Source organism: Cupressus sempervirens, chromosome 3 (assembly GCF_028749045.1).
Source record: "Cupressus sempervirens isolate cs-2001-9-10 chromosome 3, ASM2874904v1, whole genome shotgun sequence".
NCBI lineage: Eukaryota > Viridiplantae > Streptophyta > Pinopsida > Cupressales > Cupressaceae > Cupressus > Cupressus sempervirens.
The window spans coordinates 842,095,414-842,167,502 of NC_143120.1; the positions used below are offsets into that span (position 1 = coordinate 842,095,414).

The window sequence follows — 72,089 nt, forward strand, 5'->3', positions numbered from 1 at the left end:
GCTTGGGCAGACCTCCACCAAAGACTTCTTTCTTGTAGGTTGCCTGGATGGTTGGGTCGATTTTCATTCTCTGGAACCTTTGGCTAGAAAGGAACCATAGAATTTTTTGTGGCTCCAAATTAGGAAGCTTTCAATTGTGGAAGATGATTCTTAGTAGGCTACAAAAGACTATCTTTGCAAAGTGTGATATGTCTATAACTATAGATCTTGGTGATCAAGTTATTGTGAGGAATATGAACCTGGGGGATAAGAGTCAGGGATGCACTTTTTGAAAAAGACCTCGCCATGTTAACCAATGGGTTTGTTAGGATGGGAGGTGGACTCCTCCTCTGTATGGGATCTTGAAGATTAATACAGATGGTTCTTCACTGGGGAACCTTGGTCATGCTGGCATTAGGACTATAGGTAGAGATAGTGATGGTGGTGTGGTTTTTCTCTTCTTTATTTACAAGGGTCAACATTCTAATAATCTGATGGAAGCTCTTGCTATTAAGATTGTTGTTGAACGTAGATTCTCTTTAGGGTGGAAGAGGATCATCTATGAGTTTGATTCTCATATTGTTGTGGATATGTTGAATAACCAGAGTTTGGAGGATGTTAGTTGGCAACTAGCCTCTTTGGCCACACAAATTCTAAGTTTTTGTAGTTCCTTCGACTCTATTTCCTTTCATCATATCCCTTGCAAATGGAACAAAGTAGCAGCTTGTTTGGCAAAGTGGGCTTTAGAGAATTTGGTTAGGTGGGATATTAATGGTAGGGATGAGTTACCTTATGAGTATTGTGAGATCATTGAGTAGTTGTTATTGGAAGATGGGAGTATGTAGTGTGGTTGTGGACCTTTGGTCTTTGCTTTGTAATTTAGATTTCAATGAATAAATTTTTACCCCTCTTTTTTCAAAAAATAAAAATAAATCTAATGAAAATTAAAGAGATGTTTAACAAATAGACATGACTCCTTAAAATTAAGATATAAAAGGGAGGAGAGTTTATTTCAGAGAGGGGAGAAAAGGAAGAGAAGAGGAGAGGAGTTCAAAAGAAAAAATGGAAGAGGAAAGTAATATGAAGAAAATAAGGAAGTGGCTTTTTGAAAAGGTATCAATGATATTGAAAGGATGTGAATCTTTGAAAGGGTCATAATTATGAATAGTTTTGACTTTTCAAAAATATTTTAATTAAAAAGTATTGAGACTTTTCCAAAGGATCTTAGTTATAAAGGGTTGTGACTTTTCGAAAGGATTATAACTATGAAGTGTTGTGACTTTTCAAAGAATTTTTATTATGAAAGGGTGCGACTCTTGGAAAAGAAGAAGGTAAGAATGGTATGTTTATGAATTATATTTGTTTAATTATGTTTGTGAATTTATTTATGAACACTACTTGTGGATAATATTGTGTTAGCTCATGGGTTAACACCATGGATATCAATCTGAACTCGAAGCATGGAGCATGTGAGATATTAATGTCTACATTGTCCACCATGGCCGAGATTTGATATTGAAGCATGGAGCATGGAGATATTAAGATCTCCATTGTCCACCATGGCCAATAATTGAGTAATAATACATTAGTATATTAGGAGAATTATAAGACTCGAAGCATGGGGGTAGCAAGGTATTAACACCTTAAACTGACCACCATGGTTGAGAATTCTCTGTGTTGCCAAAAAATTCTGATGTTGTCAAACATATGCATATGTCATTGGCCTTGGATAGAGGATGCCCGTCCAAGAAGAATGTTAAGGGGTGTGCTCCCAGGATGATGGTGAAGAGCTATGAGCTATGAAGCCAGATCTGGAGACATCCTTAGGATTGGGGTTAACTTAGAGGGTAGAATAATATAGTAAGTTTTATTATTATTATTGTGATTCTAACATTTATTTTTGCAGGTAGTACTTGTCCCTAACTAATCCTATTAGTGGGGACATTATGTTTAATTGACAACTCACTAGCCATGTTCCTCTTCACCAATTTTTTTGCTCAACGTGTCATTCCTTCATTGCCCCACCACTTTCGCCTACATAAGGAATGTTTGGAACCTTCAACCAAGACTAACTCATCTATCAAGTTGGATTCAATGGTGGAATGTTATAATTTCTTAGATCATGCATTGTTTACTTTTCTTTGTAAAACAACTAGCCTTTTTCCACCGTTGGCTCTATGTTAGGAATACCAAGGATTTGTGTGTAGTTGTTGATAAATTGGAAAATCAACCATTCTCTTCTAAGCTTCAATTTAAAGTGATCAATCTTCATCATGTAAAGAAAGTTGTTGACAACTACGCTACTAGAGGAGCTCATGTCAAGGCACATCTTCACTGCCTCAAAGTGGGGGATCATGGTACTAAATAATTTTTTCTGCACTTTTCCCTAATCATTCCACTTTAGGGATTAAAAGGATTGAGGAAAGAATTGTTATACACATTAGACTTCCATATATTCTTTAAGAATTTGTAGCTCATTATAGACAAGTTTTCACTATTGAGAAATCCACTTTTTCTTCCCAATTAGCACTCACAGATTGTTTAGCATGTGTCCTCAATTTCCTTTCTCCTTCCCAAGCAATTTTTTTGAAAAACTATCATTTGAGAAAGATGCAAGAGAGGCTTCCTTCTCAATGGTTGATGTCAAAGCTCCTAGGTGTGATCATTTCCCTATTGAATTGTACAAAACATTGTGAGACACCTTAGGGAATAATTTATACAATGTATGTTTAGAAGAAATTCACACTGGGCTATTAGGAACCAAAATAAATAGAGGTAATATCAAGTCCATACCTAAATTTGATGACCTAGGAGATATTTTTGATTGGCGTCCCATAAATTTAATCAATGTTTGTTACAAAATCACTACTAAGGCTTTGTCTCTTCAAGTTCACCATCTTCTCCCCCAAAGAGTGTACCCTAAAAAAACATGCTTCATTCATTGTTTCTACCTAGGAAGGTATGGAATGGGATCATGTCTCTAGTCAACCAACTATCTTTAAAAAAAATATTTTTTCTAACTCTTATGATCATATAGAATGACATTTTATATTGACTATCTTGTCTTCTCTTGGTTTTGACCCACATTTTATTTCTTCTATTAAAATAGTTTTAATTAGTGTCAATGCTTGTATTACCATCAATGGCTAGTAGTCTAGTTCTTTTGGCTTGCACATTTCAGTTAGGCAAGGCTTTCCTATTTCTCTAGCCTTATAAGTTTTAGCTATCAAAGCCTTTGGTTATCTCCTTGTCATTGCTACCTCTACAGGACATGGCCATAATATCACTTTACCCAATTCCACTACTCAATCACTTAATGATCACTTTGTAGATGATTCCTTCCTCACTCTCATTGAGGATGAAACCAACATTCAAAATGCTCTCCATTGCCTTGATATTTTCTACTTGGTATCTAGCTCTTCTATCTAATGACATAGGACTCTTTGTTCTTGCCAATCCTTTCTGTCACCTCTGCACTATATTTTAACATTCACTTGGAAATGGATTCAACATGGCCAAGTTTTCTATTTTCTACAAATTCCATTAACTTTTCATAGGCCGCCAATTGAACTATGGAATGTAGTTCTAACCAAGATTCAATCTAAAATGATTACTAAGAATCTTTCCCTCACTCGGAAAATTTAGAATTTGTTCTAAAATTCTTTTTGTAACTCATGTTTATTACTCTTCCTATTGGTCATCTTTTTAAGTAGCATATATCAAATTGTAATGCATCCTTTAGGAGTTATTGGGGGCCTCTAACTCATAATGACATGGTTTTCACTTAGTGTTCTAGGAGTTTTGATGTATCCCTCATCAATCCAATAGTTTAGACCTCATTTCCACTGACAAGCAAGACCATGATGTTTGTGTCAAATGGATAATTTGCAAACTTTCTAGTAATTCAGAATGGAAAGTTTTTCTTCAACATTGCATATTTTCTAGTCATCCTCTACATCGACCAACATGGAAATATTTTTGGTTTCATATTCTCCTCCTCATGATAAAACTAGTTCAGATTCAAAGCACTTTTTTTGCTAATAATATTTGGTAAGATTGGAAATTTGTGAGGCCTTGGATGGATTGGCATGGCTTAAAATTTGGTAATGGGCCCTCTTTTAATCAAAAAAGCCTCTACTAGCATGTTCTTCACATGCATGGTTTTCCCTTAGCTAGAGTTGTAGACCTTCAAGATTTACATTTTCATTGGCATGATTTGTGCACTACTCAAGACCTAATCTATATATGTCAATTCACACTTGGGAGAATGTTTGTACCCAATTTGGACTTTTGAAAAGTTTATCTCTCTTTTTTCACCAAAATCATTGTGGCATAACCAGGTTAGGACACCGTGGTGAAAAAATTGATGATGGTATATGTTGGAAATAATTCTTCAATTACATATTGTCATTGATGTTTAAAAAAATGTCAGTATTAACTGAGCAGTCAGGTAAAGAAGATTTCCTAGTATTAACTGAGTAGTTGGGTAAAGAAGATTTTTCAATATTAACTGAGAAATTGGTTAATGAAAGGATTCCTACTTGTAGTATTGACCGAGTGGGCAAGCATCAAAGGAGTACAATATTGATCGAGTGATTGGGAATCAAAGGATTCATAGTGTCAACCAATAGTTCAATCCTAGTATTGACCGAGTGACATCAAAATGTAATTGTCAAATATTTTATTAATTGAGACCGACTATTTGGATATTTGTTGATATTTTGAAAGGGTACTGAATTTGACTTTTCCTAGCTTATGATATATAAGAAAGATCAAGTTGTGAAGATGGAATGTAAAAATTTGAATAAGAAATAAGATGGAAATGTGAGCAAAGGAAAAGGCAAAGCAGGAAAGTGTGAAAGATAAGTTGCAAGGAAATGTCTTATCAGGAAGGATCCAGAGGTCAAACCAGAATAAAGATCTGAATTTGCAAGGATAGTTGCTTCATAAATTGGGTCAAATTGTTGTTGCTTTCTAAGTATTGTAGTAGTAAAGAATTCTCTTAATAGAGTTAACTTAACAGTCATTTTGTAAATCATTTAACAAGGTGACATTTCAAGATTAAAATATTTGAAGACCTCTAACCATAGCACTCCTACTAGGGTGATCTAAATCCTCTAACAAGGTCATACTCAATAGTATGTTTTTTAATCTTTAATAGGGTTCACTCCTAATAGGGCTCACTTTAGAAGAGTGAAAATTATTGTAACTAGTTGCAAGGTGGTTTTTCCCAAATTGGGTTTCTATGATAAATCTTAGTGTCATCTGTATTCATGTTATTTTCTTATGTTTGATGTTACTACAACTAAGTTACTAAAGGTTAAATCAAATTAATAATCTTAGATTTCTTTTTAATTGAGCATCAGTAATATTATAGTGTTAACCAACTATCCAGTATTGCATAATCAGTGGAAGTTTGTATTGACATCTAAGGGACAAGGATTTTTTTTTGTAGTAACTAATTTACCCCTCCCCTCTCAACTACTCTTTTAAATTTCCAAAAATTAGTATAAAAAAAGTTGGTGCTTGCACGAAAAAGTTTTAAGGACTTAAGCCAAAGATCATGATGTCTTACAAAAGGGAGATCTCTAAGTTCAATAGAGAATATTTTTCAACATGGTACAAATTGATGATGCTACATATATCAATTATTGGTGATGTTGAAGTATTCTACTTAGACAAAAAATATGTGCCATTACCCAAACCTATGACTATGGAGAAAATAAAAGAGGCTAAGGATCACAATATTATGATGATTGATATTTCATCCTTTTTGAACTATTCTAAATTCAATGAAGTCAAAGATTGTCATACTACTTTTATCATGTGGAAAAAGCTGAAGAAAGTCTTTGGAAGTGACAAAAATGTACAAAGAGCCAAAGCATAAAGTTTAAAAGGTAAGTTTTTTCAATTGAAAATGAAAGAAGTGTTAGGATTAACCTCAAATAGAAACAACAATTACATGCAAATATAAACAATATCAAAAATTAATAAGATCACATAGAAGAGAACACAAGACATCAATATTTAACATGGTTCACCCAAACCCGGGCTACGTCCACCAAACAATAAGTCCAATATTATTACGATCTAGTGATTACAACCTAATTATAAGCCATAATCCCTTATAGATCAATATCATTGCAAGAAGCAATTTTCATATGATAATATATGAAAACCCTTAACCTTAAGCTGCTTTTATATAAGAGGTTTTACCACTTTAGGGTTATAATTAATAATTACATGTCAACCCAAAATCTTGATAAAATAGAACCCAAGGAAATTATGAAGTATGTACAATACTATCTTGATCAGTCAACATAAACTAACAATCTCCCACTTGGGGACTGATTAGACTCTATACTAGATAAAAATCTCCCACTTAGAGACTAATCATGTAGCAATACTACTACCACATAGGGCTCCCACTATATCAAATCACCCTGGACTCTACTGATGTTTTACTCTTGTTTAGACTAGAAGACCAACTAAAGCTGAAGAGGAGTTCAGCTTCTCCCTTGTCACTACCTTTGTAAACATATCCACTAGATTTTCATTTGTATGTATCTTGTCTAGCTTTAACTATCCATCATCCAAAATTGACCAAATAAAATGGTATTGCAACTATATGTGTTTTGTCTTTGAATGCAGAGCAGAATTCTTTGCAAGATGAATGACACTCTAACTAACTGTGAACAAATAATTATAACACTAAGGGTGTCCCAATTCTTTTAGGAAGAACTAAAGCCATATCATCTCCTTGGTTGCCTCTATAGTAGCAACATACTTTGCCTCTATAGTGGATAAAGAATTAGCCTTCTGTAAATGAGAAACCTAGCTCATAGTTGCCCCATCCAAAATAAATATATAACCTGTAGTAGTCTACCTAGTATCAATATCTCCTACCAAATCTAAGTCAAAATATCGACTATAAATCAATAGTAGAATCCCCAAAGTGTAAACATTTACTAGATGTACCTCTCAAATATATGAGAATCCATTTTACTGCATTCCAATGCTCAATTCTTGGATGACTTATATACCTACTAACAACTCCCACTATATGTGCAATATTTGGCCTTGTACATACCATAGCATACACCAAGCTTCCTATAGTTGAAGCATAAGGTACATTAGACATCTTATCCTCCTCTTTTTGTTTCTTTGGACACATCTCCTTAGTCAACTTCAAATGACCAGGTAAAAGTGTGTTGACAGCTTTAGCATTCTCCATAGAGAAACATTGCAACACCTTTGCAATATAATTAGCCTAAAATAATGTCAAATTTTCATTCTTCCCATCTTTGCAAATCTGCATACCAAGGATTTGTTTTTCTATCCCCAAACCATTCATATCAAATGCATGTGCTAACTGCCATTTTAGTCCCTTAATGTGATCTATGTTAGACCTAGCTACACACATATCATCAACATATAAACATAAAATAATGTAGCTATCATCATCCAACCTCTTAAAATAAACATAATGGTCTTAGTGGCACTTGTTATACCTGTGCTCATGCATAAACTTGTCAAATTCTAGATACCATTGTCGAGGTGCTTGCTTTAAGCCATATAAACTTTTCTTCAAGTTGCACACTAAGTTCTCCTTACCTTTCACCTCAAATCCCTATGGTTGTGCCATATAGATCTCTTCATCCAAATCACCATGAAAAAAGGTTGTTTTTACATCAAGCTACTCCAAATGTAAATCTTTAGTATCCACATAAAAAAGTGCGAATATAAGTCATTTTAACAACAGAAGAAAATATCTCATCAAAATCAATGCCCTTTTTATGTGCAAATCCTTTTACAACTAACTTAGCTTTAAATCCTTTCTTGCCTCCATCCTCTTCTTTTAACCTATAAACACATTTATTCTATAATGCCTTTTTACTTACAAGAAATTTGCACAAATCTCATGTCTTATTTTTCAGCAAAGAGTCCATTTCATCTTTTATTGCAGACTCCCATTGAATCTTAGTATCCACCTATATAGCTTCATTATAACATTCAGGTTCACTAGCATCATTAAGTAAAATAGAATACAAAAAAGGGGAAAATCTTTTTGGAGGTCTACTTAGCCTTGTTGATTGTCTAACATTCATTGGGGTGTGTGGTATATGTTGTTGCAGTTGTTGCAGATCATGAGGAATTGCTAGAACATCAGCTTTTGGAGTATCATCCAACACTACATAATCATCGTCTTTCTTCTCATGTTGTTGCAACAGATCTTTGTACAACACTTTCTCGTTGAATATGACATCCCCACTTCTTGCAATTTTATGATTTTCAAAATCCCAAAGCCTATAACCAAATTCATCAATGCCATATCAAAATATACACATTTCTTTGACTTATCTTCTAGCTTGATTCTATTTTCAGAATCTATATGAGAAAATGCTACACAACTGAAGGTTTTGAGAAAAGAATAACTAACCTTCTTACTAGTCCATGCTTCCTCTAGAATACCATAGCCCAAAAGAGTAGAGGGACCTTTATTAATCAAATATAGAATAGTATTGGCAACCTCCTCCTATATGTTTAAGGGAAACCCTACATGCAACCTCATGCTTCTTGTATGCTCCATTATAGTCTTGTTCATGCATTCAACCACTCCATTTTCTTGTGGAGTACTTGGAACAATTTTTTCTCTATGAATATCATTAGTGGAGCAATAATCTTCAAATTCATGACTACAATACTCACCACCATTATCAGATCTGAGACATTTCAATTTATTACCAGTCTCATTTTCAACCAAGCATTTCCATTTCTTAAAAGTTTGAAATACATCAATTTATGTCTAAGAAAATAAACCGATACTTTTCTAGTTTCATCATCTATAAATGTAACATAATAATGAGAGCCACCAAGGGAAGATACCTGAGTTGGTTTCCATAAATCTGTATGCACAAGCTCTAATTTATTATTTTTATTTTCCTTCCTAGTCTTCACAAAACTCACTCTCTTTTATTTTCCATACACACAACTTTCATAGAAATCCATATTAACACATTTCAGACATGGTATAACTTTCTTTGAATAAAGTACTTTCATATCTTTCTCGCTCATGTGCCCAAGTCTATTGTGCCACAACACTGTATCAGAATCTAAAATAACTACTTGTTCTCCCTACTCAATTACAACAACTATTTCTGAACACTCATTTTTCTCTAAAAGAATCAAAGTAGAAGGAACAATATGACTTGTACAAAGATATAAGGTGCTTACTTTCACACCTTTTGCTACTACAAGGGAACCTTTTGAAACCTTCCAATTTTTATCATTAAAAGTAACTACAAAACCCTCATCATTGATTTTTCCTACTAAAATTAAATTCCTACCCAACCTTGGAACATGTCTTACCTCATGCAATAGCCAATGATTCCCATTTTTCAACTTAATCTTAACTTTTCCCTTTCCAAAAATTTGACATGGTTCATCATCCCCCAAATAAACAAGCCCAAAATCCCCTTGGACATAATTAATAAAATAACCTCTATGAGATGTAGCATGAAATGAAGCACCAGAATCTAAAACCCATGAATCGGCCACACTTTCTAATGATAGAAGCAAAGCATCCTCTTTGGATTTTTCACTTACCACATTTGCCTCCTTGCTCCCTTTTGGTTTATCTCCTTCATTATTCTTTCAAGCCCAACAATATTTCTTCTTATGCATTGTTTTACCATAGTACCAGCAATCTCTCCTTCCTCTTGATTGAGACCTCTTCCCCTTTGACTTTCCTCTTGATTTCCCATGATTTCTAGAATTATTTCCTCTCTTAGTTGTTCTACCTCTACTTTGTGCATTCAAAGCTCTTCTAATGTAGATCCACGTGAGGATTTCCTACAAGTTTCCTCACTCAAATAACATCGATCACATCATCATATTTTAGGGTATTAGATCCAAAAATAAAATTACTCACAACCATTACCAAGCTATTCCAACTTTCAGGCAAAGAACAAAAAATCAAGACAGCCCTAATTTATTCATCAAAATTTATACCCACAAAAGATAACTAACTAGTAATAATACTACACTTATTTAAATGATTTGAAATAGATCCACCTTTTTCCATTTTCATATTAAATAAATGCTTCATGAGAAATACCTTATTTGAAGTGGTGGGCTTTTCATTAAATTTCACTAGGGTTTCCATCAACTCTTCTATCATCTTTGCTTTTGTAATGTTAAATGTCACCGATGGTGCCAAGAATAATCAAATGCTTCCAAGTTCCTTTATGTCTAAAATCTCTCATCCCTCATTTGTCATAGTTCCCTGGTTTTTAGTTTTTCCTTCCAACAACTTCAATAAATTTTTCTGATAGAGATATTCCTCTATTTACATCTTCCAAAATTGAAAGTTATGCCCATTAAACTTGTCAACCCTCACTTATCCTCGTCTTCCATCACTCTCACTCAACCATGAGACTTTCCTACAGAGGATAACTGAAAACAACCTCGCTCTAATACCACTTGTTAGGATTAACCTCAAACAAAAACAATAATTGCATGCAAATATAAATAATATCAAAAAATAATAGATCACACAGAATAGAACACAAGACACCAAAATTTAATGTAGTTCACCCAAACCTGGGCTACGTCCACCAAACAACAAGTCCAATATTATTACAATCCAATGATTACAACTTAATTACAATCCATAATCCCTTACAACTCAATATTACCGCAAGAAGCAATTTTCACATTACACTCTATGGAAAACCCTAACCCAAAGCTTCTTTTATACAAGAATTTTTATAGCTTTAGGGTTATAATTAATAATTACATGTCGGCCCAAAATTTCAAATTATGAAGTATGTACAGTACGATCCTGATCAGTCACCACAAACTAAAAAGAAGGTGACAACATTACCCAATACAATGAGAGCATCAAAGAAAGTGTAAGTGCAATCAAAGCTTTATGAGATAAAATTGATGATGAAAAAATAATCAACAAGGTACTAAGAACTCTTCTTCCTATTTATGTAATTATAGTTTCATCTATTCAAGAGATGAGATGCAATCCAACACATGATTTAACCCTAGAGACTCTTATGAGAATATTGACTACTTTTGAGTAAGATAACTTTGATAACTATGCTCCTTCTTCTAACAATATTGAATATGCATTCAAAGAAAAACTAACCCTTGGTATAAAAGGAGGGAACTCAAAAAGAAAACAAGTTGACAATGAAGAAGAAAATGAATTAGATGAAGATCTTGGAGTCATTGAAGATCTTCTAGGAAAAAGAGCAGCAAAAGGAAAACAAAAATTCAGAGGTAAAATTTCATTGATTTGTTTCTCATGTGAAGAAGTTGGTCACATTACTGCAAGGTGTCTAAACAATGAAGATAAAGATGAAAACAAGCTCAAAAAGTTCAACGGAAAGAAAGACTTCAAAAGATACAAGGACTACAAAGGGAAAGGTAAGAAATCATGTTACATTGCAAAAGATTTTGATAGTGATAATGATAAAGATGAAGTGGTTTATATTGTTAAAGATGAATCCGATGATGAAGAAAATGAAAAGATGACACTTATCTCTCATGTTAGCAAAAATGATACATGGATCATAGGTAGTGGTTGTTCTCATCACATGACTGATGATAAGACTAAATTTGAAAATTTGTTACACTATGATGGTGGAAGTGTTAGATTTGGAAACAATGAACTAGGTTATGTAAAGGGAGAAGGAATCATAGAATTAACTAATGGAATCAAATGTGAGAATGCCTATTGGGTTGAAGGACTAAGACATAATCTACTCAGTGTAGCATAGTTGAACAATATAGGATACAAAGTTGAATTCATGAAAGGAAAAGATAAACTATTTGATGGAAAAGGAAAACTAGTTAGAATTGGAAATCAAACAAAAGGAAATTTATTTTACCTAGATCTCACTAAAAGTACATGCTTGCTAGCTTAGATTGAAGAAAGTTGGATATGGCATAAAATAATGTGTCATGTTAACTTTGATAACCTAATCACCATAAGTAAGACAAAAAGTATAAGAGGCATACCTTATTTGAAGAAACCTAAGATGAGCATGTACAAACAATGCCAAGTTGGTAAAATGGGTAAAAGAAGTTTCAAGAGTAAGTCTTACAATTCTAAGAAGTTTTGGAACTAGTTCGCACAGATCATTATGGTCCAATAGGTGTGGAAAGATACTATGGAGATGTTGGAAAGATGTCTAAGAAAGTGGAGTTAAGGGCTATCATTTATGGGAACATATATATCTGAAGTGATGATAGAATGTACAACTGAAGATCGTATGTTCAGAGACAAAAAATTGTCTAAGTGCTAGACAATTTTAATATCAGTACATAGACATGTTTTGCTATTGAAAATTTTACAAAGGCAATTATCACATGCAAAGTTGGAGACATGTAGTACAGATAGTCCAGATGATGTGGATAAGTACGTAGATCAGTACAATCAGTACATGACAAGTTATAGGCCAAATACCAGTAAGGGTAGTGAACATAATAGGATAGAGTATAACAAGAAAGAGTTAATAATAGGTTTGGGAATTATTTCGGTCATGAAATAATTACTTAATTATTTAGGGATGACATCCTAGATGTTCACCCTAAGTTGCATGGGCTAATTTTGTATATAGAAAAATATGTGGAATCATCAAGATGACTGGATAGAGTTTTATCAAAAGAAAAAAGGTACAAGTAAGAAGTAATTACTTGCGAAGTGTGTAGTGTGAATGGAAAGTATATGGTCCATATGAGAACTATGTATATGACATGAAAAATTATGTGAAAGATCTATGATGCAAAATCTGATGTTAGATCAAAGATATGTGAAGTACAATAGTCAGGTGCAAAGAGGTTATTGTATCTATCTCATTTTGTTTAAAGCATTGAATTGTATAATTGCATGTTTAGGAAGTGGACTCTTCTTACACACATGTATGTAATTGTATTACCAACTCCTAACAAGGTTGAGGCTTATTAACAAGGCCTAGTCCTCTAACAAGGACTGATACACTATAAGTACTTCATAGACTTCTAACAAGGTCAATATTCTTAACCACATTCTTATGTTTAGTGGAATATTTTGTGGGTATCATCCCCACCGAGGTTTTCCCTTGGCCAGGGTTTCCCTAGTTAACAAAATATGGTGTCATGAGTTCTCTTTGTGTATGGATTTATTTATTGTTCAATATTATTGGTTTACTTTCATATGCATGTTATAAAGCAATTAACAATATTTAGTTGTTGACAAAAATTTAGAGAATATTGATTCATCCCCCCAGCCCCCTTGTCTTTATTATCTATTTCTAACAATTGGTATCAGATCCCAGTTACTCAAAAGAGGCTTAAAAACTTGAGTATGATCCTTATGGATATGGAATAGTTGAAAAGGAATCTTGAAGAAGCCCTTCAGAAATTTGATCTTCCAATAGAAGAAAGAGACAACATGAAAGAAAGGTATGAAGATGCAAAATATTACATTGGTACTCTAAAAGATAAGATCGATCATGTCAAATCTAGAAAAGAACCTAGATAAAAAAAATATAGTGATAGTGATGGGGTAGCAACCCTTAAGGAAGAAAATAAAATTTTGAAACATGAGTTAAAGATTGTTGAATTAAAGTTGAGTCTAAAGAAAGATGATAGCAAGATTGAAATAGATATGTAGTGTGAAAATGTAGATTTAAGATCTCATCTAACAAAAGTGACATCTGAACTAGATTTTATCAAAATAGAGCATGTAGAATTAGAGAAGTACAATATCATTGTGAAAGGAGAGTTGACCTAGGCTAAGAAACATTTAGAAAAGTTACATTCTAGTAGTGATAACATGCACAACTTGGAGGGTGTGTAGGTGCACATGCATGGAAGGTGCGCAAGTGTGCACCTCCAAGAGTGTGCAAGTGCACACCTCCAAGAGTGCGCAAATGCACACATCTAGAGTTGTGCATTTGCACACCTCCAAAAGGCTACACATATGTGCACCTCTTAGAAGTGCACATGTGAACACCTATTTCAGAGTGCAAATTATCATCAAATGAGATTCTTTTATGTGTTTTTTATTATCTGACTTACCCAATTAGAGATTGGGATTTGACCTAGACTTGGAATAGGGTCCAAAATGATCAGGACTCTGGACTAGGAGCCTAGTAGGGAAAATTCTAACTAGGGGTCCCCATTTTCTGTGCAAAAATGGGGCGTGTGTTGTGAAACCACAACACAACCCTAGGGGCTCTATTACTTTTGATTATAGTCATATTTTCAATTTAGCCCTAGACGTTGGCTCTGCGTGACATTTTGCAATGGTTAATTAATATATTCCTATTAACTTTTGTACCATTATGTTTAGATTTTGGATGGTTTTTTATGTTAGTAGATGAATGCTTATTACTTTTTATGAGCTAGTTTTTTATAGAGGTAGAATGTTTTGTAGGTTTTTTAACTCTCACTAAGATGTTATTACTTATTCATTAGTGTACAATTGATGTGCTCTCTATACCACATGCCAACACCCTCTTGTTGTTGCTTTTATCAAAAATATTTTACCAATACACTTCAATATTTTTTCCTTTGAAGACAAAAAATTTGCCCAATACATTATATAGTTTCCCTACGATAATGATAGATTCGTGAAGATTTTCTTATTTTCATATTCTTTAAAAATTATTAGTACAAATTAATATTTTATCTTTTCAAATTTAAGAATTTAGCCAACAATATTCATATTTATTTTGAACTTAGTCTAAATGATGAACTCCAACAAAGCTAGTGGTCGAACAAATTTTTATATTTTGCATATTTACTTTAATAGAATATATAAATTTAGAGTAATAAAAATATTTGTTTGACTAATCTAAAATAATAGATAATTAACTAACAGGAAAAATTATAGGCCAAGGGCAAGTAGACAAACTCAAATTACAAAGTAGAAATTCTTATATCTTGGTTTTAATTAATCCTAGAACATGTGTCCCTTCAGAGAACATTGTACAATAAAAAATAGTTCATCAAATCACATTAAATCTGAGTCTTAAATTTACAACGACAAGAAAATTGCTTACAGGCAGGTTCGACCACCAGATCTATATGTTTTCATCTAAATTTCCTATTCAACGTTATTCATCTATGAGGTTTTCTTCTTCCGTTCTATCGTCTGGTGCAATGCATTTCTTTGAAAATTCATTGTGCTCTTAATATTCAATAATAAAGCTTCTCTTATAGATAAAGTTATGAATTGTGTATTCATGAACTTCTATTTGAATATTCTTGCAAAATACTAGATGTAAATGCAGGTATCAAATAAAATCGCTTAACATATTTGCTGGCTGGCGGCCTTTAAGAAAAGTGTCCTACTATAAAGACCAACTTTCTAATCTTAATGCCATATCATAAAAAAAGAAGGGAGAAGTCTAAGACATTGGTCAACAAGTCAAAGGTCAAAAGTACAAATTAACAAATATAAATAGTTCTCATATAATTTAAGAATGGAAAAGTACAAATTTGGCTAAATCTATCATAAGATATGGCATACCTTTGATTTAACATAAGAATATAATGTTGACCATTAGTCAAATATTTTAGTTTCACAATGAAAGATGTTTCCTCAAATCACTATAGGATTTCTGAGCAACATGGCTATACAATCATTTAGAGATTTTATCCAACTGTCATATCACATTAGTCTAAGATAAAATGTTAGCCCGAATCACATCCTCTATATCAATTAACAAATAATAACATGTTTATCAAATACCTTTAGGTAGGAAAGTTCTTCCTGACAGAAATTATAAACACCTGCTTACAAAAGCTAAAAGGGCGAGAATATTGTGGGAGTGCATTTTCGCCCTACCATGAAGCAATTATGCTTCCCTGCAATCCTTTCTGAAATGAAGGATACCCAACTTAGCTAGAGGAAGTCTAAACAAGTAAAACTAGTTGAAGTAATGGAATATGTGCTAAATGATACACTTATATTCTATTTTCAATGTAACATATTTAATCCTTTCAGATTAAAACACATATCTTGTAATCTGATTCCCTTTCATTCGTAGAAAATGTTATGCAAAAATTCTCTCAATGCATAGATCATTTTGATTCACATGTGCATAGTATTCACTCCTTTATCTATGAAACATGCCAAGTTTATAACTATTCCAATATCTTTCAAGTGGTTTAATATGTTCAAAATACCATTTGTATAAGAAACCAATATATCTTCATCTAAAATTTTTCAATGCATCAATATATCCCAAGATGGATATCATTATGAACTCACACATAAGATCCAAGGAATTTATGAGAATATTATTAGAGAACAATTCTATTTATTTGATATAATTCCATAGCAACATAATTTCCTCTTTACCATGATATAAATAATCACTCTTCTTTGTTGAAAACAACATTTAATTTCAATACATAAATTGTGCATTATGGAAACATATAACTTTTAAGCATAATCTTATCCTAATACATACTTTACCAATAAACATGAATATTTCTATTCTTGAACATATAGTTAATGAAATATTTCACCTACTAATGTGTGTGCTCCTCTTATCTCTTTAAGTATCATTTAAGGTTTCATAGAGCAAAGTTACTTTTATTCCAAGATAATTTATATGCAACAGTTCTATTATTTAGTCTATTTTTTGTTGAATCTTACAAACAAATTGATTTAAGATATCTTGATTTCATTAAGTATCTATCATAAATCCTTTGAGTCAAATCATGGTCACATATAATGTTAGTGTCATAAATGTCCTAATAACTTAATTCACAAAAATCACATATTATTCTCACGTGGATTAGAATGTTATCTATATTGATTTTTGTTTCAAGGTCTCAACCACAATATAACAATTGTAAGTTTTATCCTACTAAAATTATATTTTCTATTTGTCTCAACATAGTAATTTCCTATACCTTATATTCCCAAAATCTTATCAAGAGAGTATGGAGAATAGTTAAAAGTGAGATTAAGAGTGATGAACTTCTTAATAGATAAGTAAAAATTAGAGTCTAATACTTTTAAATAACATATAAAAGACCAATACCATTAAGGAAACCTTGGTCAAAGAGTTATATATTTTAGAACCGTATGGTTTTTCCTCCCTCTTACATCAAATAGAGTGATGGATTATATCAATCCTTCAAATGTATTATACTAGTCTTCTTGTCTTAATGCTAGATTTAATTAAATCCCAATGATTGGACCTAAATGAGTATCAATATTCCAACTAATCCTAAAAAGCTAATATTTGAGAATAACCATTGATAATCTAAGAGACATATAGTAGCCAATTCAATTTTCTTGTGAGAACCAATTTCCAATATCACAAATATTTGAAAATAATGAAGTAGATGCAAAATAATTCTATAATAAATAGAAATGTATTTACAAATAGAGTAAATAAGAATGAAGAAATCAAGCTTTATCTATAAAGATATATAACTCTAGTATCTATATTTCTAGGATTAATCTTGTGTGTATCACAATTTGAGATAACATAAATTTAAAAGAACATAAAAATTTAGTGCAAAGAATTTAAAACACTCAATCCAACCATGCATTTATCATGGTAATGTCTAAGAAGGAAAAAAAAAAATGAAACAAAACAAAAGAAAGGGAGAAATGAAACCATTAAGGATGCTTCTTGTGAATACTCTTATTAATTACCTATTCTCTACGAAAATCCTCCTCCTTTTTTCCTATTCTTGCAAAAATTCTCCTCCCATTTTTATTGCTATTTAAGCTCTAAATTAACACCCTTCATCTTTGTTTTTCTTTTTTCAATTCCCTGCACCTTCTTTTATAGTAGAGTGAGCCCTATTAAGATAGAAAAGAATGAATTTGATAGATCCTTCTACCTAAAAGAAAATTCATTTAAAAAAAAAAGTAAGCCCATATTTTCAAGCTTGAAAAGGGGCATATGCATTCCACTATCATTTTAAAATTAATACCTAATAAATGCTCCACTAAATTCTTGTCACAATAGGAATAGTGGACTCAACCAAAAGTGGTGTGTTCAATTTTTTTAAAAATAAGCCCATGTTTTCAAAATTGAAAAGGGGCATATGCATTCCACTATCATTTTAAAATTAATACCTAATAAATGCTCCACTAAATTCTTCTCACAATAGGGATAGTGGAGTCAACCAAAAGTGGTGCATTCAAACATGGATCATGACACCTACCATGCTCAAAAGAAGTATATTCATAGTGCTTGAGGATTATTTGGGGCCATGTTCGAAAACAAACAAGTAGTCCTTCTACCTAAAAGAAATTTCATTTTTTTAAAAGTAAGCCCATGTTTTCAAGCTTGAAAAGAGGCATATGCATTCCACTATCATTTTAAAATTAATACCTAATAAATGCTCCACTAAATTCTTGTCACAATAGGAATGGTGGACTCAACCAAAAGTGGTACATTCAAACATGGGTCGTGACACCTACCATGTTCAAAAGAGGTATATTCAAATTGCTTGAGGATTATTTGGGGCCATGTTCGAAAACAAACAAGTAGAGTTTGTATTTTTCGTCATGGATTTCAAGGGGAGGATTATAGAATCTAGTAAAGCAAGCATTCAAACAGGAAGATAATAGCCATGGAGAATCCAACCACTTTTAAATCAGAATTGCTTTGGATTCACTCTCGTCCAATAATGCAAAGATGAAGTCGCAAATACTAACAAGGTGATTATAAAATTTATATACAGGTAAAATTCATTAATGCATCTTAAGAACTCATCAGTGTATCCTAGGAATTGTCATTTCCAATCTTGAATCATCTTGACATAATAAAAAATGAAGTAAATCATCTCGATATAATCAAGATGAAGAAAAAGGAAAAAAATCATTTGCTATGTTCTGTTCCCAATGTAAACTAACCCAATAACTTTGGGTGCTTTGCATTCCATATCCTGATCTTGACTTCTTCCCTTCCTTTCTCTCTACTTTTGTCTTCAACATTAGTTATAACAAACTAGGTAATAGGAAGGGGTTTTGTGGAGTCATTGTAGGAAATTTGTATTTGTTGAATGGGTTTTATTACAAGAAAATGAGTCTTATGATTGATTGAATAGGGATTTCAACATTTTAGATTGTCTTACTTCCTACCATATTTTATATAGCTATATTTTTAATGAAAAGACTTTATGTTAACTAAAAGAACTTTTAACTATTGACCTATCAGTCTATGTTTTTTTATGAGAAATTTTGTAGTCTTTCACTGAACTATTTTACAAAAATATCACAAGACTATCAACTTTTTCACATTCTAAAACTTAATAGTTTTAAATTAATAACTAGACACAAGCTTAAAAAGGCCCTTTCATGAAACCACAACTTATACTAACTTAATTCTACCTATTCATACTTCAAATATGGTCGCATAACATTGTTTGCAGTTGAAATTTTTAACACTGCAAGCTTGCTAGGTTTCTAAGGATTTTATCTACTACTTGCTTTTGTTCTAGATAATTTTGTATCATGTAGTCACTGAACCTTTTCAGATATATACTGCCATCGATATTGCTAGTCATTCTAAGGCACCTGTGATATGGATGCTCAACTTAAATAGATTTGGAGTTTAATTATTCAGAAAAAATGTTGCCTTCAGTAGCAGATATAGATAGTGATTAGGCTCAGGGTGGCTCCTCCATGGAAAGACTATTTGAACAAGGTGAAGATTGCAACAAATTCACTCATTGCTATAGCAAATGCATTGAGTTTTATCCCACCTACACTTCTTCAAAAGGTATAAAAGCTTCACATCTGCATTTCATAAAACACATATAAATGATGGTTATATTGTGAAGTCAAAAATGCCTTTATGCAGGTTGTAGAAGAGATAATTTCTACATATCTTCTAGTGTTTTTTGCATGTGGCTCATCAATGCTAAGTCAAAAAATCAAGAACTCAATATCAAAACTTGGGAGTGCAATGGCTTTTGGGCTAATTGTAATGGTCATGATATACTCTATTGGCCACATTTCTGGAGCTCATATGAACCCTGCTGTTACGTTCTCATTTGCAATAGTGGGGCAATTTTTGTAATGCCTCGCCTAGAGATCCTTGGAACAAGGATTCAATTGAAGCCAAGATATTTATTTTTTACAAGTATGAATGCACATATCAACATCATACAGGGATCAAAAAGATTGCAACAAAAGACTTAACCAACAATCTTGGCAACTAACGAATCTCCAAACGCCACTACCAAACTAACATGCATAAACTCAAGAACAAAAAACAAATACAATGTCAGAACACAAAATCTCTAATCTGTCAAAACATGGAAACACAAGCAATCCTAAAGGGTACTCTTAAGTCCAAGTTGCATTCCTTGAAGAATAGCGGAGAGGCCCCCTATTTTTTGTGTGAGAGAATAACAACTAATAGTCTCATGTGAGGAAGCACCTCTTCATGCAAGGAAGTACATTGAGCCACACAAGGAAACACCATCTTGAATGAGGACATACTTGGCCGAGTAGCTAGAACACCCAAACTGGTGTGTGGTTCTACATGAGGATTTACCAAAGTTGCACGAGGAAACCCAACACACCACACGAACAATTGCATTCTTGCGCAAGAAAGTACAATTTTGTGTGAGGATACAAATCAGTAAGCTAGAAAACAAAAAGATAAAAAGATAGGAAATAAAATTCCTCCATGTTAGGGAGTACTGGATTCATATAAATCAAGGAATGAACACTCGAGTACATAAACAACAAGATGCCATGAAACAAGAGAGAGGAACATCTATTCAACCATAGCAGTAAAAGAATGTACTGAAAGCAACATCACAGTGTACTTAAACAACATAGTAATAACTGAACAAACAAACTAATTATATGGTTCCTCCCAACCATCAATAGCATCATAAGACCATCGTGGGTCCTAGCCATCCCCCGTGCATAACATCCCAAACTACTGACTAGATCATTGGTGTTATCTTATGATGACATCACTACTAAAACATGTTATAACATAAGAATAAGGAAATCTAACATGCTAAAAGTAAAGCATTAGATAATCCAATAAATCAACCACATCATCTATCATATGCTAAACATCATATGAATAGGAAATCTAACATGCTAAACCAATAAGCAATAGATACGCCAATGAAGCAATTCACATAATCTAGTCATATTCTAAACATCACAATATAGGAATGCATCAAATAAACTAGCATTATCTAAAAATGATATTGAAGCATTCCAATGAAAGCATAAATCACAAGAAAACATACTCTAGAACCTGAAGTATCAAGTGAAAACATTCAACAACAGTCACACTAGGACAAAAGACTGTCTCTGTAGATTGGTCCCTAGTAGTGGTATAGGTAGCTATGCCTCCCAACCACATGTAACCCATAGGCCCATTCCTATCATGCTAATGCAGATATTGATCCAGCCACAAAAACACACAAACAAAAAAAAGCACAACATCAATAGCTAACACTCACGCCAGAAAATATGAAGACTAAAACCAAGAACATAGACAATGCATAAAATATAGGCCCTAGTCAGACACTCAATGAGCTACTAAGTAGGGGTTGACATCATGGAGAGTCACTTGGCATCGACAATCCCAAGCTCGGATCTATGTGGACTCAATTTCCCAATGGAAGGTTCACACACTGAAGCACTATTTTATTATCTTGAATTTTATTACCAAACACACATTTTATTTAGTTATCACTTACTTAAAGCTCCCTCTGCCAATGTATGGCACCATGATTGCTAGGCTGTGAGATAGAAGCCCCCTCCATATGCTACCCTACCCTACCCATGCTCATCCAATGATGAGTGCCTATAGGCATGCATATTCCCAATCCAACCCCAATGATCATAACTTCTGAAAGCACCATGGAAGATCAAGGCTCTCAAGTCAACTTACAAATGTATGCGCATGTACTCATGTGTGGCACACCACCATCATGAAGATCATAACACAAGAAAAATATCACTCAACCAAAACAACTCAAGAAGATAGATTCTCCACGAATCCCCAAAGAACAATAAAACCATACATCATAAAATCACTCAACTGACCTCAATCTGGGAGTGTGGATTCTACACGAATCCCAATGATGCAACAAGACCAAACATCATGAACTCACTCAAATGGCCTCAATCTAGAATTATAGATTCTACACGAATCCTAGTGTCCATAAAACAAGAAAAAAGGTCCAAAAGAAACCAAAACAATAGGTATAAAATCACTCAACTGAACATGAGATCGGGAGTATGGATGTAACATGCATCCCAAAGAAAACATAAAAGTGCAACAATGGGCTAACTAACATCCAAGTAGATGATCTAGGTCCATGACCAAACTCATGCCAAGAAAACCCAATAAAATTGGGTGACACATAAATCGAGGCAAAAAATCTCAAAACTCAAAAAGTTTGAAATTAAAACTTGTTGTGACCAAGAGTCACCATCGCCCAAGCCTAGGACCCCTTCTGGTAAAACTTTGGCAAGAATAGAAGGGCATATATACCAAAATAATAATGAGTGATTCATATGTGACAATTTCTCTCTCTGGTGCAGCAGTTGTGAGGACTCAGGTGATTAGCAATAGCTAGAATCTTGTATGGAATCAACATTTCTCCATTCTTGTTGCACACAATGTTCCCAAGGTGCTTTTTTTTTTGTCAAGGACAATGACTTTGTTGGTGTAGATCTTATTGGTGATGTTGTAATTCCTGCAGAGAAACTCATGTCTTGTTAGAAAGTCGAGGGATGGTTTCCTGTGTTGAGAAACAATAGAAAGGTCTGCAAGGAGGGAGCTACACTTAGGCTCAACACAATTTTTTCCAATTAGAAAATCAAGTGATGTACAGATTTGGAATTGGTGTCAAACCCAACTATGCTAGTGTGCCTAACACATATTTTCCTCTTAGAAAAGGTGGGAAAATCACTTTTTATCAGGATGCTTGTGGGCCTAATAATCTTCTTCCTCTTGTTCAACTTGATCATCAAGTTTGGTATGACAATGGAAAATGTTGGCAGGATATTTGTGAGGCTATTCTCCAAGCTCGATGGTTTATATACATTATTGGATGGTATGTATATCACAAGATTAAATGGGTTCATGGAAATAGAAATTCAAATTTACTTCATTCATTTTTCAGCGGAGCGCAAGTCAGCTATCCATAAGGAATAGTCAAGGTCAAAATCCTGGACTACATCAAAAAATCACTTTTTGCATACAAAAGGATAGGTTTGGATCGGCATGGAAATATTCCATGAAGCACAACATCTCTCATTCAACCAAAACCCCGCTCTCGCAAATTGTGGAGCGCATATTTGAGTTGGTGATGAAATGTATCTAGCAGATGAATAATCCACAACTGTTGTTAAACTACAATCCACACCTTTTTTATTTTTATTTTTTAAGTGCACTTTTTCAAAAGATTCTTATTTGCATATAAGCTTGGAAAATCTGCTGCCCGAAAATTGTGGAGGAAAATTTTGATTTTCTTTTCGAATCCTTAACAAATAGGTGAGAAAAGTTTTGGAAAACTTGAGATAGTTCGAAAAATTGTTAAACATGGAAAGTATGAAAATCCAAGACACCCAAAAAATTCCAAAGGGAAGGAAAAAGAATTTTGGAATCCGAAATCTCACAAAATATCCCAAAAGTAAAAAAATCATGAAAAGTTGAAATATTTGGAAATTTGAGAAAAATTCCAAATTTAAAGAGAAAGTTGATCCAAAAAGTAAAAGAATGAAAATTCTTCATGAATGGAAAAGAAATTTAGGGAAAAATGCAAAAAATGATTTTCTTGCAAGGAGATTTTTTTTGGATTTACATAAAAAAAAAATATTAATTTATTGATATTTAATTTGGTTGTTTCAATAATAATCCAAAAAATAAAAATTGGAGAAAAGTTGGAAAAAAGTTTGATTTTTCATTAAAATATGGAAATTAATTAAATATTGATTTTAATTGATATTTAATTAATATATATATTTTAAAATAAAAATGGATAAAGGAATACTTAGCTTCATCTTGAAACTAAGAGCATCAATAATAGCTACTTTTTGAAACAAACAACAAAAAATTGACAAGTGGCACAAAATATAGAAAGCTTGATGGCTAACTAAAGAAACTACCTAATTTTAGCCTACAACTTTAAAAACATCTTTTTTGAAGGATGATTTATATAAGAAACCCTCTCATTCATTCCTTCTCACATAGGAATTTGAAGAGCAAATTGAGAATAGGAGTGAAATTCAAAGAGTTCAGAAAGAAGATTTTGGGAAAATTTTCAAAATTATTGAGGAGTTTTCTAGACATTTGCAATAGAGGATTTTGAATCCAATCAGGAAGGAACTTTTTTTTTTTTGTAGTGAGTTGTGGAAAATTACGTATTTCTTGCGAAAATATTGAAAAGAGAATCTTGAAAGGAGTATGGAAATTTTGGCAAAAATCTAAAATTTGTGTCTTGTGGACAAGTTGTATCTATTTTTTTTAATACTTTCTTTGCATAGTCTTATGTGTCGACATTTTCTCTTTTTTAGGAAAGGAGAATGGCAGAACCCAGGAGAATAGGAGAAACGCATGGACAATTGATAAAGAATGAAAGGAGAGGATTCTATCCTGAATCCAAAATTGTGTCAAAGTGGGCAAAAATTAGAGATACAAGCCTCGGTGGCCTCAATTTGAAAGATTTTAATCGGAGAATGCTTGGATACAATGATCATCACTCAACATACCTAGCCAAAAGGATTGTAAAAAGTGGAATTGTTGCTATAGCTAGTTTCGCTCCTCCTTTTTAGCATCCAGATCTGATTGTGGAATGTACCAAACACTACAGTCCTAGGGACAGAACCATCAAGGATTTTGAATGAAATATTCTAGCAAACTTTTCTCCGACATCCATTTCTGAAACATTTGGAATTCCTTCTCACCCAAGGATGGTCACAAAAACACAGGAGCAAGCATTGAGAATCTACAAATTTGGAGTCCATTTATGTGATGAAATAATCAACCAAATATGGTTGAAAAAGAATAGATCACATCAATCCAAGATTCCTAAAGAGATAGTATGGTTCAACTTGTAGAGGGAATATAGTGAGATGATAATGATGTTGAGTCACATATTTGGCATGCCTCATTCGTATAGATTTGAATCTTGGATGTGGTATTTTTTTGAGTAGGTGATGGAGGAAGGTGACATAATAGACTGGGCTAGGCTCATAAGTGACAATTTGAATGAATAGTTGATGAATCTAGAGCATACAAGGAAATTTTACATGAGCTCATATGTAATCTACATGCTAGCATAGAGAATGAATTATGAGGGACTACGATGCAAAGGACTGATTGGAAGTAGAACTCAACACCTCAAAGTCCATGAGTGCTACCTACAGTTGCATTTATATTCAAAGGATGATTACATGAGGGTTAATGATATATTTTCCATGCGCATAGTAGGAACACTACAAAAAAAGGCCACATATAAGATTGTCAGTGGGTGCAATGAAGTTGGTCAAAGAATATGGTTCCTCGTTCATTCAATTTCCCACCTTTTCATAAATTCGAGTTCAAGGATTCTCCATGGAGCCATACAAATTTCCTAGGAACCCAATGGACAAGATGGTCTTGTTAGAGCTTACTCGACAACTTACAGCCTATGACAAGATTCAGAAAGGGAAGAAGAAGTTGGGATTATAGTTCCCAATTTCCATAGGAGAAGGGAAAATTGAGGTATACCCATGTCTAAAAGTTGTAGAGAGATCCACTTCTTCTATCTTCTATTTTATCCAAAAAGGAATGATTTTGATCTTTACAAGAAGATCTCATCAATAGGAGGATCAAAGTACCAACACAAGGTTCACCTTGAAGACTTTTAGGCAAATGCAGCAAATGAGAATGAGATTAGGAAGAAGATGCATTCAAGATTACCATTGAACATTATTAGAACATGCAACATATTTAGGGTTTTTGATCAAATGGAGGAGGACCCAAATGTGATGCGAAAGGGATTCAATCTAGAAATAGCTAAACCATATGATTAGAAGAGGAAATAAGTTATGGATCTAGAAACTCTTTTAAGACCAGTCTTAGATTTCACGAGGTGGTGGATTGAGCATAAGCTTGAAAAATTAGCTACACCAGCTAATGGATTCACATATAGGTTGCTTGGTCATAGACCACTTAGGGATGAAATATCAAGACAAATATCTAAGGGGATTGTTGAGGAAAGAGGAACTCCATTTGAGGACATAGGAACCATGAAAGGGAAAGAGGTACTTCGAGAAAAATGTCCTAGGATTGAGGAAGTCATCCAAGAACCTCAAAATAAGAAGCAAAAACATGGAAATGCTCCCTCTTCTCTGAGTCACACTCCAAGTGTTCAAGAGATAGAAACATTTGATAGGTAGGATACAGGTAAAAGTACAAGGAAATTTGAGAAAGAAGAAAATTTGGATAGGCCAATTCATGATAGACTAAGTATAAACGCCTATGAAAAGTCCATGCAAGAAAGAGGGAGAGATCAAGATATTGTTACAAAGGAAATTCTTGCTACAATCTTAGAGCGTAAAATGATTAATGATGAAGATGGTCCACTAGAGGAAGAAACTCCAGCAGAAGCAATACATCCTCCAAACATTGAAGTCGTAGTTCCTAAGGTTATAGTGGATAGTGTAGGAAGTGAAGAGGAGATCGACATTTGAGCATTCCAAAGGAAAGAGCAATTGGTGATTATAGGAGACCAAAGTATACCGATTCCAAATTGGTTGAGGCAGTGAATTCAATTGCGTCAACAAAGGGAGGATGATTCGGTAATTGAATTACAAATTTTTTTGGACCAATCAAATCGATCAGAAGAGCAAGGGAAAGCAAGAAGATATACAAAATTCATTAGAGGAGAATCAGGATCTAGAATCTTGCAGATTGCGACTCCCATAGTGGACAAAGGCAAAAATCAGATTGCTCCATATGAATATCATGTTATGGAAATAAATCTTGGTTGGGCCTCCTGAGAGCAAATATTAGAAGAATTTGATGACTCTACACAGGCTTTGAAGGATAGGCTGAAGAAAGTGGAAGAAGGGTATGAAAAATAGAAAAGAGAAACTAGGGCCTTATGTCAGTACATCTAAAACTTGCCTCATTCAATAAGAGAAGAAGGTCCATCAGTTGTCCCTCCAACAAGTGTTTAAATTGAAGTGGTAGGTGATATTGTCAGAATCAAGTGGATTGCTCAAGGTTCAAAAGTTTGGATCGAAGGAATCCAAGAGCTAGCCTTCAAACATGAAAAATAATTAGTGCAAGTACACAATAGGGCATTAGCTGCACTCTCCAGAATCCAATGCATGGAGGAATCATGGGTGGATGAACATATTTACCAAGAGGAGGTGATTGCTGACATTCAAAACCTGATGGAGACCCCAAAGCAAGAATTGATCGATGGTCGAGTTATCAGTGAGGGGGATGTCTATGAATCTTATGATCTTTTAGTAATCTTCGCATACATGAGACTTTATTCAAGAGAGGATAAGATATTTTGGTATTTTGTTCTACTATTTGGTGGGTCATAAAAAACACCTCAACAAAAACTAGCGCTAGAAGGAGAGCTTGACTAAAAGGCTTTAGAGAAATTTCACATACTAGCGAACATTAATTCATCCTCACCCGAGGTACATTGAAGGTCCTTGAGATTCACCCCGGGAGCGCACAAACTACAAGAGTTGAGTTTTGTTCCAAAGCCTAGGCAATGAAATAAAGAAGCATCTGCAACTCAAAATTCACCAAGTGTAGCCAATCTCGCAAGGATATTCCAAACTCTGCCACCTCAATATCAAGCACAACAATCAATCCAAGAATGGGTTCCACTAGGAGCTACACAAATTCAATAGTTATTTGTGCAAATACATGTACAAGTTGTTTCACCTACAACTATCCAACAACAAGTTCTAGCAATGGCCCAAAAATGGCATCTGCAAAATGCATCACCCCTTGCAACGTTTGCCGCATACAACAATATGCCAAAGAATCTTGAACAGTTTTGTTCTAAATTCTTTATGAATGATGTGAACCGCACTGCTGATGAGCACATTAAGATTTTTGAGGATGTCCTCTAGAATAGAAATGTGCAAGATGAGGATGTTGCATGTAGACTATTTCCTAATTCATTGGGTGAGGAAGCATTTTAGTTGTATATCAACCTACCTTAAAATTCAATATAGACTTGGAAATAATTGAAGGATGCATTCCTTGGGAAATTCAGATTGCCTATCACCCCTGCAGAATTGTATAGGCAGTTTATCGAGATAAGAAGACAAGAACGTGAACCAATTGGTGCTTTCAATAACCAATTTCAAAGGGCTTATTCAAGATTGCATGATCCATATCACATAGGAGATGATGCAGCATGACCTATCTACTATGTCGCTGTGGACTGTTTTAGGTCTATGTTTGTTCAAAAAACTCATATGACTCCTACAAGTTTGATCCAAGCATATGCTGAGGTAGAGAAAGTTAGTTTACAATCACCTGCAACTATGAATGGAGCACCTAGCTATTTTGGAAATGCAATTACATTAAATCAAGGAGCTTTGAATTATGCGCTGACTATCAATCTAGTTCTTACCCCTCTAAACTAGTTGGTGTTGCATCCTGGAGTACCTATGTCATAGGCAATGCCCATGCAACCAGTTTATCTCCAGAACATGACAAATTCTACAAGGACCCAAGAAGAAAAAGATGAGATGGGATATTTGATTGAAAAAGTGAAAAAGTTATCCATTGAGGTCACTTACCTTAGAAATCAGAATAATCAATTGCAAAATGCACAGAGGAATTATCAGTCATATCAAGGTAACAACCGAGGTTATCAAGGAAACTCACCTCCATATCACGATAGTAATCAAGGACACAATCAAGGATTCAATGAAGGTAATCAAGGATATTGTAATTATAACGAAGGTCATCAAAGAAGATCATGGAACACTAATCCAAAAAATGGGGGTGTACAATCACCATTGGACAACCCTCCATCTAAGAATCGCCTAGCTGATAAAGTTTTCTTAGCAGAAGCTACACTATCTAGATGGTGTAGATTACATGAGACTAGTCAACATTTTGAATTATAGTGTCATGAATTTCAAAGAGCAGTAGCTATTTTTAAGGGAGAAGTGAAGAACATTGCCGCATTTGAGAATCATTCTCCTATGGGATATGAGATAGTGCCTGCACCAATATATGACCAAGCATTGGTTTTTGATGATTTTAAGTTTCCTCCTCCCAATTCTTAGGATTACATGCCAATACAAGCTAATCAAAAATTCCCATCGGCTTCAGCAAATGGTCTTGTAGAGACACCACATTATCAAGTTCAACCAAAAAATCAACCTCCACCAGTATCCCCAAATGAATCACTACATAAGGATGGATTTTTTTCTATCCTCTATACAATAGTGTCTTGGTGGAAGGGACAAGTGAAGTGTAAGCTTTTCAACAAACATTTGGTAATACTCTGATAAAGACATATCAAATGAATTATAGGAACCATGAGCCATTAACATCATCAGTTCCTCCAAATAACTTTTCAACTCCTCCACATCCCAATGCGAAAAATAATCATGAGCCTCTCAGAGACTCACCTGAGTATCAACAACTTGTGAACTCTCAAGGAGATAGAAGCCAGTCTTCCATGATAAATTCTTCACAAAGTGAGAAGGGAAAGAATAATCTTCAATCATCCATTTGGCAAGGAGAACAAAGGCAATGTGAAAATCTAGGACAAAAATAGAAAGGAAGTCCTCCTAGAGAGGAATTGAAGAGATTGAGTTCTTATGTATTAGAGGAATTCAAAAAAAACTAAAGTGAGTCTTCCATTATATGAATTGATGAAAGTTTCAGAAATTGGAGATACATTGTTGGGAAGTTTCAATGACACCCCAACGAAAGCTATTTCTCAAAATGTATCACATCTTATAAGAGGAGCATCTAATGTCCAACAATACAATTTTGCACAGAACACCAAAGTTGCACACGATGTATTGCCATATGCATCTCACCTTTCTCAAAATCCTTCAAATTTTATTGGAATGGTAGAAAACTCTCAAGATGATCAAAAGGTTACATCAAATGGACAAATATCCCCAAAAAATCCACCACCAAAAATGATGAGAGATAATTCTCCTGTAGTGAAAATTTTTGTAACAACACAAAATGGGAGAAATTTTGTACATGACAATGAGACATTTGATTCAAAAGTGCATAAGCCAATACTTTTTTATAAGGAAAAGATGAACCTAAACCTTACCTAGTATCTATTAGAATTTTTTGGAAAATGTTACATAATTGTTTAATTGACTTTGGTGCATCAAGCAATTTAATGCCTTTGGACATATGTAGAAAGTTGGGATTGATTCCACTTCAAACGAACAAGAAGGTTACACAATTGGGTAAAATTGAGGTCTCAATCATGGGAGAGTTGAATGGTATTCACATGCAATTAGCCTCTGATCCACATGTTCAAAGTTGTATTGGCATATTTGTTGTGGATATTCTTGAGGGATATGGTATGCTTCTTAGTAGAGATTGGGCAAGGAAATTGAATGGTTATATTGCAACAGAATTTTCACACATGTGGCTTCTATATAAGGGAATTCCCAATCAGATAAGGATAGAAAGCATTCCAAGGCTCTGATTGTTGATCACTGAGTATGGTGAACATAATGAGATCTTATTCATGGAAACCACTTTGGGATCATATGTTCCCAAAATTAGAGAAGATCTAATGTTGTAAGGTTACAATCAAGGGGGATGTCCTGATATGACTCCAACTTTCACTAAGGTTCCTGTTATGGATGGTTCAAAACCATCACTGAATGAAGGAATGTTTGAGAATTTTAGGAATTTTTCCCTAAAAAGCGTTAAGCATGAAGTTGAATTAGGAAAGGATGCATCCATTCAAAATTTTTTTGTTACCCAACTGGTATAGAATACATAATGCTTTTCATTCTGAGATATCGTGCACCATGTGCAAAGATGCAATTGCACAAGTATCCAAAATGGTTCCACAAGCATGGATAGGAAAAAATGTGGCCAAAGTGAACTTGTCTTGTATGAAAATTTTAGAGGCACAACAGGAAAGAATTCAAGAGGTTGAAATAGGACAAGAAGAATATCATAAAGAATCCAAGGATTCAAAGGTAAAACCACCCATAGAATATGGAAATGATCAAGTATGGACCCTATCCTTTGATGGATCCAAATCAAAGAAAGGTAATGGAGCTGGTATTGAACTCATCAGCCCAACTAGAGAAACATATTTGGCAACACATAGGTTGCAATTCCCATGTGCTAACAATGTGACTGAGTATGAATCATTGGTCATTGGATTGCTCCTCACTATCCAAAAGGGTGCCAAAATCCTACATGTATGTGGAGATTCAAACATAGTCATTGGACAGGTACTCAAGAAATATACATGTCATGATAAAAGATTGGGTCGTTATCGCAATAGAGTTTGGGACCTAATTGAAAGCTTTGATGCTTTCAATATTAAAAGGATAAGCCAAACAAGAAATCCAATAGCAAACTCTTTGGCTCAATCTACAAGTTCTTTGGAACCATTAGCCATGGATTGTGCGAAGAAATTCATAGTTGAGCTGACTTTAGTATGATCAGGTCCTGAAAACATCACAAATTTTCAAGTGTTTGAGGATGATAAGCATATCCTCAATTTTCTAACAAGCTTGAGTGTATTTGAAGCACAAGTCATAGATGAAGGAGAACAAAAACAAGCTCAATTTGAAATTGATGAGATTATCAATTTAAGGACAAATACCATTCCAAATGGAATTATTGAACTAGAGAGAATTTTTGATGCAGACAGAGTAAGTTCCCTCAAGTACTAAAGTACTGAAGGAGGGGAATGTGAAAAGGTAAACTTAGGAATGGGAGAAAATGTCAAGAATGTATTTATTGGGAAAGTTTGTACTCCCATAGAAAAGGAAGAAATATTGAAGCTTATGAAGGAATTCCTTGACATGATCACTTGAGGATATGAAGATCTGAAGACATATGATACATCTCTCATTACACATACTATTCCATTAAAGCCAAATAGTAAGCCATTTAGACAAAGGCAAAGACCAATAAATCCATTGTTAGAACCACTAATACACCAAGAAGTGAAGAAGTTATTATTAGCAAGAATTATATTCCCAATTCCACACTCAATGTGGGTTGCCAACCTTGTCCTTGTCAGAAAGAAGAATGGAGAGACAAGGTTGTGCATGGATTTCAAAAATCTCAACAGAGCCTCAGAGAAGGATAATTATTTGGTGCCATCATTAGATAAAGTGATACAAGTTGTTAGCAGTTCTCAAATGATGTCATTTTTAGATGGTTATTTTGGATATAATCAAGTGATGGTAGAAGAAGAAGATAGCCTAAAGACTGCATTCACAACTAAATGGGGTACATTTTCTTATTGAAGAATGCATTTTGGTTTGATCAATGTAGGAGGCATTTTTTAAAGGGCCATGGATTATGCTTTCAGAGACTTGGTAAAGAAGTGCATCATCATATACATGAATGATCTCACAGTGTTCTCGCAGCGCAGGGAAGATCACGTTAGTGATTTGAAGAGAATATTTCAAAGATGTAGAAGATATGGGATTTCCTTGAATCCAAAGAAATGCATGTTTGGTGTCACTAAGGGGAAATTTTTAGGACATGTAATATCAGAACGAGGAATCTCAATTGATCTTGAGCACATCAAAGCAATATCAAAAATAGGATTGCCAGCCAGTTAAAAATAATTAAAGTCATTCTTTGGGAAAATTAACTTTGTAAGGAAGTTCATAACTGGATTTGCAGAGATAGTAAGGCCATTAAATGACATGTTAAAGAAAGGAGCAAGGATAGATTAAACACCTACAACAAGAAAGACATTTGAAGAAATCAAGCAAACAATAGTGGATGCTCCCGTTTTGTTGAGTCCAAACTACAGCAAGCCTTTTTATATATATTCCTTTGCCTCAGAACATACCTATGTAGCTATCCTCACCTAGAAGGTAGATGATCAGGATGAACATCCTATTGCATTCATGAGTTCACCCTTGAAAGATGCAGAATTGAGATACCCAAATGTTGAAAAACAAGCTTACACTTTGGTAAAGGCAATAAAGAAATTCTGACATTACATCCTAAGAAACAAGGTTTATGCAATAGTTCCTGATGCAGTAGTGAAGACTTTGCTAATGAAAAATGAATTGGGAGAAAGAAGAGGAAAGTGGATGACAATTATTCAAGAATATGACATGGAGATGCAACCAATGAAGTTGGTACGAGGACAAGCTCTAGCTCAAACCTTGTCTACAACCGGTCCTGGGTTAGTACAACAAGTATATGTGTTAGAAGAAGTAGCCCTAGATGAATGGTATGATGATATTGTTCATTACCTACTAAACCATAAGTCTCCATCATACTTGAATTATGTTCAAAAGCATTCATTGAGAATGAAGAGTCAAAATTCTATGCTTCAAGGATATGTGCTATATAGAAAGAACCATGATGGGGTTTATTTAAGATGTGTTGGAAAGGAAGAGGCCGAACACATCATTGAGCATTTTCATAGTAAATTTGGAACCGGTCATGGAAGTGGTTTGACTATGGCTCATCAAATATCAAGAGCAGGTTACTATTGGCCAACATTTTTTAAGATACTTATGAAAATATGAAGACTTGTCACACTTGTCAGATAGCTGCGACACGTGAAAGAAATCTCACTATGCCACTACAACCTATTATTAAAGTAAAACCATTCGTAAAATGGGGATTGGATTTCATTAGTCCCTTCAATCTGCCATCTTTAGGACACCACCAGTATATCCTGACTACTACAGACTATTGCACTAGATGGACTGAGGCTCAACCACTAAAAAATTGGACAATAGAGGTTGTTATCAAATTTCTTGAAGAAAATGCCATTACCAGGTTTAGATGTCCCCATGCATTTGTGTGTGATAATGGGCTAGCATTTAGATCCTTGAAGTTTTCAAATTGGGCATTTGATTATGGGGTCACACTGAACTTCTGATCAAATCGCTATCCATAAGGAAATGGATTGGCAAAATCAACAAACAAAAATCTATTGAGTGCACTAAAGAATTTATTAGAAAATAATCCTAGAGATTGGCATACATAGCTAAGATTTGCACTTTGCGTAGATAGGATCAGAATAAAGAGTTCTTTGGGGATATCTCCATATCATTTGGTCTATAGACAAGATCTAGTTTTTCCTATCCAATTGAGGATTCCAACATTAAGATTCATGCAAGATTTTATGGAAGGAGAAGATAGAGTGCAAACACATTTGACTCAATTATTGCACTTGGAAGAAAAGAGAGATGAAGCGTTGGAAAAGTTTGCTAAACATCAAGGAGTTGTCAAGAGATGGTTTGACAAAATGGCAAAGGTTAAAGAATTTCAAATTTCAGATCTAGTACTTCGCTGGGATAAGGCACATGAAAAGAAAGGTGGACATGAAAAGTTTGACAATCTATGGAAAGGTCCCTATCAAATTTCTAAAATTTTGGGAGATAATGCATTCAAGCTTAAGACTCTAAAAGGAAAGGAAGTCCAATTTCCCATCAATGGGAAATTCCTCAAGCATTATTTCTACCCTTAGGTTTCCTTTGTAAAGCCTAACTTGTACATAGTTAGTTTAGGTTTCCCTTCATGGTGTGTTTTCTCTTTCCTTTTGGTTAGATGGGGGTTTTGTTTTGTCTCCCCTCTCCTATTTAGGAGTTTTGGCTTTGCATGATTTGAGTTTCTTTCCCTTGTTGTTGGGTTTTTGTTTTCCCTAAGTTGTCTTCCTCAAGTGGTTTGGTTTTCTCTTTGCTTTTCTTTTGGTTTCGGCTTTAGTTTTGGCTTTTGCTAGGTAGCTCATAGCTGTGAGAATATCTTTTGCAAGTGTTGTGGTATGGTGATTCGGTTACTTCATATAAAGATTTCACTGAGTTTTGTTTATTTCATTTCTTGGATAACTGTTATGAAGAGCATTAGAATCTTGGCCATCCTTTATATATTTTCAATGGGTTAGAAAACATACTTGACTTGGAAGGTTAATCATACATTGTGTATGGACAACTAAACTCTAAGGTTGACACATATTTCACACTTTTAACTATTGCTCTAAGTCCATTTATGTTTCTTTGGGAAAGGTCATGACTTGTGAAAATTTTGAAATCTTGCTTTAGGGCCACTATAACTCCTAAACCCATGGTAAGCTTCATTTCTTACAAGCCAAGAGAAAAGAAAGAAATGAAATACCAATTCAAAAGGAATATAAAAGAGAAAAAATAAGATGAAATAATAAGATTGGCTTTGGGGGTATGCGAAAATCTCCATAGGTGTTCAAAAGAATAATTCGTCAGAAGTGGAGCAATCTCTGTTGGTTTTATAGAAACAACTTCGTTAGGGCTATGGATGCTTGACTGGCAGTAGGGCAATGTCTAGGATGCTTTTGAAGTCAAGAGGAACCAATAACTTGTCATGATCAATCCTAGGATTTTTGAGTGGTCTTGATGAGCTAGAATTAATACATTTTGCACACAATTAGGTTGTCGCGGAGTAAATGTGTTTTGATCCAATGTATGATTATTCTCCCCTTTTGAGCTTGTTTTCTCTCTTATTGGTGACATAAGATTGAGAAACTAGAGATTCCGAGTTTGAATTAAGTTTTATGCTTGAAATGTTTGTAACATTTCACCCATGGAGTCGCCAAATGTTGTGACCAAGAGTCACCATCGCCCAAGTCTAGGACCCCTTCTGGTAAAACTTCGGCAAGAATAGAATGACATATATACCAAAATAATAACGCGTGATCCATATGTGAAAATTTCTCTCTCTGGTGCAGCAATTGTGAGGACTCGGGTGATTAGCAATAGCCAGAATCCTGTATGGAATCAACATTTCTCCATTCTTGTTGCACACAATGTTGCTGAGGTGCTTTTTTTTTGTCAAGGACAATGACTTTGTTGGTGTAGATCTTATTGGTGATGTTGCAATACCTACAGAGAAACTCATGTCTCATCAGAAAGTCGAGGGTTGGTTTCCCGGGTTGGGCAACAATAGAAAGGTCTGCAAGGAGGGAGCTACACTTGGCTCAACACAATTTTTTCCCACTACAAAATCAAGTGATGTACAGATTTGGAATTGGCATCGGACCAGACTATGTTGGTGTGCCTAACACATATTTTCCTCTCAGAAAAGGTGGGAAAATCACTTTGTATCAGGATGCTCATGGGCCTAATAATCTTCTTCCTCCTGTTCAACTTGATCATCAAATTTGGTATGACAATGGAAAATGTTGGCAGGATATTTGTGAGGCTATTCTTCAAGCTCGATGTTTTATATACATTACTACATGGTCTTTATATCACAAGATTAATGGGTTCATGGAAATGGAAATTCAAATTTACTTCATTCATTTTTTAGCAGAGCACAAGTCAGTTGTCCATAGGGAATGATCAAGGTGCAAAATCTCAGACTACTTCAAAAAATCACTTTTTGCATACAAAAGGACAGGTTTGGATCAGCGTGGAAATATTCCATGAGGAAAAAATCTTTCATTTAGCCAAAACCCCACTCCCACAAATTGTGGAGCGCATATTTGAGTTGGTGATGGACTGTATTCGACGGATGAATAATCCACAACTACTGTTAAACTATGACACACACCTTTTTTATTTTTTTTAAGTGCGCCTTTTAGAAAGATTCTTATTTGCAAATAAGCTTGGAAAATCCTGCTCCCCAAAAATTGTGGAGGAAAATTTTGATTTTCTTTTTGAATCCTTGACAAATAGGTGAGAAAAGTTTTGGAAAACTTGAGATACTTCAAAAAATCATTAAACATGGAAAGTATGAAAATCACAGATACCCAAAAAATTCCAAAGGGAAGGAAAAATAATTTTGGAATCCGAAATCTCCCGAAATATCCCAAAAGTAAAAAAATCATGAAAAGTTGAAATATTGGGAAATTTGAGAAAAATCCCAAATTTGAAGAGAAAGTTGATCCAAAAAGCAAAAGAATGAAAATTCTTCATGAATGGAAAAGAAATTCAGGGAAAAATGTAAAAAATGATTTTCTTGCAAGGAGAGTTTTTTTGGATTTACATAAAAAATTAAATATTAATTTATTGATATTTAATTTGGTTGTTTAAATAATAATCCAAAAAATAAAAATTGGAGAAAAGTTCAAAAAAAGTTTGATTTTTCTTTAAAATATGGAAATTAATTAAATATTGATTTTAATTGATATTTAATTAATAAATTTTAAAAAAAATCAAAATGGATAAAGGAATACTTAGCTTCATCTTGAAGCTAAGAGCATTAATAATAGAAAATTTTTGAAAAAAATTGCAAAAAAGCGACAAGTGGCACAAAAGATGGAAACCTTGATGGCTAAGCAGCTACCTAATTTTAGCCTACAACTTTAAAGACATCTTTTTTGAAGGATGATTTATATAAGAAACCCTCTCATTCATTCCTTCTCACATAGGAATTTGAAGAGCAAATTGAGAATATGAGTGAAATTCAAAGAGTTCAGAAAGAAGATTGTTGGGGAAATTTTTGAAATTGTTGAGGAGTTTTCTAGACATTTGCGACAGAGGATTTTGAATCCTATTAGGAAGGAACTTTTTTTTTTGTAGTGAGTTGTGGAAAATTGTGTATTTCTCATGGAAATATTGAAAAGTGAATCTTGAAAGGAGTATGGAGATTTTGGCAAAAATCCAAAATCTTTGTCTTGTGGACAAGTTGTATTTTTTTTTTTTTTCTAATACTTTCTTTGCATAGTCTTATGTGTGGACATTTTCTCTTTTTCTAGGAAAGGAGAATGGCAGAACCCAAGGGAATCGGAGAAATCCGCAGACAATTGATAAAGAATCAGGGGAGAGGATTCTATCCTGAATCCAAAATTGTGTCAAAGTGGGCAAAAATCAGAGATACAAGCCTCAATGGCCTCGATTTGAAAGATTTTAACTGGAGAATGCTTGGATACAATAATCATTACCTAACACACCTAGCCACAAGGATTGTAAAAAGTGGAATTGTTGTTGCAGCTGGTTTCTCTCCTCCTTTTTAGCATCCAGAGTTGATTGTGGAATGTACCAAACACTACAGTCCTAAAGATTAAACCATCAGGGATTCTAAACGAAATATTCTGGCAGACTTTTCTCCGGCATCCATTTCTAAAGCATTTGGAATTCCTTCTCACCCAAGGATGGTCACAAAAACACAAGAGCAAGCATTGAGAATCTACACCTCTGGAGTCCATTTCTGTGATGGAATAATCAACAAAAGATAATTAAAAAAGAATAGATCACATTATTCCAAGATTCGTAAAGAGATAGTATGGTTTGAATTGCAGAGGGAATATAGTGAGATGATAATGATGTTGAGTCGCATATTTGACATGCCTCATTCTTATAGATTTGAATCTTAGATGTGGTATTTTGTTGAGTAGGTGATGGAGGAAGGTGACATAATAGATTGGGCTGGGCTCATAAGTGACAATCTAAATGAATAGTTGATGAATCTAGAGCATAAAAGGAAATTTTACATGAGCTCATATGTAATCTACATGCTAGCACAGAGAATGAATTTTGAGGGACTACGATGCAAAGAACTAATTGGAAGCGGAACTCAACAACTCAAAGTCCATGAGTGCTACTTGCAGTTGCATTTATATTCAAAGGATGATTACATGAGGGTTAATGATATATTTTCCATGCGCATAGTAAGAAAACTACAAAAAAGGCCACATATAAGATTGTCAGTGGGTGTGATGAATTTGGTCAAAGAATATGGTGCCTGGTTCATTCAGTTTCCCACCTTTTCATACATCTGAGTTCAAGGATTGTCCATGGAGCCATACAAACTTCCTAGGTACCCTACAGACAAGATGGTCTTGTTAGAGCTTACTCGACAACTTACAACCTATGGAAAGATTTAGAAAGGGAAGAAGAAGTTGGGATTACAATTCCTAATTTCCATAGGAGAAGGGAAAACTGAGGTATGCCCATGTCTAAAGGTTACAAAGAGATCATAGATGAGCTCCACTTCTTCCATCTTCCATTTTATCCAAAAAGGAATGATTTTGATCCTTACAAGAAGATCTCATCAATAGGAGGATCAAAGTACCAACACAAGGTTCACCTTGAAGACTTTTGGGCAAATGTGATAGATGAGAATGAAATTAGGAAGAAGATGCATTCAAGATTACCATTGAACATTATTAGAACATGAAACATATTCGAGGTTCTTGATCAAATGGAGGAGGACCCAAATGTGATGCGAAAAGGATTCAATCTAGAAAGAGCTGAGCCATATGACTGGAAGAGGAAAGAAGTTACAAATCTAGAAATTCTTTCAAGGCCAGTCTTAGATTTCATGAGGTGGTGGATTGAGTGTAAGATTAAAAAATTAGTTGCACTAGCTAATGGATTCACATATAGGTTTCTTGTTCATAGACCACTTAGGGATGAAAGATCAAGACAAATATCTAAGGGGATTGTTGAGGAAAGAGGAAATCCATCTAAGTATATAGGAAACATGAAAGGGAAAGAGGTACCTAGAGAAAAATGTCCTAGGATTGAGGAAGTCATCCAAGAACCTCAAAATAAGAATGAGAAACATGGAAATGCTCCCTCTTCTCCAAGTCATACTCCAAGTGTTCAAGAGATAGAAACATTTGAAAGGTAGGATACAGGTACAAGTATAAGGAGATTTGAGTGAGAAAAAAATTTGGATAGGCCAATTCATGATAGACTAACTATAAATGCCTATTAAAGTCCATGCAAGAAAGAGGGAGAGATCAAGGTATTACTATAGAGGAAAGTCTCACTACAATCTTAGAGCAGGAAATGATTAATAATGAAGATGGTCCACTAGAGGAAGAAACTCTAGTAGAAGCAATACATCCTCCAAATGTTGAAGTCATAGTTCCTGAGGTTATAGTGGATAGTCCAAGAGGTGAAGAGGAGATCAACATTGGAGTAGTCCAAAGGAAATAGCAATTGGTGATTTCGGTAGACCAAAGTATACCAATTCCAGATTGGTTGAGGCAATGAATTCAATTGCGTCAACAAAGGTAGGTTGATTCAGCAATTGAATTAAATTTTTTTTTGGACCGATCAAACCAATTAGAAGAGCAAGGGAAATCAAGAAGATATACAAACTTCATCAGAGGAGAATCAGGGTCCAAAATCTTGTAGATTGTGACTCCCACAGTGGACAAAGGAAAAAATTAGATTGCTCCAAATGAATATCATGTTATAGAAATAAATCTTGGTCGAGTCTCCTGAGAGAAAATATTAGAAGAATTTGATGACTCTACAAATGCTTTGAAGGATAGGATGAAGAAAGTGGAAGAAGGGTATGAAAAATAGAAAAGAGAAATTAGGGCCTTATGTCAGTACATCAATAACTTGCCTCATCTAGTAAGGGAGGAAGGTCCATCATTTTTCCCTCCAACAAGTGTTTCCATTGAAGTGGTAGGTGATATTGACAAAATCAAGTAGATTTCTCAAGGTGCAAAAGTTTGGATTGAAGGAATCCAAGAGCTAGCCTTCAAACATGCAAAAGAACTAGTGCAAGTGCACAATAGGGCATTAGCTGTACTCTCTAGGATCGAATGCATGGAGGAATCATGGGTGGATGAGCATATTTACCAAGAGGAGGTAATTGCCGACATTCAGAACCTGATGGATACCCCAAAGAAAGAATTGATTGATGGTCGAGTTATCAGTGAGGGGGATGTCTATGATTTTATTCAATGGTATAGTGCAGTGATCATAGCTAAGGAAATGTTTGAGAGCTTTACCAGGGAATCTAGTCAATGGAAGAAGATTGTTGATAACATCAAACAAGGAATATCAAACCCAGTTGCATCCTTGTTATCACAAAGATTCGTGGAAGAAGAAATGACAATTGATAATCTAAAAGTCAAGCTAGAGGAATTATTTCAACTAAATATCTATGAAAGAGATGATTTTGAGAACTTCTCCATCTTCTCAAATACAATGCACACTACTAAAGACTTATTACCAGATTGGGATGAAAGCTTGGGAAAAGCAAAAAGAGCAATTGTAGTTCTAGAATTCAACCAAGAATTTGCACCAAGCATCAGTATAGAGGAGTTGGAAAAAGTGTTAGATTGATTTTTCTCCTTTAGGCGAGGGAATCAAGGATAGATGCATTTAATGCATAGTGGGTATTCTTAGGGCTCATTTATTAAACCCCACTCCTCCCTAAATGAGCATGCATAGTGGGCATTTATTACCCACTTCAATAGTTGATTCCTTTCCTTTGCCTTAACCCTAATTGGGGCTGATGTGGCATGATCTTGGCCATGATTATTGTGATCATTCGAGCCACCTATTGTAACCAAGGACCTATATAAAGGCCTCATTTCTCAATTGTAAGGGGATATTTTTATGAGATTGTTGCTATAAGCTACTGAGATAATAAAATTTTCATTGGAGCTTAGTGAATACTTGATGTGTCTTAGTGCTTGCTTGTTCTCCTAAATTTCTTCAATTAGATTAAGTTTAGCCTAGTTAATGTGTGGTGATTACAATAAAGAATATGATGGTGTATTGATGAATTCCTTTGGTTCATACTTTTAACGTTTTAGTGATTCTAACTCATCGTGCAAAGTTAGCCTAAACACCTTTCATGCATATGCTTAACTTCTATCATTTGTATACATTGTTCTTTATGATGGTGTATGCAGTGATATGAAAATCTTTGGCATAACCCTTGAAGATTGCACCAATTCACATGTAGTTGTAGTATAACTTGGCGAAGCAAAATTTGGCAAATTGAGGAATTTGTCCACTAGAGTACTATTTGTTGTTATCACTACCCTTAGGGTTAGAATAGAATTCCTGAACCCTATCTTATTGAATTCCTACATATTTTGTGAAAACTCCAAAAAAGTACTTCATTATAAAACCTTAACATAGCTCCCACATCCAACATGGCTTGAAATAAATCTGAATAAACATGTAAGGCCCCTTATGATCATCAAAAAATCACATCAACCACTAATCTTATCCATAGTCAAGACTTGGCATTTAAGGAACCTTGAAGTCATTGTATGAGCTTCTAGCAATCTTAGCATACATGAGACTTTATTCAAGAGAGGATAAGATATTTTGGTATTTTGTTCTACTATTTGGTGGGTCATAAAACACATAGCAACAAAAAATAGCACGAGAAGGAGGGCTTGACTAAAAGGTTTTAGATAAATTTCACATACTGGAGAACATTAATTCATCCTCGCCCAAGGTACATTGAAGGTCCTTGATATTCACCCTGGGAGCGCACGGACTACAAGAGTTGAGTTTTGATCCAAAGCCTAGGCGAGGAAATAAAGAAGCATCTACAAGTCAGAATTCACCAAGTGTAGCCAATCTCACAAGGATATTCCAAACTCCACCACATCAATATCAAGCACAACAATCAAGCCAAGGAGGAGTTTCACTAGGAGCTACACAAATTCAATAGTTATTTGTGCAAATACATGTACAATTTGTTTCACCTGCAACTATCCAACGACAAGTTCCAACAATGGCCCACCAATGGCATCTATAGAATGCTTCACCCCTTGCAATTTTTTTTGCATAAAACAATATGCCAAAGAATTTTGAACACTTTTGTTCTAAATTATTTGTGAATGATGTGAACCGCACTGTGGTTGAGAACATTAAGATTTTCGAGGATGTCCTCTAGAATAGAAATGTGCAAGATGAGGATGTTGCACGTAGACTATTCCCTTATTCATTGGGTGAGGAAACATTTTACTTGTATATCAACCTACCTTCAAATTCAATACAAACTTGGCAACAATTTAAGGATACATTCCTCAGGAAATTCATATTGCCTATCACCCCTGCAGAATTGTATAAGCAGTTTATCGAGATAAGAAGACAAGAACGTGAACGAATTGGTGCTTTCAATAACCAATTTCAAAGGGCTTATTCAAGATTGCACAATCCATATCGCATAGGAGATGATGCAGCATGACCTATCTACTATGTAGCCCTAGACTATTTCACGTCTATGTTTGTTCAAAAACCTCATCTGGCTCCAACAAGTTTGATCCAAGCATATGCTAAGGGAAAGAAAGTTAGTTTACAATCACGTGCAACAAAGAATGGAGCACATAGCTATTTTGGAAATGAAAATACATTAAATCAAGGAGCTTTGAATTATGCTCCGACTATCAATCTAGATCCTACCCCTCCAAACCAGTTGGTGTTGCATCTTGAAGCACCTATGTCATAGGCAATGCCCATGCAACCAGTTTATTTCTAGAACACGAAAAATTCTACAAGGACCCAAGAGGAAAAAGATGAGATGAGAGATTTGATTGAACAAGTGAAAAATTTATCCACTGAGGTTACTTACCTTAGAAATTAGAATAACCAATTGCAAAATGCACAGAGGAATTATCAGTCATATCAAGGTAACAACTGAGATTATCAAGGTAACACTCCTCCATATAATGATAGTAATCAAGGACACAATCAAGGATTCAATGAAGGTAATCAAGGATATCATAATAATAACCAAGGTCATCAAAGAAGATCATGGAAAACTAATCCAAAAAATGGGGGTGTACAATCACCATTGGACAACCCTCCATCTAAGAATTGCCCAGCTAATAAAATTTTCTTAACAAAAGCCGCACTATCTGGATGGTGTAGATTACATGAGACTAGTCAACATTTTGAATTACAGTGTCATGAATTTCAAAGACCAAAAAATATTTTTAAGGGAGAAGTGAAGAACACTGCCACATTTGAGAATCCTCCTCCCACAAGTTGTGAGATAGTGCCCGCACCAAGATATGACCAAGCATTGGTTTTTGATGATTTTAAGTTTCCTTCTCCTGATTCTTAGGATTACATGCCAATACAAGCTAATCAAAAATTCCCACAGGCTTTAGCAAATGGTCCTGTAGAGACGCCACGTTAACAAGTTCCACTAGAAAATCAACCTCCACCAGTATCCCCAAATGAATCACTACATAAGGATGGATTTTTGTTCCCTCCTCTATACAATAATGTCTTGGTGGAAGGGACAAGTGAAGTAAAATATTTTCAACAAACATCTGGTAATACTCTGATAAAGACATATCAAATGAATTATAGGAACCATGAGCCATTAACATCATTAGTTCCTCCAAATAAATTTTCAACTCCTCCACATCCCAATGCAAACAATAATCCTGAGCCTCTCATACACTCACCTAAGTATCGACAACTTGTGAACTCTCAAGGAGACAGAAGCCAGTCTTCCATGATAAATTCTTCACAAAGTGAGAAGGGAAAGAATAATCTTCAATCCTCCACTTGGCAAGGAGAACAAAGGAAATGTGAAAATCCAGGACAAAAATAGAAAGGAAGTCCTTCTGGAGAGTTATTGAAGAGATTGAGTTCTTATGTATTAGAGGAATACAAGAAAACTAAAGTGAGTCTCCGATTATATGAATTGATGAAAGTTTCAAAAATTGGAGATACATTGTTGGGAAGTTTCAATGACACCCCCATGAAAGCTATTTCTCAAAATGTATCACATCTTCCAAGAGGGGTATCCAATGTCCAACAATACAATTTTGCATAGAACACCAAAGTCGTAGACGATGTATTGCCATATGCATCTCTTCTTTCTCAGAATCCTTCAAATTTTATTGGAATGGTACAAAACTCTCAAGATGATTAGAAGGTTACATCAAATGCACAAATATCCCCAAAAAATCAACCAACAGAAATGATGAGAGATAATTATCCTATAGTGGAAAGTTCAGTGACAACACAAAATGGGAGAAATTCTATACATGACAATGAGACATTTGATTCAAAAGTGCAGAAGCCAATAGTTTTTTATCAAGGAAAAGACAAACCTACACCTTTCCTAGCATCTATTAGATTTTTTGGGAAAATGCTACATAATTGTTTAATTGACTCTAGTGCATCAAAAAATGTAATGCCTTTGGACATATGTAGAAAGTTGGGATTGATTCCACTTCAGATGGACAAGAAAGTTACACAATTGGATAAAACTGAGGTCCCAGTCGTGGGAGAGATAAATAATATTCACATGCAATTAGCCTCTAATCCACATGTTCAAAGTTGTATTGACATATCTATTGTGGATATTCCTGAGGGATATGACATGCTTCTTAGTAGAGATTGGGCAAGGAAATTGAATGGTTATATTGCAATAGACTTTTCACACATGTGGCTTCCATGGAAGGGAGTTCCGAATCAGATAAGGATAGAAAGCACTCCAAGGCTCCGATTGTTGATCACTGAGTATGGTAAACATAATGAGATCTTATTCATGGAAACCACTTTGGGATCATATGTTCCCAAAATTGAAGAAGTTCTAATGTTGCAAGGTTACAATCAAGGGGGATTTCCTAATGTGACTCCAACTCTCATTAAGGTACCTGTTGTGGATGATTCAAAACCATTACTGAATGAAGAAATGTTTGAGAATTTTAGGAATTTTGTCCTAAAAAGCATTAAGCAGTAAGTTGAATTAGGAAAGGATGAATGCATTCAAAATTTGTTGTTACTCAACTAGTGTAGCATACATAATGCTTTTCATTTTGAGATATTATGCACCATGTGCAAAGATGCAATTGCACAAGTATCCAAAATGGTTCCACAAGCATGGATAGCAAAAAATGTGGCTGAAGTGAACTCATCATGTATGAAAATTTTAGAGCCACAACAAGAAAGAATTTGGGAGGTTGAAATAGGATAAGAAGAACATCATAAAGAATCCAAGGATTCAAAGGTAAAACCACCCATAGAATATGAAGATGATCAAGTATGGACCCTATCCTTCGATGGATCCAAATCAAAGAAAGGTATTGAAGTTGGTGTTGAACTCATCAGCCCAACTAGAGAAACATATTTTGTAGCACATAGGTTGCAATTCTCATGTAGTGACAATGTGGCTGAGTATGAATCATTAATCATTGGATTGCTCCTCGCTATCCAAAAGGGTGCCAAAATACTACATGTACATGGAGATTCAGTCATAGTCATCGGATAGGTACACAGGAAATATACATGCCATGATAAAAGATTGGGTTATTATTGCAATAGAGTTTGGGACCTAATTAAAAGCTTTGATGCTTTCAATATTAAAAGGATCAGTCGAACAAGCAATCCAATAGCAAACTCTTTGGCTCAATCTGCAAGTTCATTGGAACCATTAGCCATTTACATCACTCACATTTGTATAAAGCATAACGATGCAGGAATGAAGTAAATAACTGATGAAAGAAGGAAGGGAATAAACTAGGGCCAAGGGTACACCCAGTTATCCAATCCACCCTACAAGAGTTAACATAGCGGAAAACAAACAACAAGGAACAATGCCAAGGAGGGAGAAAGCATAATATTTTATTGATTCATCAACTGATCAACATACATGCCCAGCTCTAAGACCTTCTAGGTTATGGCTAGATATAAAATCAATTACAATACTTGATGATATCACTTTGCATTCTTTAAAACTATCCCTTAACTATCCCCTTTCAATCCTCTTCCTCATTATCTACCTAAGACTCTGCCCAAGATCTCTTTAAATACTTGCCAAAATGGCTTACAGAAGATTCTAGAACATAGAAAAGCCACAAGTCGGCTCACAATAGTTTTTAAATACATAAATTAAATACAAGCAAGGTTAGCCCAAACTGGAACCAGATATAGAATGCTCAGCAAATGAAGGATTTTACAAAACTGGCACTTAGTATCCACACAAGCTCAACATCCGAAGAAATCACTCGACAGCTACTACAAACTTGGCACCCTCCATCGCTTGGCAACCATGGAGGACTTGGCAATTAAAGGTTTACTCGACAACCAAAGGAAATTGCTTGACAATCAAAGGATCACTCGATAACCAAAGAATCACTCAACGACCAAAGAAATCGCTCAACAATAACTAAGAACTCAGTAGCAGCTGGAGCTTGGCAACAACTAGTAAGATGAACAAAAGTGTAAGATTACAAGGCAACCCAAGATGCTCCTGCATCAATAACCATAGCATTAAATCCATCGCATAACATAATCTGAGATATGTCCAAATACCATATAACCAAATATCATCATAAAACACACTGTCATCTCAAAAAGGCATCATCATGCAATACGATCAACTTAGCAGCATAGTAGTCTAATATCTATGATACTGAAATCAAAGTATAACATTTGATCCTCAGGTCATCTCAAATGTAAAACATAACATGAGTAACAAGTATCTCTAATATCAAAATATAACAAGGTAAATATCTGCAATACATAACCAATGAATCCAACATGGACAATCCATTTTAAGCATTTAATAATAATTAGTTGTTTAAACAACATTAAAAGGCACTTAAAACATATAAGTGAACATAGTCATAAAGATGACTAACCACTGCTAGAGGAACCTAGTCCAATGTAGCAAGGTAATAGTACACAGTGCAATCTTTGCACACATCTCAGAGTAATCACAGAACACATCATGATACTACATTGATCCTGGTAACCACCAGCACAAACCTCAATGAACCATAAATCACATCATAATCTCAAAAATCAGCCATAAGCATAATCAAAGTAACTAATACAATAACATAGATCCAATCACCTCAGTGGTGTAGACCACTCATGGTCACAATCATGATCCCTTCTCAAGGAGAGATCAACAAGGTTGCATCCATTGCGATGACTTACAGAAGTCAAATGTGAGAGGCACTACATTTTTCATAGAAGTAGTTTTGCAAGTAATACTCTTCTTCTACAATTCAAAATGCTCAATGTATGATGATTAAATTTTTTTTATTGTAGATAAGTAGGGTTTAATTTTGGAGAGATTTTATGGTAAGTGTATTTGAGTTGAAGTAGCATTCGGACAGGTGATGGAAAGGTCAATATTTTATCTCTTTGCGAATCACCTAAATGAATTGAGTGCTAAGTGTATCATTTATTCTCATAAGTTATAGGTTCTTGTAAATTACTTCTCAAGAAACATGTGTCAATAAATTTGATTCAAAAACTACACAATTGAATTCTAATAGCAACATCATAAATTATATTTAGTAAACATAGTCTCTAAAGTCTGATGTAAACAAAACCTCAAAAATCAGATGAACGATTTTTTAACTCAGATGAATGATTTTTTAACTCGGCCATATATTATTTTCTCCAAACCTTTCCAACCACCCTTTTTTTATATAATCACATTTTAGTATTATAATGATTGCACTATCAACGTTTTTGAATTACTTTGTGTGAACTATTATCAGAATAATAAAAGATTTATAGAAAAGGAACATGAATATGATTATAGAATGTGATTTTGAAATTATGATAAAGATTGTCATGGGCTTGGATTTCAGCTTATGCCTAGGTTAAGCCTTCTCCCTTAGAATCTCCAACCACACATGGCACTGGCGATCCCTTCTTCTGACCCATCGTATGGTGTGAACATTTTCATTCTCCCAGACTTCGCCTCTCCCAAATCTTCATCACATGCCCACACACTTGACTATCTAAACAAACACTCCTATAGAATCGAAGCGCCTGTCGAACCACCCCTTACTCTGGTTCTCTTCCTTTGCTGCTCCAAACATGCATCCTTGCTAGCTGAACCCCTTCTTAGCCCTTGTGATATCTTCACCTCTACATCTCCCATAAGACCACCTTACTCCAATATCGGCCATATGCAATCTCAACACACCTGTGTCTCTTGACCACCCCTAATCCCCCTAATCATATAATGCCACTCTTGGAATGCATAGAACTACCACAGCTCCCCTTGTCCAACTCCACTAAATCCCTAAGCCTATCACTACCCCATTGCACTACTACATCGAGAACCACTATGACTCCCTTGCTGAACATTTCATCCACATTGGCTGACTTAGACCACTTGAGATCTCCCTTGTCCACTCTGCACACTTCCAAAGCATACTTGACACCTCCATGGCACCTCAAAACATTATAGAGTCCTCTAGTCCAATCCATCATGTTACCTTAACATGACCCATGTCTCCATGACATTCCTTCTCTTATTCATCTTCCTAGCTCCCATAAACCCTGAAGCCTAACAACCCTTGGTCTCCCTAGCTCCCATAAGCCCTAAAGCCCAACTGCCTTAGCCAAACCTTGGATCCCCATACTAAGCCCCAACTGTCTCGACACAAAGTCTATGTCTACATGCCCTTGTTGGTGAATGTCTTGTTCTCGTACATCAGATGCACTTGAACCAACCCCTTCATGCACCCATGCAATCCTAACCCAATCCACAGATCCCTTTGCAATACAGACCTACTTGAGTTCGACGTCCTAGTTCCATGATCCATCTAATCCCATTGGATGCTATACTTCATTTCCAACTCAGCTTATGCCCCACTATGGCTTCACCTCTGAACCACTTCACTCATCTACTTCACTCATTTCAATCATGCACCACAAGACATTGTTCCTAGCCATCCATCATGACTCACCTCCTTGAGCCATGCCCAACAACTACCTCTTCGGATACTTGATATGGATCTCCCTCATGACTCGGCTCACATTGAACCCTACCTGGAATGCCACTTCTTGTACACCATATGGACCGCCATAGCCATTAAGATGCCACCTCACTGCAAACCCCCACAACCAAGCACCCAAGATGTGCACCCACTGCCACACCCCTCCATATCACACTACATAGATGTCTAGCTCCACAACACATCCCCACATAGCTAACCATAGGACCCCAATGCTCCTACTCGGACAAACCACTTTGCCTCCTATCGTCATAGGACTAGGTACTCCACTTCCCTAGCTTTCAGATCTTAGACAATTGTCAAGGAGTCATCCTAAATTAGCTCTAGCTACTCCGTTTCACTAAGTTACGGACTGTTGTCTTCTCACCAAACTTCACCACATCATGATACGATAGAGCTACTCTTCTTTGTTCCTAACAACTATGCGTCACCTTTATCTCATCCAGAGACTAGAGGGAAGGACTACTCTTCTTCATCTTTCTTGAGGGAGGTCGACTATCCAAGCCACCCATTATGCACATTGGTACTTACCCTCTGTGGTTACACCTTAGCTTGGCTCCACGCCTCACCTACACCACAACTATGCTAGAGGGAACATCTCATAGCATAGCCCCAGGATACACCTCGGATCAAGTCGATGACAAAATCTTATGCCACAACTATGCCTGCCCAACACACGACATAGCTCCATTTGCTCCTTGGCTCAGCCCATGCCTTGCCTACACCACACTTATGTGCTCCCCTCTTTGCCACACATGCCCATTGCCTTTGAGTTTCATCTTGTGAATCAACAACCCCTTACATGATCCCCCACTCTAAAATAAGCGACATCCTCAACGTTGGCAACCACTACCACAACCTATCAAACATATCCACAAATGTCCTTATATTCTAAACATTGACTGTCATCATCACCTTATACCTCTGGTGCATACCTTATGTCATTACAACATAATTGGTGTTATCAACATCTTAGACACTGACCACTTGCATTAATCCCCTCCATGTCTCACTTCAACTGAGCTGGCCATCCCTGATGATACCTAGAGAACTCCACACTATTGCTTCATCTCCACTCATTCGCCTTGTCATCTATTGACAACCCAATTCTATCTTCCACCTTCAACTGCCCAAGACTCCACTCCTGACATCCATTGATAGATAAGCTCGCCACCATCCTAATGCACAAGCCCAAATTGCTTTCCCAAGTTCACATGTTCAACATTCAGCCTCACTGACTTCTTTTCGCACCACTGTGACTGCTTGCTGAAGAACCTTCTGACATGCATTGCACCCAACTCGTCCACAACACTGCAACCCAAACTGACCACCAAAACTCATCTACCAATTCATTTCCATAACATTGTGCTACACCTAGTACTTACACTAACCTTCCTTAGATCATGTCGAAGGCACCATCCTACACCAAACTGCACTTAACAACTCCCAAATCCACTTTCCCAAGTCATCACCTTCAACTTTTGCATTAACCAGGCCTTCCACTATGCCATTCTGCTCAACTGTTGACCAACCCTTAGCATGACTTGCATCCACTCATCCTCAACACATCAACCTAGAACACACCCAACTTCCGTCTCCCAATACACCTCTAGAACCTCTGTGACTCCTCAGTCGTTGCTTCCTATTCCTTGGATCTTGACTCAAACCACTTCAAGCTACAATCCTACACCTCTCTGCACTAATTCAGTAGCCCAATCCTGTTTCACCTCAAATGATGCACTTCACATCAACCTACAGCTCATGATTCCACTTACCCAACTTCGTTGATTCATGACACTACTACCTAGACCACTACCATAGCCTCTAAGCCCACCTATCACACCATCAACACTCTACTCCTCAGATTTCCACCATGAAAACCCTACACCACACCATCTGAAATGGCCCAAAATGTTTAACACAACTGGACTTGCCTTGTGTAAGCCCACACTTCATCGCTCAATGCAACTACTTCATCCTCCTCAAACCTACCTTTGGTAAGTTCTACACCGCGTAGCCCAATTGTTGCACCTTGGATCTGCACCAAAGAGACCCTACTCCACACTACTTCTTTGTAGCCCACACCAAATCTACTCCATGTAGTATCTCGATTTCACTTCGGATAATGTCTGCACACCATCCTACTCCACATTGAGACTGACCAAAAAGCCACCCTACAACCCAATTTCTTTACTCCTCAGAATTGCCTCCAACAACTCCTACGCCTCACTGCGCCTCTGTAGCCCATTCTATTGCTTACTGGTCTTAAATGTACCCGACATTACCATCTTCTCTTAAGTTGCATTCTGACAAACTCCCAACACCATGTTGCACTACATCCTTCTTCTTGCATTATGGCCTTGTGACACCATGCCACATCTTGACCTCAATGCCAAGTTCCACTACTAAAACCACTTCCAACAATGTCGATATCAACTCTCCACTAGTTGCATATCAGTTTGACCATCTTTAAAACTTGCAACTCCAGGAGTCGATGAAAACACAAGTCTATCCACCAAAGATCATGCTCTGCTGCCTACTCCTCCATGAGATAGAACAAACCCAAGCTACACTTTGACTAGATCACACTCTATCATCTCCTCACCAAAGTTGGAGTAAACCAAAGCCTAATCTCTCCAAGATTCACGCATAGGTTTCTGCACATGTTTGGATCGATTGGCTCTGATACCAACTGTCATGGGGCTAGATTTTAGCTTATGCCCAGGTTAAGCCTTCTCCCTTAGAATCTCCAACCACGTGCAAAACTGGCGATCCCTACTTCTAACCCACCATATGGTGCGACCATTTTCATTCACCTGGACTACACCTCTTTGAAATCTTCATCACCTACCCATGCACCTAACTACCTAAAAAAAGACTCCTATGGAATAGAAGCACCTACTGAACCACCCCTTACTCTAGTTCTCTTCCTTTTCTACTCCATGCACACATCCTCGAGCCATTAGCTCTACCCTTGTTCAACCCCTAGCTGAACCCCTTCTTAGCCCTTGTGATATCTTCGCCTCGACGTCCCCCATAAGACTACCTTACTCCAATACCGATGATATGCAATCTCAACACCCCTGTGTCTCTTGACCACCCCTAATCCTCCTTGATCATATAATGCAACACTTGTAATGCACGGAACTACCACAACTCCACCGACTCCCCAAGCCCAGCATTGCCCCACTGCACTACTACATCGAGAACCACTATGACTCCCTTGCTAAACACTACATTCACACTGGTTGACTTAGACCACTTGAGATCTCCCTTGTCCACTCTGCACACTTCCAAAGCATATGTGACACCTCCACAACACCTCAAAACATTATATAGTCCTCTAGTCCAATCCATCATGTTACCTTAACACAACCCATCTCTCCACGACATTCCTTCTCTTGTTGGTCTCCCTAGCTCCCATAAACCTTGAAGCCCAACAACCCTTGGTCTCCTTAGCTCCCATAAGCACTGAAGCCCAACTGTCTTGTTCCCCATGGAACTGTTGACTACTTTAGCCAAACCTTGGATCCCCATACTAAGCCCCTATTGCCTCGTGACCAAGTCTATGTCTACATGCCCTTGTTGGTGAACATCTTGTTCTCGTACATCAGATGCACTCGAACCAACCCCTTCATGCATCCAAGCAATCCTAACCCAATCCATAGATCCCTTTGCAATACAAACCTACTTGAGTTCCACACTCTGGCTCCATGATCCACCCAATCCCATTGGACGCTATACTTCATTTCCAACTTGGCTTATGCCCCACTATAGCTTCACCTCTGAACCACTTCACTCATCTGCTTCACTTGTTTCAATCATGCACCACAAGACATTATTCCTAGCCATCCATCATGACTCACCTCCTTGAGCCATGCCCAACAACTACCTCTTTGGATACCTAATATGGATTTGCCTCATGACTTGGCTCATCTTGAACCCTACCTAGAATGCCACTTCCTGTATGCCATACTGGACCACCACGGCCATTGAGATGCCACCTCATTACGAACCCCCATAACCAAGCACCCAGGATGTGCACCCACTACCACACCCCTCCATATCACACTGCATAGATGTCTAGCTCCACAACACATCCCCACATAGCTAACCATAAGCCCCCAATGCTCATACTTGGACAAACCACTTTTCCTCCTATCTTCACAGGACTAGGTACTCCACTTCCCTAGCTTTTATATCTCAGACAACCATCAAGGAGTCATCCTACATTGGCTCTAGCTACTCTACTTTACTAAGTTAGGGACCCTTGTCTTGTCACCAAACCTCACCACATCATGATATGGTGGAGCTACTCTTCTTTGCTCCTAATGACTATACATCACCTCTATCTCATTTGGAGACTAGAGGGAAGGACTACTCTTCTTCGTCCTTCTCAAGGGAGGTCGACTATCCAAGCCACCCATTATGCACACTGGCACTTACCCTCTACCGTTACACCTCAACTTGGCTCCATGCCTTGCCTACACCATGACTATGCTAAAGGGAACATCTCTTGGCACAGCCCCAGGATACACCTCAAATAAAGTCCATGACGATATCCTACGCCACAACTATGCCTGCCCGACACATGACATAGCCCCATTTGCTCCTCGGCTTGACCCATGCCTCGCCTACACCACACCTGTGTGCACCTAGCTTTGCCACACAAGCCCATTACCTTTGAGTTTCATCTTGTGAATCAACAACCCCTTACAAAGATAAACATACACAATCTTGCTATCAAGATTCAATTGTGTAGTTGTTGAGTCAAACTTGTTGAGCCATGTTTTGTGAGCTAGAGGTTCACACAAACTCATCTCTCATAAGAATGAATGGAACACTTAGTACCCATTGGATCTAGGTGATGCTAGCAGTGGTGAAGTACTAGGACTTAGGAGGTCACCATCCTAGTACTACTTCAGCTCGATCGTGCTTCACTACAGAGTTTCCTCTATGATTAAACCTACTTGGGTGCTCTTCCAGAAAGTCTTGACGCTTCACCTATGTAAGCATCACTTAGATCTGATGAGTGCTAACTGTTCCAATCATTCTCATGAGAGATGAGTTTGTGTGAACTACTACTTATGAAACATAAATCAATAAATTTGACTCAACAGCTACGCTGTTGAATCCTGATAGCAATATCAAGATACACAGAAACAACAGTAATACCTACTTTAAGTTGTAGAAAAATAATTAAATAGAAGCAATTCACGTGTAGGTTCCAGCCTATATTGGAGCACGGGTGGATCAGTAGCAGCTTGTTTACACTTGGCGCAATGTTTACTGAAATATCAGACATTGGTACAACCAGGCCTTCAGGCCCAGTGCTGCAGGCCCTCATTATGGAAATCATCGTATCTTAGCTCTTAATGCTCGTTAATTCTGCCCTTGCAACTGATTCCACTGCGGTATTTTCATCTATCCCCCTTTCCAAAGATTTAGTTTGTTAGTAAATCATTCAGAATATGACTTCAATTTGTGTTAGTTCCTTTCCCCTGTTTTCGTCCTGTTTTCCTTTAATTTTATGCAGGGTATGCTGTCCTCAAGGCATAACCCAGCTTCTCCAGCACATGGAAGGCAGGATTTTCTTTGAAATCTAAATGCCAATTGAGTCATTTTTGGACATTGATACTTCTATTTACGGGACAACTGTTTTTATTACTAAGAAGCTTGGAATGATTTGATTTTTTTAGCCCGTGTTATGAGCTTAAGTTTTGTGTTTTTATCACTATTATTTTTTCTGAGTTCTTCATTTGCTAAAAGATTATTGTTCTGGTATATAGATAGCAGGTAATTCTGGAATACGTGATCTGTAAGATATGGTTCTGAAATACATAGTTTGTTGTGATTAGAATTAAATTGGTTAGTTTTTGAGTTGAATTTATTGATAGGTGATTTATGTGAATTAATTTATCATGAAAATAAATGAAAGGAATATTTATTTTTTATTGTATTTAGCTGATGTTCAAAGAGGCGAAACATTAGATCTTTCCAACTCTATTCTGTTTAATCATATTCTTCTAAATTCACTTAACATACTACCCTATTTACTTATGTAATTCATTTATCACTATTTTGTGTCTGTGAATCTGCAGTGAAAATAGCTCAAGCTCTGTTGTTTTAAATATTTGTTAGAAGTTTGTTTTTTAGTCAATATAAAGCTTTGCCTATTATTAGCAACGATTTATAGGAAATATCATTGATAATGTGTTTTGAAAATCTGAGGTACTTTAGCATCCAGAAAAAACCTTGAGAGCTGAAAGCCTTGGAAAATCTGTGGAATGAAGCAAATAAACTCATATTTTATATAAGGGACACAATTATAGGCTAAATGTATTTACAGGAAAACATTTACACGTAGATTCTTGCTCAGTCAACTTAAATCATTTAGAATCTTCCAATCAAAGTTAATGATGGTGAATCATCTTGAATCATTTAGAGAATCTGCCATTTACTGTTTATTTCTGCTCGATCTTTACTGGTTAAACTCAAAATATTTTCTCTCCACCTCTCTTAAATCCCTGTTGGCAGCTAGTTTTCTAAATTCACTAGCAGCTTGTGATTCCATTTGTTCAAGAGCAGGGTTAATTGAGTGTGTTCATGATCTCTACCAAAGCAAGAGAACTACCTTAATGTTCAGAAAAATCAAAACGATTATCTTAAATTATGAGATCATGTATTGTTTTGAACTGTTGAGCGAGTCAGAATGCCCATTTTAGTCAGTCCTCTTTTATCCTTTACACAATAAATATGCATTTGATTGTGAAGTATATCGAGAGAAGATTAGATTTATAGCGGATGCATATAGAAGCTCTTCATTGGGCTATTATTTCATGGCTCAGTAAGTTTGCCTTAGAGTAGTGTTAAAATTGGTAGATTGTATCACTTTTATTATTATGAATGTTAAACGTATTAATCATTTTTATAAAAGACAGATTCTTCCTAACCACTATCTATGAATATAAGTTTATTAATCATTCTCATAAGAAATAGGTTTTCCTGAACCACTTTCCCGAGCATAAGTTAATAAATTTGATTAGAAAAACTAAAAAATTAAAATAGTAGTCTGATAAGATTGAAAGAGTGAAAATATAAAATGCTGATATTCAGATTCTGGATACATTTGGATACATACAAAATTAATACTTAATTATTTCACATTAATATGTGAATAACTTTATATAGCCTCATTTTCCCCTTATTACGAAAATAACTTCTGAGAAACTATATATCTAACTAATTTATTTATTTAAACTATACTTAGAAACTAACCTAATTATTGTAATAAATCTAACATTCCCCCCTTATTATATTAATTCAACAGATCTTACATTCCCCCTTATTAGAAACTAACCTAATTAATGAAATAAGTCTAACATTCCCCCCTTATTACATAAATTCAATAAAAGTGAAAGCCTTCACCAATATTATTCCTCTGCAAACTTTGATGAGGCTTCTTCACCAATCTTTGAAAGTAGATTTTCTCTCTACAACTTCAAATTGTAAATCCTAATCCTGAAGTTGTCCTCATAATAAGATTTTTTCCAACTTCCTTGCCCAACGAGATGTAGTTCCTCCAAAATTTCACATCTCCATGGAGTGTGCTTGATGCCTCCTCTGGTGCTACACATGAGACATGTTTCTTCTGAAAGTCCACATCTCCTATGAGTGTTTCTAATGCCTCCTCAAGTGCCGTAGAAACAATCACCACTAATTGTTTGCACATAGACGCCTTTCCTTCGAAAGTCAACATCTTCTCTGATTGTCTCTAATGCCATTCTTCAAATCCTACCCCTCCTCACTCCATAGAAGGACAATCATGCAACCAAGCCCCCTCTTTTCTTTTGGGACACAAATCTATCAAGTCTTCTCTTATCTTCAAGGATGAGTTTACCAAGCCCCGACTTTACAAGGACACAAATAGTTGCTTCTCATGTGATAATCATCTTTGAGCGAGAAGCTAGCTCGAGATGATAAAATCCTCTAACCTCCATTACCTCCAACCTCTTATTTACTTATTTGTTATTCTTTAATGCACAAATCGTGTATCAATTTCAGGTGGACTATCACAATCATCATTATTTGAATGTATTGCAAAATCACAAAAGTGTGTCTCACCTTCAACTACAACAAAGGCTGTATTTTTCTTCAACTTCCCATCAATAAGATATTTGGCCCATTGAAAATAATTCATTTGTACATGTCCACTTTGCTGACAATGAAAACATTTTAGTTCTCTTCTGCTAGGAACACCAGATTTCTTTCTAGCAAATAAAACACAATCTTCAGTAAAATTGTGACTCTTATGGGCTCTACTTAATTCATAAATTAAAGATGAAATTGTAGTTTCTAGGTTAGGATTCATTTTGTTCATAGTGAAAAAAATATTATCAAAGCTTGAAGGCATGCTACTAAGTAGGATTGCTTTGGCATCATCATCATCAACTTTAGAGTTCACACCTGCAAGTTGATTAAGAAGTGAACGAATTCATCTTCAACCTAAACGAGTTTTTTTTTATGGAGATTTTTGCACTAGAAGCCTGCAAACCAAACAAGATGTTAAGCTCGTCCCATATTTATTTTGAAATCTTTGAAAGATCAATATGGTGGAAATATGCATTTGATAGACCAAGTCCAATCAATGCCAAGGCCCTATGATCTTTAGCCATCCACTTTGTTATTTCATCTGCATCTTGGGGTTTCTGAATAGTTCCAATAACAATGTCCCATAGATTTTTTTCAATCAAAAGCAATTGTATCTTAATTTTCCATGTGTGAAACTTAGGCACTTCAAATTAGGGAATTGTAGTTAATTTATCCATTGTTCAAAAAACAATAGTGTAGAACAAATAATGTAATTGAAAAACTGAGTGATGCATGTAATCTGCAACTAATCCCTATTTTATTTCTGATAAAAAAACAATCACAACATATTCATGGACAATATAACATTATAATATCTACACAATAAATCTCAAACCTTTCTTCAATAAATCCACAAAAGTTAGGATCTAATTATCCAAAATCCATTTACAACACTCTTCTCCCCATTGATCAACCTACTCTGATACCAAATGAAATAGCTGAAATATAAAATGTTGATTTTATTGATTCAAATTTTCTGGATACATTCGGATACATATAGAATTGATACTTAATTATTTCACATTGATATGTGAACAACTTTATATAACCTCATTTTCCCTTACAAAAATTACTCACAGGAATAACTTCTGAGCAACTATATATCTATCTAATTTATTTATTTAAACTAAACATAGAAACTAACCTAAGTAATGTAATAAATCTAACAAGATTGTGTTATTAACTATTCAGATAGGTGAACTTGTAGGGATAACTGTTGGATGTACAGTGACAATAACAACCATTTTTGCAGGGTATTCTATACAAATTGGTATTCTTACAATCTAAATTCCTTTGGCTAAACAAATATTGACAGTGTTGCTACTGCTAAATGTTTAATAGGCCCATCTCAAGAGGATCGATGAATCAAGCAAGATCATTGGATCCAATAGTGGCAAGCAAAAAATACACACATATTTGGATATGTGTCATAGGTCCTCTCGTGGGAACAATCATGGGTGGATGGTCTTATACCTTCATTCGCCTCACAAAAACACCTTTGCCAGCTAGTTCCTCTAGGCATATCTCTTCATTTCCAAATTGGAAAGATTCCAATAAAGAGTATGTCCTCTCAGATGAAGCACAAAACATATGAATTGTTAAATCTTCAACCAAGGTTGTTATAAGTAGGTAGCATATTTAGATGTACATATTTCTCTTTTCCCTATACATTTAACTTTAAATCCAACTCTATGAAGGGTTATATTAACTCAATTAGATGATGATTGTTTCTCTTTCCCCTTAGTTTGGAAAAAGAGGGGTAAAAATTTATTAAGACATAAAGGATTACAACAAGGAGAGCTCAACAAGGAGCTCTATCCTAAGCAATAAGATCATCAAATTCTTGCACCATCACAAAGGGAAGTTGCTCCCTATCCATAATATTCCAGTGAGAATGACTAGAAGCCCATTTGACTAAATAATCAGCAACTTTGTTCCATTCATGAGGAATGTAAGTAAACCTAACAAAATCAAGAGAGGTACAAAAGAGAAGGATATGATTAAAAACAATGGCCAACTGCCAACTAACATCCTCAAGCTCCTGCAAGGAAAGCAAGTTCACTACCACTTGGGAGTCAAACTCATAGATAATCTTGCACCATCCCCACAAACAACACCATTCCACAACATATAAAATGGCCTAAGCCTCCATGAGATTGTTAGTGTAATTTTCCCTTATTGGGACTTCCATCCCATGCATCATATTAATGTAACAGGCTAAGTGGGAAGCTTTGTACTTTCATCCATCAATCTGTAGTGCCCATGGGCAAAAGGATTGAAGTAGCAGGCACAAATTTAGTTATGAGAGAACACTATTGGAAAAGTAAAGGATAATGAATATTAATAAATAATATAATTATTAAGTATTTTTTTATAGGTAATTGTAGCTTTAAACTTCAATTTATATATGCACAATTTTATTCTTTTCAAAAGTAATGGAGAAGTTTAAAGTTCTTACATGTGTTGCATTGTGTGATTGTTATTCTATAGTCCTTCAATAGACATAACATAGGTTGAGATATTTCATAGATGATTGAAAATTTTCTTTTGGGACGTGGAAAGTAGACATTTTGATAGAATTTCACCCAAGGTCAATTGGACTTTTTTTTTTTTCTCAAAATCTCAATACGAAACACTTTTCAGCTTGCATTTTTAAATCAAAATGATAGGTAAAAAAAAATAGTATGGTCTACAAGTTTGAGGGTTCTATAAGTTTCTCTATGTGTATTCGTTTGCTTAGCCTTCTCACTTGGATATACTTGTTAGGGTTGTTGTGCATTCTGCATTTATTGTGAGATTTTTGTTTTGTTTTTAAAATGGCTTCGACCAGTCTTAACACAACTACTATTGTTGTTGTTGAAGTATTGCATGTCAGTGTTAGTGGCTCCTCCTCTAAGCAAGCATCCTAGTAAATTTGTTCCCAAGGTCTTTCGCGGGGTAAGTCTACTACCCTGTATATCGTTTTACTAGTTTTTGATTTGATCAAGCATGTAAGTGGCTTGAAAATCATATTTTCAAAGGATAATTTGTTGGTTGAATTCCTTCTAAAAGTGTGCTTATGGATTGGGTTTCCAAGTCTTGACTTCCTCATGGGGGTTGCCTTAGTGGAGTCCAAAACCTCACTAAAGGATTTTATTTTTTTGGTTTGGCAACGCTTAACATGTTGATGTTGTTCTTAAAAATGATCCCTAGTTTTATCATAAGTCTCTACTAATTTTTCAACCATGGTCCAAAGACTTCCAAGTCTCTGATGGTAAGAAAATTGAAGTCCTTGTGTGGGTTGAAGTCCGACATTAGCCTTTACCTAGTTGGCCTTTCTTAGTCAAGTATTGTTCAATCTCTTGGTCATGTCATTTATTTGGAACTTGACTAGTTCTATCATACTCGCCTAGAAAATAGATTTGTGTTGAAATTATTCTTTCCTAGGAAATTTGCAAGTCTTTGGAAATTCAAGTTGGTGGCCATTTTTTTCTCAAAAGATTATGTATTTGAATTTACCTAATACTTGTTTATGATGCAACTCAACATACTATAAAATAACAAATCGTCCCTTAGTTTTCTGTCGAACTAGGGTTGCACCAAAGGTATTGGTGCTTACAAATGATTTTTTTGCTCCTTGTTCCTTGGACACTCCAAAGGATGGGACAACATGGAAAAATTTTATTTGCAAGGGTAGATTCATTACTTCCAAACAAGTTTCTCCATCTCCTCCAGCTTTGACAAAAAAGGTTGTCACTACAGTTTCAACCTCGATTTCTTAGGGGACTATACCAGCTCTTCTAGAGCTACCTAAAAGTCACACACCACCTTCCATGAATCCTTTGATTCCTTCAATTCCAATTTCAACCTTAGTGAAGATCATTAGTTCTCTTTTCTGTCATTCTTACATGATGAATTTTATGTTGCTAGAACCATTGAGAAAAAAAAAATTCCAAGGGTTTTTTACCTATCTTTCAACTTTGAGTCAACCTTCTTGCATAAGAGTTTCTCCTCTCTATGGAATGAGGAAACACTGAATAATAATTTCTAATGAATTTTCTTTCTTATAATGTTTGAGGTCCTATTTAGCTCCTCCACAAATATCTAGTCTGAGATGTTCAACATTGATTTCCTTTTCCTTTAAGATTGTAGATTTTCTTGTTTCCTCCCTTGGTAAAGTGATTTGGCCTCAGAGTTTATTTTTCTCATGTTTGCATGAGGCTAGTAGAGGAGGTGTTGCTAATTTTTTAGCTCCACATTGGAAGAAGTCATTTCTCTCTTATGGAGAGAACCCTTACCATAGGTTGGTGTGGATTTTATTTAATATTAATAATCACCATTTTAATGTTATTATTCTTTATACTCCCAATGAATCTTCTGACAGAGCTTCTCTTTTGGGTTGGATTGATCATTGCCACATGTAACTTGGATAAAGCATGGTGATTTTAATATGGTTGAGGTGGATCTTGATAAGGATGACATTTCTTTTTTTCATTGCCTAGCTAGTGATAGAGAAGCCTAGTTCTATATGTGCAATAAATTGGGCATTTATGACCACAATTTTAAATGTTGTCTCCTACATGTGGCTTGGTATACTTGGTGTGATTTTCAAGAAAGAAATGGTATAGTAGTTAAGAGGCTTGAGTGTGCTATGATATTCTCAATTTCATTTTTCTTTTTCTTTTGGGAATTCTAAAGATTAATTAGTTATGTCTTTACAAGATGTGACATTGTTAGATCACTTTCCCCTTATATTTCATATTCAATGGACAAGTCACTAGCCATGTTCCTCTACACCAATTTTTTCTCTCAACATGTCATTCCTTCACCATCCCACCAATTTGGCCTACATAAGGAATGTTTGAAACCTTCAACCAAGACCAATTCATCTATCAGGTTGGATTTAATGGTGGAATGTTGCAGTTTCTCAAATCATGCATTGTTTTCTTTTCTTTGTAAAACAACTACCTTTTTCTACCATTGGCCCTATGTTAGGAATACCAAGGATTTGTGTGTAGTTGTTGATAAATTGGAAAATGCCCCATTTTATTCTAAGTTTCAATTTAGAGTGATTAATCTTCATCATGTAAAGCAATTTTTTGACAACTGCACTACTAGAGGAGCTCATGTTAAGGCACATCTTCACTGGCCCAAAGTGGGGGATCATGCTACTCAATAATTTTCCCTAATCATTCAACTTTAGGCATTAAAATTATTAAGGAAGGAAATGTTATACACATTGGACTTCCATATATTCTTCAAGAATTTGTAGTTAATTATAAACAAGTTTTCACTATTGAGCAATCCACTTTTTCTTCCCAATTAGTGCTCACAGATTGTTAAGCCTGTATCCTCAATTTCCTTTCTCCTTCCCAAGAAATTTTTTTGAGAAAATCTTGTTTGAGAAAGACCTAAGAGAGGTTTCCTTCTTAATGGTTGATGTCAAAGCTCCTAGGTGTGACAATTTACCTATCAAATTCTACAAAACCTTGTGGGACAACTTAGAGAATAATTTATACAATGTCTATTTAGAAGCAATTCACACTGGCCAAATAGAGGTAATATCAAGTCCATACCTAAATTTGTTGAGCTAAGAGATATTTTTGATTTGCATCCTATCACTTTACTCAATATTTCTTTCAAAATCATTGCTAAGGCTTTGTCTCTTAGAGTTCACTATCTTCTCCCCCAAAGAGTGTACCTTGAAAAAGCATGCTTCATTCATTGTTTCTACCTAGGAAGGTATGGAAGGGGCTCATGTCTCTAGTTAGCCAACTATCTTTAAAAAAAGAAAAAAAATTGCTAACTCTTATGACCGTATAGAATGACATTTTTCTTTTGGCTATGTTGTCTTCTCTTGGTTTTGACCCACATTTTGATTCTTCTATTAAAATATTTTTAACTACTGTCAATGCTTGTATTACCATCAATAGCCAATAGTCTAGTTCTTTTGGCTTGTACATTTTAATTAGGCAAGGTTTTCCTATTTCTCTAGCCTTATATGTTTTAGCTATCAAAGCCTTTCGTTATCTCCTTGCCTCTGCTACCTCTATAGGATGTGTCCTTGGAATCACTTTACCCAATTCCACTACCTAGTCACTTAATGGGCACTTTGTAGATGATTCCTTCCTCATTCTCATTGAGGATCAAGTCAACATTTAGAATGCTCTCCACTGACTTGATATTTTCTACTTGGTGTCTAGCTCTTCTATCTAATGACATAGGACTCTTTGTTCTTGCCAATCATTTCTACCACCTCTGCACTAGATTTTAACATATAATTGACAATAGATTCAACATGGTCAAGTTTTCCATTTTCTACAAATTCCATTTGCTTTTTATAGGCCCCCAATTGAACTATGGAATGTAGTTATAACCAAGATTCAATCTAAAATGATTACCAAGCACCTTTTCCTCACTGGAAAATTTAAAATTTGTTCTAAGATTCTTTTTGTACTCATGTTTATTTCTCTTCCTATTGGTCATCTTCTAAAGTAGCATATATTAAATTGGAATGCCTCCTCTAGGAGTTTTTGGGGCCTGTAATTCATAATGAAAAAAATTTCACTTAGTGTTCTATGATGTATCCCTCATCAATCCATTAGTTTAGGCCTCATTTCCACTAACAAGAAAGACCATGATGTTTGTGTCAAACGGATGATTCAAACCTTTCTAGTAACAAAGAATGGAAAGTTTTGCTTCGACATTGCATTACTTCCAGTCATCCTCTACACCGACCAACATGGAAAGATTTTTGATTTCATAACCTCCTCCTCATGATAAAAATAGTTTAGATTCACAACACATTTTTTGCCAATAATATTTGCTAAGCTTGGAAATTTGTGAGGCCTTGGCTGCATTGGCATGGCTTAAAATTTGCCAATGGACCCTCTTTTAATCAAGAAAGCCTCTAGTGGTTATTTCTTCACATACATGGTTTTCCCTTAGCTAGAGTTGCAGACCTTTATGATTTACATTTTCATTGGCATGGTTTGTGCACTCCTCAAGATCTCTTATGTATATGTCAATTCACACTTGGGAGAATGTTTGTACCTAATTTGTCCTTTTGAAAACTTTGTCTCTCTTTTTCCACCAAAATCATTGCATAAGATTGACATAACCAAGTTAGGACACAATGGCAAAAAAATTGTCGATGGTATATGTTGGAAATAATTCTTCAATTTCATATTGTCATTGATGTTTACAAGAATGTTAGTATTGATCGAGCAATATAGAGTTTTCAGTTTAATCTTGTATATCTCAGTAAAAATTGAGCTGTTGGGTAAAGAAGATATTCCAATATTAACCAAGTGGTTAGGTAAAGAAGATTTTCCAATATCAACCAAGCAGTAGGTTAATGAAAGGAATCCTGCTTGCAGTATTGACCAAGTGGTCAAGCATCAAAGGAGTCATAGTATCAATCGACAGTTCAATCCTAGTATTGACCGACTGACATCAGAATGTAATTGTCAAATATTTTATTAATTAAGGTTGACTATTTAGCTATTTATTGATGTTTTGAAAGGGTATTCAAGCTGATTTTTCCTATCTTATGATATATAGGAAATGTCAAGTTGTGAAGATAGAATGTAACAAGTGGAATAAGAAATAAGATGGATATGAGAGTGAAGGAATAGACAAAGTAGGAAAGCGTGAAAGATAAGTTGTAAGGAAATGTCTTATCGAGAAGGATCCAGAGATCAAACCAAAACAAAGATCTAAATTTTCAAAGATAGGTGCTTCATAAATTGGATCAAATTGTTGTTTCTTTCTAACCATTTTAGCAGTAAAGAAATCTCTTAATAGAGTTGACTTAACAATCACTTTGTAAATCCTCTAAAAAGGTGCCATTTCAAGATTGAAGTGTTTGAAGACCTCTAACCACGTCACTCCTAATAGGGTCATACTTAATAGTATGTTTTTTAACCTTTAATAGGGTTCATTCCTAGTAGGGTTTACTTCAAAAGAGTGAAAATTATTATGACTAGTTGCAAGGTGGTTTTTCCCAAATTGGGTTTCCACATTAAATCTTAGTGTCATCTGTATTCATGTTATTTTCTTAGGTTTGATGTTATTGTAACTAAGTTACTAAAGGTTAAATCAAATTAATAATCTTAAGATTACTTTGTTAACCAAGCATTAATAATAATATAGTGTTAACCAAGCTATCCAATATTGCATAATCAATGGAAGTTTGTATTTACATCTAAGGGACAAGGATTTGTTTTTGTAGTAACTAACTCACCCCTCCCCTCTCAGCTACTCTCTTACATTTCCAATAATTAGTATCAGGGCATTTGGTGCTTGTAGAAATTTTTTTTAAGGACCTAAGCCAAAAATTGGGATGTCTTACAAAAGGGAGATCCCTAAGCTCAATAGAGAATATTTTTCAGTATGGTGGGAATTGATGAAGCTACATATATCAATTATTGGTTATGTTGAAGTATTCTACTTGGAGAAAAAATATGTGCCACCACCCAAACCTAGACTATGGAGAAAATATTGAAGATATAGATCACAATATTATGATGATTGATATTGCATCCTATTTGAACTTTTATTAATTTGATGAAGGCAAAGATTGTCCTACTACTTTTGACATGTGGGAAAAGCTAAAGAAAGGCTTTGGAAGTGACAAAAATGTATAGAGAGCAAAAGCATAAAATTTAAGAGGTAAGTTTGATCGATTGAAAATGAAATAAGGTGAGAACATTACCCAATACAATGAGAGGATCAAAGAAAATGTAAGTGCAATAAAAGATTTATGAGATAAAATTGATGATGAAACAATAATCAACAAGGTACTAAGAACTCTTCTTCCTATTTATGTAGTTATAGTGTCATCTATTCAAGAGATGAGATGCAATCCATCACATGATTTAACCCTAAATACTCTTATGGGAATATTGACTACTTTTGAGTTGGATAATTTTAATAACTATGCTCCTTCTTCTAACAATATTTAATTTGCATTCAAAGAAAAACTAACCATTGGTAGAAAATGAGGGAACTCAAAAAGAAAACAAGTTGATAGTGAAGAAGAAGATGAATCAGATGAAGATTTTGAAGTCATTGAAGCTCTTCTAGCAAAAAAAGTAGCAAAAGGAAAACAAAAATTTATAGGTAAAATTCCATTTATTTATTTCTCATGTGAAGAAGTTGGTCACATTGTTGCAAGGTGTCCAAACAATGAAGATAAAGATGAGATACAGTTTAAAAAGTTTAGAGGAAAGAAAGACTTCAAAAGATACAAGGACTAAAATGGAAAAGGTAAGAAATCATGTTACATTGAAAAAGATTTTGATAGTGATAATTATAAAGATGAAGTGGTTTATATTGTTAAAGATGAATCCGATGATGAGGAAAATGAAAAGACAACACTTATCTCTCATGTTAGCAAAAATGATACATGGATCACAGATAGTGGTTGTTCTCATCACATGACTGATGATAAGACTAGATTTTAATATTTGTTACACTATGATGGTGGAAGTGTTAGATTTGGAAATAATGAATCAAGTTATGTAAAGGGAAAAGGAATCATAGAATTAACTGATGGAATCAAATGTGAGAATGCCTATTGGGTTGAAGGACTAAGACATAATCTACTCAGTGTAGCATAGTTGAACAATATAGGATACACAGTTGGATTCAGGAAAGGAAAATATAAACTATTGGATGGAAAAGAAAAACTAGTTAGAATTGGCAATCAGACAAAAGGAAATTTATTTAGCTAGATCTCACTATAAATACATGCTTGCTAGCTGATATTGAAGAAAGTTGGCCATGGCATAAAATAATGTGTCATGTTAACTTTGATAATCTAATCACCATAAGTAAGAACAAAAATATAAGAGACATACCTTATCTGAAGAAACCTAAGATGGGCATGTGCAAACAATGTCAAATTGGTAAAATGAGTAAAAGAAGTTTCAAGAGTAAGTCCTACAATTCTAAAGACATTTTGGAACTAGCTCACACAGATCTTTGTGGGCTAATAGGTGTGGAAAGCTACTATGAAGATATTGGAGATATGGCTAAGTAAGTGGAGTTAAGGGCTTTGATTTATGGAAACATATATATCTGAAGTGATGACATAACGTATAATTGAAGATCGTATGTGCAGAGATAAAAAATTGTCTCATTGCTAGACAATTTTAATATCAGCACAGAGATAGTTTTTGTTATTGAAAATTTTATAGAGGTAATTAGCACATGCAAAGTTAGGGACAGGTAGTATGGACAGTCCACATGATGTGGCTAAGTATGTAGATCAGTACGATTAGTACAAAACAAGTTACAAGCCAAATACCAATAAGGGTAGTGAACATAATAGAATGGAGTATAACAAGAGTCAATAATAGATTAAGGAATTATTATAGCCATGAAATAATTAATTAAATATTGAGGGATGACATCCTAGATATTCACCCTAAGTTAGCAAGGGCTAATTTACTATATAGAAAAACATGTGGAAGCATCAATATGTCTGGATAGAGTTTTATAAAAAGAAAAAGGTGCAAGTAAGAAGTCATTACTTGTGAAGTGTATAGTGTGAATGCAAAGTATATGGTCTATATGCGAACTATGTATGTGACATGAAAACTTATGTGAGAGCTCTATGATACGAAATCTAATGTAAGATTAGAGATATGTGAAGTACAATAGTCAAGTGAAAAGGTTTATTGTTTCTATCTCATTTTGTTTAAAGCATTGAATTTTATAATTACATGTTTGGGAAGTGAGCTCTTTTTGCATACATATGTAATTATATTACCAACTCCTAACAAGGTTGAGGCTTCTAATAGGGCCTAGTTCTCTAAAAAGGACTGATACACTATATGGACTTCATAGACTCCTAATAGGGTCAATATTATTAACCAGACTCTTATATTTAGTGGATCATTTTGTGGGTACCATCCCCACTGGGGTTTTCCCTTGGCCAGGGTTTCCCTAGTTAAAAAAATATGGTGTTATGAGTTCTCTTTATATATGGATTTATTTATTGTTCAACATTATTGGTTTACTTTCATATGCATGTTATAGAGTGATTAACAATATTCAATTATTGGCAAAAATTTAGAGAATACTAATTCATCCCCACCCCCCCCTCAGTATTATCTATTTCTAACAATTGGTATTAGAACCCAGTTACTCAGAAGAGGCTTAAGAACTTGAGTAAGATCTTTATGGATAAGGAATAGTTAAAGAGGAATCTTGAAGAAGCCCTTCAAAAAATTGATCTTCTTACAGAAGAAAGAGACAACCTAAAAGAAAGGTACGAAGATGCAAAATATTCATTGGTACATTGAAAGATAAGATTGATCATCTCAAATCCAAAAAAGAACCTAGATTAAAAATTAAAAAAAACTAGTGATAGTCATGAGGAAGAAACCCTTAAGAAAGAAAATAAAATTTTGAAACATGAGTCAAAGATTTTTCAATTAAAGTTGAGTCTAAAGAAATATGATAGAAAGATTGAAATAGATTTGTAGTCTAAAAATGTAGATTTACTTAAGATCTCATCTGACAAAGGTGACATCTAAACTAGATTCTATCAAAATAGAGCATGCAAAATTAGAGAAGTGCAATATCATTGTGATATGAGAGTTGACCTAGGCTAAGAAACAGTTAGAAAAGTTATACTCCAGTAGTGAGAAAATTGATGAATAGCTATTCTATTAGAGATCTTCTTATGTTAAGAAAATTCTTGGAGTCTTATTGGAGAAAAATTAGAAAAGAAAACCTAAGTTAAAAGGGAACCAGATCCAATGGTTGAAACCCCTAAACCTAAGGAGAATGATCAAAATAGGATTGAACCAAGCCATTCTACAAAAGTACCTAAAGAAGTTGAGCAAGTAAATCAACCTGAGAAATATGATGAACCAAAATAAATACAACAAGTTGTCTAAGGAAGTAAGACATGAATTCAAAGGTATATGTTTTGTATGCAATGAAGTTGGTCATATGAAGAGAGATTGGGAAATTAAGTCTTTCAAACCTATTACTAATTTTTGTTGTTATAATTGTCATGGTTTTGGACACAAATCAATAGATTGTAGAAAACCTAAGTTTGATAATAATAATAAAAATAGTAGAATGTTTAGGGATACTAACCCTATAGGTAATGAAAGAAGGAGATCCTCAAGAAGATCCAATAATGGAGAACGAAGTAGTGGAACAAGGAGAAATGTTGTGTGTTACAAGTGTAACAACTTTGGACATATTGAAAGGAATTGTAGAGCACTAGACAATTAGAATAAACCTAATTGAAGAAGGAGTACACCTATATGTCAATTGTGCAATAAATTTGGTCACATAGTGAGGTTTTGCAGATTGGATAGAAGGAACTTTAATGAGAACCCAAACTATAGAAGAAATGGTAGTAGCAACAACAATCAGAAAGAGGCACTTAAAGAGTAGGTTGAATAATTTAAGGAAGTATTTGTAAAGGCTAAAGATCCATCAAATTCACATGTGGCATTATAAGAATAGTATTTTTATGCACCTAATGAGATAGAGATTGAAATCATCCATAGTGTGTGATTTATCTTATTTGAATTAGACATTGTTATTTGAAAGATAGAGCACTAGAAAGTGGAATCAATAGTTAGAGATCGAACTAGAAGTTACGACATTGATAGAAGGTCAAGTTGATGATAAGGTAACTCAAGTTAAGATCCCAAGCTATTTGAAGATTGTACGAAGCCATATGAATGGAAACAAGCTTACTAGTTAACAAAGAATAGTTTCTAAATATTGAGTAGTTGTACAATTAATGCAGAGATCATTACGAATTATATAAACCATGTGAACATGATTGTGTGTATCATTCAACCATGTAAAGAATTAAGAATCTTTCAAGAGAGATTTGACAATGAATTGAAGAAGATTCCAAGTGTTTGCAAGTGCGAAGTTCATAACATCCTAGTTATGCATTTTAACAAGGTGTTTCATTTCCAAACTTCAAATTTGTGAAAAAAATCAATTGAAAGCATGGATAGATCATTGATTAAGAATGTGGAAGACATTGTAAGACCTAAAATTAAGGTTAATCCAATTAGATATACAAGTGATAGCCCTATCTACATGTTATCAAGAATGCCTAAAAACATTCTTCATTTGGAAGATGTTAGTAGTTACCTAAGAAGTAAGCTTGAGAATGTTAGAGAAGAGCACACATCTAAAGAATTTGACAAAATTTATAACTAGTTAATGAGCCATAAAAAAGTGTTTGAATATTTAAGGGATAATGACCTCATCAATTTTATATCTTACTATGAATTTGACAATGAGGAAGAAAAGAAGAGGAAGGAAGAGGCAGAAAAGAAGAGGAAGTAAAAAAAAGAGAGAAGATGAAGATCAGAAGAGGAAAGAAGATAAAGAAAAGAAAAAGAAAGAAGAGATGATAAGATGAATAGAAGGAGGAAGGAAGAGGAAGAAAATAAGAAGAGAGAAGAGGCAAAAAGAGCAAGAGAAGAGAAAGAAGGAAGAAGAAAAGAAGAAGAGAAAAGAGGAAGAAGAAAAGAAGATAGAAGATGAGAAGTTAAGAGAAGAGGAACAAACAAAGATCAAAGCAAGTGCACCAAGAATTTTTCTCACCTTAGAATCTCTTATAGGCTCATATGATGATGATCAATTAGAATTGATATCATCACTTAGCAAGATCATCAGTAAAAGTAGGAAAGTAAAGAGTTTGCAAAAAACTCTCATAGAGGTAACTAAAAAGTTACAAGAAACCTTGACTATGGAATCCCTTGATCCAAATCCTAAAGATAGGGCCAAAGTTTTAATTCAATTATTTGATGCTAAATTCATAAGTTTTTCAGAAGTAGCAGCGAAACAAGCTCAAGCTCAGCATGACACATAGATGTTTGACAGTGTCTATCAAAAAATTAGGAATGATTTAACAATCTTGAGGCTTGCATTAAGGCATTGAGAAAGTGAGAACTTGAAGGTAAAACCTTGTATGAAAAATGTGCAATATCTTTTATTTTTACAAAAGGCATTGATGAGGATCTTAAGAAGAAGTATGAAGAAGTTAAGGTACTGGCAGATCGAATAACTCAACCTAGTGTAAAGATTGAAGGAATTGAAGCATAGGTTAATAAGACTTATGATGAGATAAGTCTATTGGAAAATAGAAAGACAAGTGTCACAAAGAGGTTCTCACTTATGACAGAACATCTATCTATGAAGTTGAGTGAGCGTCAGTTGGAGGAATGTCTATTAGCCAAGACATCTTTTGACAACTTCATTTACTTAGATCTGAATTCGATAGAGATTGCATCCTATGGATTATGGGCTCTCCTCAACATCTCAGCAGGAGTTAAAGATTCATGGGAGAAGAAAATGAA

The 72,089-nt window shown here is 35.1% G+C and overlaps 1 pseudogene; it reads left to right on the plus strand.

Annotated features, from left to right (window-relative positions):
* The first annotated feature begins 19,588 nt into the window (after window positions 1-19,588).
* Window positions 19,589-59,347, plus strand: LOC149569407 (aquaporin NIP2-1-like; annotated as a pseudogene).
* Window positions 59,348-72,089: the final 12,742 nt, after the last annotated feature.